This window comes from Athene noctua, chromosome 29 (genome assembly GCF_965140245.1).
Source record: "Athene noctua chromosome 29, bAthNoc1.hap1.1, whole genome shotgun sequence".
Lineage (NCBI taxonomy): Eukaryota > Metazoa > Chordata > Aves > Strigiformes > Strigidae > Athene > Athene noctua.
This window is the reverse complement of record NC_134065.1, coordinates 2552268-2614856: the sequence shown is the minus strand read 5'-3', so window position 1 is coordinate 2614856 and position 62589 is coordinate 2552268. Positions and strand designations below refer to the sequence as shown.

The 62589-nt window shown below is 59.8% G+C and overlaps 11 protein-coding genes and 1 pseudogene across 14 annotated transcripts in view; 3 read left to right on the top strand and 9 right to left on the bottom strand.

Annotated features, from left to right (window-relative positions):
* The window catches only part of VANGL2 (VANGL planar cell polarity protein 2), a 13708-nt gene extending 4681 nt beyond the window's left edge, over positions 1 to 9027 (top strand). The window contains exons 2-9 of one of the 3 annotated variants that reach the window (XM_074929260.1): positions 1582 to 1776; positions 3445 to 3712; positions 3797 to 3917; positions 5339 to 5946; positions 6123 to 6259; positions 6488 to 6623; positions 6891 to 7122; positions 7663 to 9027. In XM_074929260.1, the coding sequence (XP_074785361.1) occupies positions 3642 to 3712; positions 3797 to 3917; positions 5339 to 5946; positions 6123 to 6259; positions 6488 to 6623; positions 6891 to 7122; positions 7663 to 7923 (1566 nt within the window). In that variant the 5' untranslated portion in view covers positions 1582 to 1776; positions 3445 to 3641 and the 3' untranslated portion in view covers positions 7924 to 9027. Of the gene's footprint in view, positions 1 to 1326; positions 1777 to 3444; positions 3713 to 3796; positions 3918 to 4997; positions 5249 to 5338; positions 5947 to 6122; positions 6260 to 6487; positions 6624 to 6890; positions 7123 to 7662 lie in introns of those variants that run through there. The other 2 variants (XM_074929261.1, XM_074929262.1) reach the window with 2 other exon arrangements.
* A 2858-nt stretch (positions 9028 to 11885) lies between these two features.
* Positions 11886 to 14549, bottom strand: LOC141971443 (uncharacterized). The gene is made up of 6 exons (XM_074928783.1): positions 14489 to 14549; positions 13523 to 13729; positions 13262 to 13363; positions 12689 to 12727; positions 12313 to 12583; positions 11886 to 12149 (listed from the first exon to the last, which is right to left on the bottom strand). The coding sequence occupies exons 1-6, from the start codon at positions 14547 to 14549 to the stop codon at positions 12095 to 12097; spliced, it is 735 nt and encodes a 244-aa protein (XP_074784884.1). The 3' UTR covers positions 11886 to 12094.
* A 7084-nt stretch (positions 14550 to 21633) lies between these two features.
* On the bottom strand, positions 21634 to 27881 carry SLAMF1 (signaling lymphocytic activation molecule family member 1; the record flags this gene model as incomplete). The annotated part of the gene is made up of 6 exons (XM_074928782.1): positions 27830 to 27881; positions 24756 to 25082; positions 24126 to 24407; positions 23002 to 23121; positions 22302 to 22381; positions 21634 to 21717 (listed from the first exon to the last, which is right to left on the bottom strand). Coding segments are annotated over exons 1-6 (945 nt in total), but the record flags the coding sequence as incomplete, so codon positions are not given.
* A 2507-nt stretch (positions 27882 to 30388) lies between these two features.
* Positions 30389 to 32801, bottom strand: LOC141971699 (CD48 antigen-like). Its single transcript, XM_074929213.1, has 4 exons — positions 32640 to 32801; positions 31791 to 32105; positions 31448 to 31711; positions 30389 to 31171 (listed from the first exon to the last, which is right to left on the bottom strand). Exons 1-4 carry the CDS (start codon positions 32686 to 32688, stop codon positions 31086 to 31088), a joined length of 714 nt encoding a protein of 237 aa, XP_074785314.1. The 5' UTR covers positions 32689 to 32801; the 3' UTR covers positions 30389 to 31085.
* A 1051-nt stretch (positions 32802 to 33852) lies between these two features.
* On the bottom strand, positions 33853 to 35452 carry LOC141971441 (CD48 antigen-like). The gene is made up of 5 exons (XM_074928781.1): positions 35382 to 35452; positions 35168 to 35255; positions 34555 to 34972; positions 34212 to 34475; positions 33853 to 33935 (listed from the first exon to the last, which is right to left on the bottom strand). The coding sequence occupies exons 1-5, from the start codon at positions 35450 to 35452 to the stop codon at positions 33853 to 33855; spliced, it is 924 nt and encodes a 307-aa protein (XP_074784882.1).
* Positions 35453 to 36616: 1164 nt separating this feature from the next.
* Positions 36617 to 38199, bottom strand: LOC141971440 (CD48 antigen-like; annotated as a pseudogene).
* Positions 38200 to 39237: 1038 nt separating this feature from the next.
* Positions 39238 to 41416, bottom strand: LOC141971439 (CD48 antigen-like). The gene is made up of 5 exons (XM_074928780.1): positions 41346 to 41416; positions 41132 to 41219; positions 40519 to 40936; positions 40176 to 40439; positions 39238 to 39900 (listed from the first exon to the last, which is right to left on the bottom strand). The coding sequence occupies exons 1-5, from the start codon at positions 41414 to 41416 to the stop codon at positions 39815 to 39817; spliced, it is 927 nt and encodes a 308-aa protein (XP_074784881.1). The 3' UTR covers positions 39238 to 39814.
* A 929-nt stretch (positions 41417 to 42345) lies between these two features.
* LOC141971727 (CD48 antigen-like) lies at positions 42346 to 44285 on the bottom strand. 2 transcript variants are annotated; one of them, XM_074929265.1, is made up of 4 exons: positions 44132 to 44285; positions 43283 to 43600; positions 42940 to 43203; positions 42346 to 42663 (listed from the first exon to the last, which is right to left on the bottom strand). In XM_074929265.1, exons 1-4 carry the CDS (start codon positions 44241 to 44243, stop codon positions 42581 to 42583), a joined length of 777 nt encoding a protein of 258 aa, XP_074785366.1. In that variant the 5' UTR covers positions 44244 to 44285; the 3' UTR covers positions 42346 to 42580. The 2 variants fall into 2 exon arrangements, with proteins under 2 accessions (XP_074785366.1, XP_074785367.1); XM_074929266.1 differs by having other exon boundaries at positions 43283 to 43597.
* A 1180-nt stretch (positions 44286 to 45465) lies between these two features.
* On the bottom strand, positions 45466 to 47462 carry LOC141971735 (CD48 antigen-like). The gene is made up of 4 exons (XM_074929280.1): positions 47334 to 47462; positions 46485 to 46799; positions 46142 to 46405; positions 45466 to 45866 (listed from the first exon to the last, which is right to left on the bottom strand). The coding sequence occupies exons 1-4, from the start codon at positions 47443 to 47445 to the stop codon at positions 45781 to 45783; spliced, it is 777 nt and encodes a 258-aa protein (XP_074785381.1). The 5' UTR covers positions 47446 to 47462; the 3' UTR covers positions 45466 to 45780.
* A 2580-nt stretch (positions 47463 to 50042) lies between these two features.
* On the bottom strand, positions 50043 to 55012 carry LOC141971438 (natural killer cell receptor 2B4-like). Its single transcript, XM_074928779.1, has 9 exons — positions 54928 to 55012; positions 52448 to 52771; positions 52096 to 52374; positions 51671 to 51787; positions 51122 to 51186; positions 50927 to 50992; positions 50705 to 50770; positions 50515 to 50592; positions 50043 to 50432 (listed from the first exon to the last, which is right to left on the bottom strand). Exons 1-9 carry the CDS (start codon positions 55010 to 55012, stop codon positions 50355 to 50357), a joined length of 1158 nt encoding a protein of 385 aa, XP_074784880.1. The 3' UTR covers positions 50043 to 50354.
* A 667-nt stretch (positions 55013 to 55679) lies between these two features.
* LOC141971436 (natural killer cell receptor 2B4-like) lies at positions 55680 to 58517 on the top strand. The gene is made up of 5 exons (XM_074928778.1): positions 55680 to 55737; positions 56543 to 56866; positions 56940 to 57218; positions 57497 to 57635; positions 58331 to 58517. Exons 1-5 carry the CDS (start codon positions 55680 to 55682, stop codon positions 58515 to 58517), a joined length of 987 nt encoding a protein of 328 aa, XP_074784879.1.
* Positions 58518 to 60532: 2015 nt separating this feature from the next.
* Positions 60533 to 62313, top strand: LOC141971435 (uncharacterized). The gene is made up of 3 exons (XM_074928777.1): positions 60533 to 60597; positions 60782 to 61111; positions 61955 to 62313. The coding sequence occupies exons 1-3, from the start codon at positions 60543 to 60545 to the stop codon at positions 62311 to 62313; spliced, it is 744 nt and encodes a 247-aa protein (XP_074784878.1). The 5' UTR covers positions 60533 to 60542.
* Positions 62314 to 62589: the final 276 nt, after the last annotated feature.

Genomic DNA, 62589 nt, shown 5'->3' with positions numbered 1-62589 from the left:
GGTCCGAGGGGCACGCTGCCTCGCTGGGGACGGGAGGGGAGGAATTTCCCTCTTGGGCTTTACCCTGGAGCTGTTTGAAATAAGAAAGCTTTTTCGTCTACAAACGCTTGGATCTATTTTTTGAGCATTTGAATGCAAAAGATGGTTCGTGTTTGAGGTTTGTGGACTCAAAGGCAGAAGAGACGGCGGCAGCGGCTTTTCTGACCGCCCCGAAGCTCCAGCCGAACTCTCTCTGCTTTGAACCCTGTGATGTGCTCCAGCATCATCCCGAGAAACCATCCAGTCTGGACTTGAAGATGTCAAGAGATGGCAAATCCTCTCCTCCCCTGGGGAGTTTGTTCTGATGGTTAATCACCCCGCTATTAAAAATGTGAGTTTTCCTCCTCGTTTGCATGCGTCTGGCTCTCGCTCCCGGCCCTCGGCGGTTGCTCCACGTCTCTGAGGGCTCGGGAAGGCAAAGCCGCTTCTCCTGGAGACGAGGCAGCCGCTGCCAGCCTCTCCACCTGAGCACCTCGTGCTGCCGAACCGGCTTTCCCCACTCTGCCGGGCAAACCATCAAAAAAAAAAAAAAAAAAAAAATCCCTCTCTTCCTCACCGGAGAGACCAAGTTGCTCTGCCGGCACCAGAGCGGCCACGGGACAGGAGGACGAGGAGCTCCCAGCTCCAGCGACCTGCGGGATGGCTCCTTGATTTACAAATGAACCTTTGCAGAATTGCTGGGTTGGGGGGTTATTCCCCCCCCTCCGCCGCCAGCCTCTGATGGGAGAAAATTCAGCCGGTTTGGTACCAGCAAGACGGAGGGGCCTCGTCGGCCGGAGCCGAGCCCTGGTCTGGATGCGGAGGCCACGTGTGGTTCATCGGATCACGCCGGAGCAAACCGTCCCTGGGAACGGGCCCCAAAGCCTCTGCCCGTAGCCTCGGCCCCGTTGCCAGCCCGTGACTGAAGGGCCGGGCTCGCCGTGGCCCTCGGCACCCATTCCTGGGGCTCCTCGCTCCCTGCCCTCGGAAGCGCGTCCCTCGGTCTCCCTCTGAACGCGTCGACCTTCACCTCCAGGCTCCGGCTTTGCCTCTGGGAGCTGGACGGCGCTGGGACTCGGGGCTGAACTTGAAGTGTGGCCACTGGCCGTGGGATAGCGGTGGCCAAGGAGCTTTGAATCACGGGCTGGTGCTTGAATCGCTGTGTTGGCAAACCCCGTCTTGATTTTGGCTGATAAATCGACTTTGCCTCTCCTGGCTCTGGCCGGGGTGGGGGGGGTGCAGGAGCGGTGCTCAGCCTGGCTCCAGACGCCTCGGGGAGGGTGCTGGGGTACGGGGCAGGGTGCTGGTGCCACGTGGATGTGATGCCGGGGCAGGTTTGGGGGCTGTCGTGGTGTCCAGCCCACCCTCCCCTGCCCGTCGCTTTTCTCAGGTCAAGGCCACGCAAGGAGCTCTCGGGGGCTGGGGGGTTGATACCCCCAGAGGGAACCTGCGGGACAAGGGATTCAGCGCCCGGCGCGAGACACGTGGCTGAGCCACGGCCCACGCGTGGTCCCGGTCCCTGGACGTTTGGCTCCTCATTTCCTTCTCTCTTGCTTCCCCCAGCTCGACCGCGGAGCCCCGGCACGGCCGCCAGTCCCGTGAGCGACCCCCCCATGCGCAGCCCCCCTCCGGCGCCCGCCAGCTGGATGCCGACCCCGCCGGAGGCTCAGGATGCCCCAAGTGCCTCGGTGACCGCCGGGACGGGGGACAGCACCCGCCTGCACCCGCCGCACCCCGACCTCCCGCCCCGCCCCGACGGTGAGTCCCCCTCACCCCTGCCCCAGCATCCACCTCCTAATGGTGTTAATGGACTGAACTGGGGACAAACCAGTCCCCGGCCCCCTGCGCTGATGACCGAGGCCCTGGTATTGTTCCCAGCAGAAACCTGATCCCTGCCTGCAAACAAAGCCCAGAAGAGGTGTGGGAGGGGCGGGGGGGGGCTGGCAGGAGGTTGGGGGGGGGGCACAGGGGGGTCCTTTCTCTCCCAACCCCTTCCCCCATTGCTCGCTGGGGATGCTGGGACGAGTTCCCGGCCCTGTTGCCATCTCCTAGACAACCAGCGTGGGGGGGGCTTTTGTTTCCATAGTGATAAATGTGTGAGCATCCAGCATCTGGGACAAAAGCATCCCGCCCCCCCCCCTTTTTTTTTGCCTCCTCGACCCCATCTCCCCCTGTTTGAGGCCTTGGAAAAGAGGCCGAAAGATGTTTGGGTTTTATTTGGTCGAAATGGCATTTCCGTGGTAACGTGGCACAGGCCCATCCCCAAACGCAGCTTTCGTAGCCCCCCCCCCCAGCACACAGTGCTGGCTGGGAAGGGGGATTTGAGGGCTCTGGGAGGGTTCCCAATGCCCACAGCCCCCCCAACACCCTTAGGGTGTAGGCAGGAGGATTTGGCCAGACCCCTCGGGTGGGGTCCAGCATCCCCCAGCATGGGGGGGGATGTCACCGGTGGCTCCCGTCTGTGCCTGGGTCCTCTCCCTGGTGGGATCACAGACCCTGGCCAGGCAGCCCCGAACCCACCTCGGGGCTCTGAGCAGCTTGGGACTCCCCGAAGCCAGCGGGGAGCTCAGCACGGCGTTATTTTCCCCACGCAGCAGAGATCCGACCCCAGAAGTGGGCGTAGGGGGGTGCCCCGCGTGCGAGGGTGTGTATTTATGTACGTGTGCACCTGCAGGAGGAGGGGAGCTCTCTAAGGGGGGGAGTCTGGGGTTGGCGAATAACGACAGGGCAGCGTGAGCCAGCGCACTGCTCCGAGCCAGCCTGGCGACCACGGACCCATCCAGGTGGCCCAGGCCAGCGGTTCCATCCTCGGATCCACTGCGGTGGCTCCTGGCAGCCTGGGAGCTCCCCACAGCCCCCAGCAGCCCCCAGTTCTCCCCAGCTCGGGCCGTCGCTGTGAGGGGAGGCAGAGCTGGAGCGATGCTCCTCGAGAAACCCGGACTCCTGCGCCCATCTCCTGGGTGTGAGATCCCGGCTCCGTGCTGGGAAACGTGTCCAGGCAGAGCCCCGCGCTGCGAGATGGGCCTGAAACGTTGCCTGTGCCCAATTATTCATTCCTTTTTTTTTTTTTTTTTTTTTTTTTTTTTGGGCCCCCACCCTAGGCACTCTCTTGGCAGTTAAAATAATGATCGTGATATTAATTAAAGTGTAAATCACCCAAACCAGAAGCTATTCGTGCAGAATTGTAGTAAAGGGGAAGGTAGCCATCCCAGCCCCAGCTTGGGCATGGGGTAAAACAGAAAATGCCCCAGAGTGACCCAAATTCCCTTTCCCTGCTGAAGTCCTGTGGCCTTTTGCCACCAGGGCTGGAGCCGTGGCTGTGCGGGGTCGGGGTGGGTGGTGGGCGAGGGGCTGCTGGCCGGGACCCCCCGGGTGATCACCGGGATGCTGCCGCGCCACCGCTGACCCTTCCCTTCGCCTCCGCAGGCAGGCGAGCCGATTTCTCCTGAAACGAGCCCAACCAGGTGATCAAAATAGAGTCCCTCAAGGTGACGGTCGACTTCTTGAAGGTGCCTCTGGGCCTGAAGAAGCCCCCTCTGAAGGAGGCCCTGGCTGCTGTCCCGGGGCCGGGCAGACCCAAGCCCCTCGGCGTGGAGCGGCACAAGCCCCGGCGCCCCGACACCATGGACAATGAGTCGCAGTACTCGGGATATTCCTACAAGTCCGGGCACTCCCGCAGCTCCCGCAAGCACAGGTGAGGGGTCGGTGCGTCCCCTGGCCTCAGCGGGTGCTGCCACCCCCTGTGCACCCACCCCACTCCCCTCTCTTGCCTTTCCAGGGACCGGCGGGACCGACATCGCTCCAAAAGCCGGGACGGGAGCCGCGGGGACAAGTCGGTGACCATCCAGGCGCCGGGCGAGCCCTTGTTGGACAATGAATCCACTCGGGGGGACGAGAGGGTGAGTTGGGCGGCGGGGGGGGAGGAGTGGGGTTGGCATCTCTGCCCTGTGGCGGGGATGCTGCCGAGGGTGGGAGCCGCCGGCGGGGCGCGGGGGCTCCTGGCACGCCCGGTCGAGCCGGTCGGGCTGGCCCATGGCTGGCGGCCGGGCTGCGGCGAGCGGCGCCGGCGGGGAGGGCGGGCAGGCGGCGCGGGTGCAAATGAAAAAGGGACCGGCTGTCGTGGTGCCCCGGGGAAGCAGCCGGGGTGGGCAAGGGTGGAAAATACCCCCGGGGGGATCCAATCCTTGGGGATCCTCTCGCTAGGGATGAGCTTCGGCACCTGCAGGCGACACCGGCTCGGCCGTGCCAAGGCGTCAGAACCCCGACCCGGCTCCCGGCCAGTGGGCCCACTGCGGGGCTCTGCCGTGCCCCCACGCTGGGTGCTGGGACTCCTCCACCCGCCGTGGAGCCCGATCCTTGGCTTTAATCATCTCCCAGCCACCTACGCAGGCGGCTCCGGCTCTTTTCATCTTCCCCCACCAAGGAATCGGCGCCGGCAGAGGCCGGGGGTTGTGGTGGCCGCGATGCCGGCGGCTGAGCCTGCCCGGTCCAGCCGTGGCCGGAGCGAGCCGATGGCAGCCTGGGTTCACCTGGGGGCAGGCTCCTCCCGGACCCTCCTCTGCTTCCCATCCCTCCAGAAAGCCCCAGACTGTGGCTTTATTTTGCTGTTTGGAACAAAATTGCTGACTTTCCTGGGGAAATTTAAGGGGGAAAAAATGACGATACGATAAAAGGCCAAGTTTCAGGGATGCCAAAGTGCTGGAAAACAGAATGGGGAAGTCTGAGCGAGAGGATGGACGGATGGACGGACCCGTGGCTGCATCGGGGGGGTGGTTTTGGCAACATCTCCCTCGGCTGAATCCCCACGGTTTAGCTGGGAGGGAATCAAATGGGGACGGGTTGTTTCTGTGCCCCTATGGTTGGAGGGCGAGGGGGGGAGATTTTGGAGGCAGTGGGAGACCCATCCGGCTTCCTGAGCTGCCGGATCACCGGAGATTTTGCTGGGGGGAGGCAGCACCCGCCTGCGCGGCGGCGGCGAGGGTGTGTTGGGACGGCAGGCGGGCATGTTCCTTCTGGCCCCGCTAATGAGGGGGTTTGCCTGGGAGCAGGATGCTTCCCACTTCCAAAGCTGCTCTCGCCAGCACCGGAGAGGTGGAGCGCAGCACGGAGCCGCCGCCGAGGGTTTCCTCGAGGGTCCCGGCCAAATCGCTGCGTCTCCCCCCCACCCCAGGCTGAGGTTTCCGCTGTCAAAATGGGGGTGACGGCGCCGGGCAGCGCGCCAGGCTTTGAGGTTTGGTGGCTGGGAGGTGCTGGGGTGGGGCGGGGATTTAGGGGGACACGGAGCCATCCCCAAGGTGACCTTCCCATCCGCCCTCCCCAGGATGACAACTGGGGCGAGACCACGACGGTGGTGACGGGGACGTCGGAGCACAGCATCTCGCACGATGACATCACCCGCATCACCAAGGACATGGAGGACAGCGCCCACCTGGACTGCTCCCGGCACCTGGGCGTCTCGCTGGCCGGGGCGCTGGCGCTGCTCGCCTTCCTCACCCCCCTCGCCTTCATGCTCCTGCCCCAGCTGCTGTGGCGGGAGGAGCTGGAGCCCTGCGGGACACCCTGCGAGGGGCTCTTCATCTCCGTGGCCTTCAAACTCCTCATCCTCCTGCTGGGCAGCTGGGCTCTCTTCTTCCGTCGCCCCAAAGCCTTCTTCCCGCGCGTCTTCGTCTTCCGAGCGTTGCTCATGGTGCTGGTCTTCCTCCTCGTCGTTTCCTACTGGCTTTTTTACGGCGTGCGGATCCTGGATTCGCGGGACCGCAACTACCAGGGCGTGGTGCAGTACGCCGTGTCGCTGGTGGACGCGCTGCTCTTCGTGCACTACCTGGCCGTGGTGCTGCTGGAGCTGCGCCAGCTCCAGCCCCAGTTCACCCTCAAGGCCGTCCGCTCCGCCGACGGCGCCAGCCGCTTCTACAACGTCGGTCATCTCAGGTATGGGAAGGTGTCGGTGGGGTTTTTGGGGGGTGTGTGTGTGACCCCCTAGCATGCGTGCGGGTGCTTGTGTCTATTCCCCCTTCCCCGTCGTGCCCCGGCTGGGTGTGCCCTAGGCACGGGGCTAACGGGGGGGCTCTCGGTGGCCACCGCGCCCGGCTCTGTCTTCCCCGCAGCATCCAGCGAGCGGCCGTGTGGATCCTGGAGAACTATTACCACGATTTCCCAGTCTACAACCCTGCCCTCCTCAACCTGCCAAAATCCGTCCTGTCCAAGAAAATGTCCGGGTTTAAAGTCTATTCCCTCGGCGAGGGTGAGCTCCCCTTCCCTTGGCTTCTCCTCTCGTTCTCCTCCTTCCCTTCCCCATCCTTGTGTTTCCCTCTCCAGAGGCTCCTCTCAGCTCGGGAGAGCCCGGAGCAGGATCACCACAGCCTGGCCACGGGGCAGAGGGAGCATCGAGCACCCCGCAGCTCCCCCCGCAACCCTTCTCTAAAGGGTTTTTTGGTTTTTTCCTTTTTGCCCCCCCCCCCCCCCCCCGCAGAAAACACAACCAACAACTCCACGGGCCAGTCGCGGGCCGTCATCGCGGCGGCTGCCCGGCGGCGCGACAACAGCCACAACGAGTATTACTACGAGGAGGCGGAGCACGAGCGCAGGGTGCGGAAACGCCGCGCCAGGTACGGGGCCGGCGGCGGGGCCGGGGGTCCGTGTGCCCCCGGGGGGTGCCCACAGCAGGGAGCAGGGAGGGGGCACCCCAATCCCGGCTCTTTGGGGAAGCGCATCCCAAAGCCGGCTGTTGGCGCGACACAACCGGATCTCCCCGTAAAATGGTTTTGGGGTGGGAAATTGGGGTTTTGCTGTCCCCCCCATAAGTCCAGGGGATCTCTCTGCCCGTGGCTGGAGCCTGCCCCGCTGCAACCACGGCCGTGGCTTTCCTCCTGCAGGCTGGTGGTGGCGGTGGAAGAAGCCTTCACCCACATCAAGCGGCTGCAGGAGGAGGATCAGAAGAACCCCCGGGAGATCATGGACCCGCGGGAGGCGGCTCAGGCCATCTTTGCCTCCATGGCCCGGGCCATGCAGAAGTACCTGCGCACCACCAAGCAGCAGCCCTACCACACCATGGAGAGCATCCTGCAGCACCTCGAGTTCTGCATCACCCACGACATGACACCCAAGGTGCGTGGAGGGGGGCGCACGGTGAGGTGGGATGGGGCCACAGCTTTGCCCGAGAGCTTGGTGCAGAGCGTGAGGGCTTGGGGAGGGGAGTTTTCACAGAATCCCAGAGTCATCCGGGTTGGAAAAGCCCTTGAGGCTCCTCTAGCCCAACCATGACCTTCCCCCTGACCGTTCCCAACTCCCCCAGATCCCTCAGCGCTGGCTCAGCCCGACTCTTCAACCCCCCAGGGATCCCGGGGACTCCCCCCTGCCCTGGGCAGCCCATTCCAACGCCCAACAGCCCCTTCTGCACAGAAATCCTTCCTCAGAGCTGGTCTAAAATATCCACCATGTGAGAGCATCACACCGGGAGAACACAGGGTTGGGGGATACAACCAGAAAAGTGGGTGTAACCCCAAGGGAGCAACGCGTGGCGGTGGGAACCAGCCACGCAGGGGATGTTTTTCCTGCAGGACCTGCCGAGCAGCTTGAGGCTGCAAAAAAAAAAAATAGGCTGAGGCATAGAAAGGTGACTTTCACGTGTTCTTTCCCTCCTCCAAGGCGTTCCTTGAGCGGTACCTGACAGCTGGGCCCACCATCCAGTACCACAAGGACCGCTGGCTGGCCAAGCAGTGGACGCTGGTCAGCGAGGAGCCAGTGACCAACGGCCTGAAAGATGGGGTGGTCTTTGTGCTGAAGCGCCAGGACTTCAGCCTGGTGGTGAGCACCAAGAAGATCCCTTTCTTCAAGCTCTCAGAGGAGTTCGTGGACCCCAAGTCGCACAAGTTTGTCATGAGGCTGCAGTCAGAGACCTCCGTGTGAGCTGAAGAGGGATGGAGAGGGGTCGGGGGGGGGGGAAGACCCTCTCTGCACCCCTCCGTCTCGTCCTCCCCGTCTCCGCCGGGGCTCAGGGAGGCCACGGCTCGAGGGCAGAACTGTGGCGGGCGCCGGGAAGCAGCACCCATGCCCGGCTCCATCACCTACCTGTGACCACTCGCCCTCCGCCTCGGCTTGGCCCCCGTTGGGGTGGGCTGAGCCCCTTCCTCCTCCTCCTCCTCCTCCTCCTCCTCCTCCTCCTTCTCCCCGAAACCCAGGTCCTTGTAGCATCCCCCCAGAAGGCACAGCCGGCGGCAGGGCCAGGAAGGAGACGGCGTTTCGGTGCCATAACTCAAGGGCTAATTTAACTCTCCACGTTCTTCACCAGCGTCTTCAAGCACCACCAGGTCCCAAGGACCTTCTGCTCTTGCTCGCTTTCTACCTGGCAACTGTCCTGGCTCGGACCTTAAACCACCACCTGCCATCTGGGGCTGGTTTTTAATCTTAGAGATTTTGGGGCGGGGGGGGGGGAATATTTTGCAAACACCTCCGCGATCAGTGGCTGCTATGAAAACCCCCCCCCCCGGCATCCAAGACACCAGAGCAACGATGCTCCTGGTTGTAGGAACGTCCTCCTCGCCTCTGCTGATGGGTTTCCATGCTCAGCTCTTAAGAAAAGCGAATGAAAATCTGGTTTTTAAGAGAAGCCAAAGGGTTTTTGGAAGTGGTTTCCTTGCTCCTGAGGTGACCCACGTCCCTGGTCCCAGTAGCATCTCCGTGGGGGCTTCCCCGTGCCGGTTGGAGCTGTGGCCGTGGGTTGCAGGCAGAGCAGCTTCAAATGTCTCTCAGGGTCCAATCCTGGACCCGGAACCAGCGGGGTGAATGAAACGAGGGGCTCCCGGCGAGGGCGACGGGGGCTCGTGGCTCAGTGAGGTCCTTAATTACCGTCCCGTGGTGGCCGGTGGCTCCTGGTGGTCCCGCGAGCAGGGGCTGCCTCGCCGGCGGGGACGCAAAAGCTTTTGGCCTTCCCTTGGTTTTGTTAAGGTCGCAAATACCTCATGGATTTATTTTCTTTTTTTTTTTTTTTTTTTTTTTCCTTCTGGCCTCTGTTGGCAGGCTGGGCCGGGTCGGGGGTCCTGTGGGGTCCTGGGTTTGGGGGGGGGGGGTGTGGTTTGGTCATGCGAGCTGCCAGATTTCATCCCGGGGAGGCGAGCGGTTGGGTTTGGATTTTGATTTATTCTGTCCTAAGCACTAGAAGAGTTTGGAGGGGACAACGCTTGAGCCGGGGCACACTGGCCACGTGTGCCACCCCGGAGGGGCTTCCCCAGTAAGCACCAGTAACAACATTAAGATGCTGGAGGGGTCCTGGGGGGTCCATCCCCATCCAGGCACCGTGCTGCTCGGCGCTGGCTTTCCCCATTTCCAGGGAATTGGGGTTTTTTTCGGGGGGAGTTTCTCACCCCTCCCTACCGCTCCCCTCATCTTCCAGCCTCTCGAGGCCGAAGGACCCAGGTTTCACCCCCCTGGTCCCTGCGGCTCCATCAGTGCAGCTGCCACTGGGAGCCCGTTTTGGGGTGTTTTACTGCAAAAAAAGATTTCAGCGAGTGCGAGTGGATGGGTCGGCCAGGGAGGGGGGAATTTCCACTTGGAGTTTAAGAAGAATAAACCCTTTTTCGTTCGTTTTTGGGTTTGGATTTTTTTTTTTTTTTTTTTTTTTTCCGCAGAGCCGAGACCTTGTGCATGCGTGTAGAAAATTGTAAAATGTAAAATTGTTTTTTAATATATAAAAAGCTTGTTTTTACAGTTTGCAGTGGATCAAAGCATTACGGCAGTGGTAGGAAGTTTTGTTGGTTGGTTTGTTGTTTTTTTTTTTTTTTTCATAGAGGAACTAAAATTGTACAAATTTTTTTTTATAAAATAAACCCATTTTGACTTTTTTTTTTTTTTTTTTTTCCGAACTCTTTATTTTCCAGCACCGGCTGCTTTGGGGCATGGCAGCAGTTTTGGGAGGTGCTGCAGTGGCAGGATGTGGCCTCAAGGGAGCACTTGGGGAGAAACTTCTCCTGCCCTGGGAGGGTGCTCGGTGCAGGACGAGGGCTTGGGGTTGGTGGGGGCCATGGATTTAGGGTCTGTGGGGGCCAGGGGTTTGAGGTGCCAAGGGTTTGGGGTTCATCGGGCCAAGGAGTTGGAGTCTGTGGGGGCCAAGGGTTTGGGGTTTGAGGGGCCAAAGGTTTGGGGTTCATTGGGCCAAGGAGTTGGAGTCTGTGGGGGCCAAGGGTTTGGGGTTTGAGGGGCTAAAGATTTGGGGTTCATCGGGCCAAGGAGTTGGAGTCTGTGGGGGCCAAGGGTTTGGGGTTTGAGGGGTCAAGAATTTGGGGTTTATTGGGTCAAGGAGTTGCAGTCTTGGGGGCCAAGGGTTTGGGGTTTGAGGGGCCAAAGGTTTGGGGTTCATTGGGCCAAGGAGTTGGAGTCTGTGGGGGCCAAGGGTTTGAGGTTTGAGGGGTCAAGGATTTGGGCTTTGAGGGGCCAAAGATTTGGGGTTCATCGGGCCAAGGAGTTGGAGTCTGTGGGGGCCAAGGGTTTGGGGTTTGATGGGGTTGGAATTTATGGGGAGCTACAGATTTGGGGTCTATGGGACAAAGGATTTGGGGTTTGTGGTGACGAAGGGTTTGAGCTTTATGGGGCCGGAGGGGGGGGGTGGATCTGTGAGGGCAGGGGTTGGGGTTTATAGGGCCAAGGATTTGGGGTTTATAGGGACAAAGAGTTTGGGGTTTGTGGGGACCACGGATTTGGAATTTATGGGGAACGAGAATTTGGGGTTTATAGGGCCAAGGATTTGGAATTTATGGGGGCCAAGGGTTTGAGGGACCAAGAGATTTGGGGGTTTGTGGGGCCACAGGCTTGGGCTGAGCAGAGTGGCTCTGCCTGCCCCCACCCCCCCCTCACCCACCCCCCACCCCACCTGGGAAAATGCTCAAACCCTCCCCGGGGGTGGGGGAAGGTCCCAACCCTTTTGCTGGGGGGAGCGAGTGTCCCCCCCACTCCCCGGAGGGGCTCACAGAGCTGCAGAGCCCCCACCTGGCCCCCCCCCTTCCCCCCGCCTGCTGCCTGCGGTCTCCTTGCTGTGACAGCGGATGTGTTGGCACCTGCACACCCCCCCGCAGCACCCCCCTGCACCCCCCTGCACCCCCCAGCCAGCCCAGGGACCTCACACCCCGACTTGGGGGGGAGCCCCCCCTACAGCAACAGCAGCGCTGATTCACTGGGACTCAGCGTCAGCGTTTCCTTTGGCTTTTGCACCTTTTCTCCCCCATCTTAGCCCTGGGTCCCTCCCCCCGTCCCCCCCCCCCCACACTGTGCCTCGCCCCGTGCACCTCTCAGGAGGATGTGGGGGGAGCAGAGTGGGGGGAAACTGAGGCAGGTCAATGCAACCGCAGCGCATGCACGGAGTGGGATTTAGGGGGGGGGGGGGGTTGCTGGCCCCTCTACCAACCCATGCTGGGGCTCAGGCCCCCCCCCTCAGGCTCCTCATTTCCCTGGGCACACTCCTGCGTCTCCCAGGGCTCCCGGGGGGGGGTTTATTTCCAGCCCTCCACCCCATCTTTGCCCTGTGATGAGTTTAACAGTCATCTGACAAGCTGCTGACACCCAGGGAGCATTGAGGGCGGGGTGGGGGGGGGAAGGTTATTTCAGTCCCGTGTGGTTTTTTGTTTTTTTTTTTCCCCCTTCATGAGTAACGGAGCAGCACAAGACACTCCTTCCTCCGGCCCCCACGGCGTGGGCTGCTGCCAGCCGCCTCCGCTCCGTTCCAGGACACGGGGAAAAAGTGACGGCTGGGCCGGGCAGGGGGTGGGCAGAGAAATTCCAGGGGTTCTGGGGTGAAATCCTGCTTTATTGGCTTGGCTGTACCCAGCGCAGGTGCCCTGACTCCCCCCTCCCCACCCCTGCCCCCTCCTCGCACCCGGGGCACGGCCACGTCCCACGGGGGTCCCCGTTCCCACCGGGTTTGGGTACGCGCTGGAGCAGCCGTAGGAAGGGCCGAGGGGGCACGCGATGCTCCTGCCCCCCCCCCGCCCCCAAACCGCCCCGTGACCCCCAGCCAGGGGCATCATCTTGTTTCTGTTCCCACACAGCCCCTCGGGGGTGGCCTCGTGTCTGGAAGCCCCCCCAGGAGCCTTCAGTCAGCACCGGGGGGAGCAGCGGGGACCATCGGCTGCTGGAGGGGTGTCAGGCTGGGAAGAAGAAAAATGAGGTGCTGGGGGGGGGGGGGGAAGGTGGTGGAAAAACCTTCCTGAGGGACCCGTGTGGGCTGGAGGGGCTGGGGCTCAGGTGGCAGCCCCCCCCCTGCCCCCCTCCCCACCAGGCACTGGGGTTTGGTGAATTGGGGTGAAATACCTGGGGTGGGGGGGGGTCCGGCTCGCAGATGGTGGTTTTGGTGTTTTCTGGGGCTGGGGGGTCCTCCAGCCCCCTCCTCTCCTCCTGCAAGAGGCAGCGGGTGCTCGAGGGGCTGCGCTGAGCATCCTCATCACCCGCCTCTGCTGCGCCGTGGGGAAACTGAGGCACGGGCTGGGGCTGGCGAGAGGATCCCGGACAGCCGGGCTCACCTGGGGAACGGGGATTATCGGGGCGGTGTCGTGGATGGGGATGTCAACCAGGGCTCCCAAATCTGCAACACAACGAGCTGGGGCGTGAGTCACGACACTGAGACCGGGTCAACGGCGACACAACGGGGTGCCCCGGCCTGGCCCGGCTCGGGCTGACCACGTCTCACCTGAGGAGTCACTGGCCGGGTCGGCTCGGTCCCGGCTCCCTGCGGGCCAGGGCAGACACAGGGGTTACAACAGCGGGGCCAAAAGGGTTTTGAGAAAAGCCCAGCAAGACCCTCCGGGGAAGGGGGCAGCTGGCGAGCTTTCCGGTTTGATTTACTGGAGGAAAAAAAACCTCCAGCCTGAGGTTTGTGTTCAAGCAGGGAAGGAGAAGCCCCCGGGGTGAGGAAAGGGCAGAGCTGGCGCTGAGAGATGCAAAACTGAGCAGAAAAGGGAGTTATGGGTTAAACTTCTGGCCTTTTAAAACCAGATCTGAGCAAGGGGAGACCCTTACCATGGGGCTAAGCTGTGGCCAAAAGGGTTTGTGGATGGTGTGAGGGCCTGATCCTGCTCCCCCCTCCCCGGCTCCGGTACGAAGCCAGACGTGCCTCATCGCTGCACCAGAATAACTGACTTTTTGCTGTCACATCTTGACGTTTTGAGGATATGGGCTGTGACACAGCTGTCACCCTTTCTGGCCAACCCAGGGTGTTGCTGAGCAAAGGAGGGAGATGCTGGTGCCCCGGCGGGGATCTCACCTTCCCCCTTGGTCCAGCGGTAGGTGAAGAAGAGCACGAGCAGAGCAACCACCACAAAAATGGCAGGAGACCAGTACCTGATGGGAACAGCCGCTGCATTTTCTAGGGGAAGAGAGGAGATGTGGGCGTGCTGCCCGCAGAGAGGGCTGGGGGGTTGGCAGGCCCCGGGGGAGGGGGGGTTGTCTCTGAGGTGATGCAGGACCCTCCAAGGATAGTGGCACAACCCCAAGCCACATCCCTTTCTTTCGCCATGGGACTCACGGGTTTTGCTCCCCACGGTGCCTGCTCGTGTCAGCACGGGGGTGGTGAGGGGGTCCCTGCTCCAAGGAGGGCTTGGGGTGGTCACCGCCCATGTCGTCAGTTTGTCCGCGTTCCCGGTGGTTGCGGTGGGGTCTCCCGTTGGCTCCGGGACATCATCACGCTGCGTGGTGCTCTGATGCCCTGACTCCTTTTCTTTGAGGACAAAAGCTGGGAACGAGGATCATTAATTCATGTCAACATCTCCCCAAACCAGAACGGCTCGGGGGGGGCTGCACCGGCCCCACCGTGCTCCTGCACCGGGAGCTTGAGGGAAAGGCGAGGTGGGAGCAAGAACAATCGAACCACGTCCCCCCGGCTCTGCCGAGACAAACCCCTGCTGATGAAGACGGTGCTAACGGCAGCAGCACCGCGGGGGATGCTGGGGAGACCCAGCCCAGGGCTTCTTGAAAGGCACGTGTGGCCACATGCCGGGCAGCGTCACACCGATGCGCCCCAGCATCGCTGCTGGAGGTTGGGCAAGCGGCAGCGGGGCCAGCACGGAAGGGTTGTTCTGAGGGGGTGAAATGGGGTCCCCCAGCAAACCAGCCCCCAAGTGCTATCAACGGGGCCGGGTGCTCAGTGAGGTCTCTGCTGCTTGGCCGGCAAAGGGCTGGGCAGGAGCTGGGGAGCTCAGGGTGGGGGTCTGGGGCACAGCCCAGTGCTGGGTGAGCCCAGGAAGCCCCAAATCCTCCCCCCACACATGAGCCAGACCCAAGCCAAGTCATAAAGCGGGTGGCCTGAGTCTTGATCCTAATGAAACGGCCGGGTGAGCGTCTTGCCCTGCCACAGAGGGTCCCCAGGAAGGCATCGTGGGATTGCACCTGCTGCCTTCATACCACCCCTTCCTCCTCCTCCTCCTCCTCCTGCCTCCAGCCCCAGAGACAGGGGGAGCCCCCAGCCCCTGTGCTAACCCCCAGCCCCACTCACCAGCCCCAGAGCAGAGCACCGCGACACAGAACCACCCCGTCCCAACGCCTCTGGGCTCCATCCCCCTCTGCCCCACGGAGCCTTTCACCACTGCTCCCCCTCTTGCACCGCCTTCCTTCCCCTTTTTGCCCAACCAACAGCTTCCTGTGAGCTCAAAGGTGTTGACTATGAAATGGGGTGATTAATGGCCAGAAACCATCCCAGGGGGTCATTCTGGGGGCTGTGCCTGGGGTAAGGGACACAGCCCTGTCAGCCATCAGCGTGGGTGAAGGAGGAGCTGATGCTCCAGCACGGCCCCGGCTCCCTTCAGGCCTGTCCCTGGTGCCACCACCGCTGGTTTAAGCCCTTTCCAGGCTGGGGACTGGAGTTACAAGCCCAGATTTGATGCCACACAAAAGAACGCCTTGGTAAAACGCGTGGCCCACGGAGGTGTATATTTTCAATTGATCAACATGAATTTGAGGAACTCAAAACCAAGCCCATCACATACTGCGAAAATGCAGAGAATAAACAAATTACGCCCCGGCCTCGTCAATAATGGACTGTTTTCACCCAAAATAATATGCAGACAGAAACTGAGCTCAGATGCGCTTTGCATTTTTATTCCAGCAGCTCCTAGAGGGCTCTCCTGTGCCAGGCACTTCAAAGAAATCTCCAGTTTCATCCCTGAATAATTTACTCTCCGCACAGACAAGACAAAGAGCAGGGGGAAGCGACACGCACGGGAAGAGGCTTCCCAGGGCGAGCGGCGTCTGTCTGTCCCGCAGCACTGGAAAATTGACGCCAACGTGCGTGTGTCGCTCAGTTGCCGGCTCTGGGTAGGTTTAGGGGGCGGGAGGGTGAGGGTGTGCCCCAGGCCTGGCTCGCTGGGCACCCAGATCCCTGGACGTCCCAGATCAGGGTGAACCCGCGCAGCCCAGGGAGGTGCAGCCGCCGCCACGCCGTGCAGCGTCCCCGCAGTGCTCGGGGCTGGGAGAGCTGCTCTGCTCCCTAAAATGGGGCTGGGAAGCTGCCTAACTCTGGAAATACACAATGCATACATTTCACATGCAATTATTTCATCCAAGAATAAAACCTCATCTACAGACACATCAAAGGAGTGGAGGGGAACGGCACCAGCCACGTTCCTTGTCCTGTTTTGCCCCTCCCACTCCTGGACCCCAGCATGGCCCTGCAGCATCTCAGGGGACCCCAGGAGCATGAAGTGATGCTGAGCACGGTGCAGGGGTGCTGTGAGGTTTGGAAGGTCCCCAGCCAGCCCAGGAGCCCCAAGGGCTGAGGAAGCAGCTGGTACCAAAACCACAGCAGCCTGGGCATGTGCGCCTGGGCAAAGGCACACGCGTTCCATATTCAGCTTTCTACCACCAAGTGTTATTTTTGCTTTCTCTTGGTTTAGCAACCAAGTGAAGCAGCCAAAGTATTTGCCAAGTTTAAGTGTATCGCAAAAAAAAAAAAAAAAAAGAAAAAAAGAAAAAATTACATTAAAACAGGCTTTAAGAGGCTCCTCAAATCTTCCCATCCTCTCGTCCTGAGGCTCCACACTTCAAGGTGCTGCAGAACAAATCCCAGGAGCAGCAGCTCGTGTCCTTGCACCAGGAGGGCTGGATATGCAGCCCCACTTTTGGTCCTTGGTCTGGCCAGAGAGGGCGGAAAAAGGAGCCCAAAACCCTGTGGATGCCAAAACACGGGCAGAGCTCCTGCGCCAGGCGAGCCGGCGCTTACAGGGCACTTACATCCTCGGGTGGATGGCCGGGGACTGGTGCCAACAGGCAAATCGGAGGCAGCGGTGGTGGGGAGAGAAGGGGGGGACGCTGCAGCCCCACGGGCCAGGGCCGGGCAGCGAGGAGCACCCTGCTCAGAGCGGGCTCACGGGCTCACCGGAGCCGTGCCAGGGCCGGGCCGTGGGGTGTCGTTAGCTGATTGACGAGTAGATGCTTTTCTCATCCTGCCCCCAGCAGCCTGGCGTTGCCTTTGCCCATCTTCTCATCATCCGTCTGCAACTGCAAAGGGACAAAAGCTTTGCCTGGGCTCGTGGGAGCTGATCCCTCCCCTGGCGAGAGAGAGGGGACCCCCAGGCCTGGCTTGAAGCTCTGGACCCCAGGACAGCCCAGTGAAGACCCGTCTGCCTGTGCCTCTTGCTCCAGGGGTTCCGTCTCTCACCCTGGGGTCTTGCCCATCTCCTGGCTTGGTCCTGGAGCCCCGCCGAGGAGATGGACACAAACCCCAACTCACCTGGGCCACAGCCTGGACAGTGAAATGGACGTTCTGGAGGTCTCCACGCTGGGGATCGACATTTTCATTGGGTCATATTGCTGTGCATTAGAGAAACTCTGCATACACACCTGGGGAAAAGGTTTTTCAAAGGGTTTCCAGGGCTCTGAGCTGGCAAAGGGATCTCATAGCCTGGGTGAGCCAAAGAAGCAAAGTTTGGAGGGGTTGGGCACCCCTGGTGATGCACCGGGAAGCCCAGGCAGGTGGCTGCGGCCACGGTGGCTGCTCTTGGACCAGCCCCAGTGCTGACACGTCCCCTTCCAGCTTCCAGGAGGAACTAACAGGCAAAGCCAGGGGTTGCCCAGCTCTCCCCTCCTTCCTCCCCACCTCTGCCACGTGTCCCCAGGCCATCCCTGTCCTGGGCAGGGACCTGCAGGCAGGAAGGGGCTGTGGTGGGTCCCTCTGTGTGACCCACGATGCTGCCAGGCTGCTCCTCGCCAAGGGCTGGAGGGAATCTCAGTTTAAATTGCGCTGGGCTTGAGCAAAAGCCTGGCCCCTCAGAGCTTCTGGGGGTCTGGGTCGAGGTGAGCATCACTTCTCATCGCACCATCCCTCCTGCCCTGGCTGCTGTGGGAGTGGGGTTCTTGCTTCCAGCTCAAAGGGCGGCAGTCAAAGGGATTTGCTAGTGAAAATCAGCTCTTTTTTTTTATTTAAAAACAGGATCCCTGGCTGGTTTTGGAGGGCGAGACGCATTTGTTTCTCCTTCATACATTGCCACTGTTGCAGCAAGCCTTTACGCCAGCTCGTTCTTTGGCTCATCAACGAGAGACGGGGGAGAGAGGATTTAAATCCTTCATAATCCCATTTTTCTGGTCAAAATTTCAGTGCCTCTCATTTGGAGCACATCTGTCAGCCCCCCAGAGGAACAGCCACGCAGGCTTCAGCCCATGCAGAGAGGAGCACTTGGGGGGAGAGAGGTTTCTGCAGATACCTGCTGGATCACCAGTGCTGGATGAGGAACCGCTCCACTGCAGGGTGACTGCAGGAATTCGGGGATTCCTTTTTATTTTAAATAAACTATTTGCCTCTGAGGCTCCGGCCTGAGGTCCCTCAGGAGCGCCTGTGCTTTCACATCCCCCAAGGGCTCACGAAGCGAATTCCCCCACAGTCACAGGACACCCACGCTATGTCCCATGTGCAAAGGGGGGTGCAAGGGACAGAGCCTCGAGGTGCAAAACGAAAGTGCAAGGAAGAATTTGTAACGGCTCAGAAAGGCCACGCAGGTTCCCTGTTGTCACCAAACCAAAAGGCCAAACTCACCTATGCGAGCAGGCAAGAAAACAGATGATGGCCTCTTCCCCAAACATGAAGCTGCTTCACCCCTCTTCTGAGAATGAGGAAGACATACCCTTTTTATTTTGGCTACTTCCCATTTTAAAATTGAGTACTGTCAGTTTGGGCTGGCAAGAGAGTTTCTCTCCCCAGTTGCTAGAACGGGAACTGATCGGGGCTCAGCCAGACCCTGAGGTTGTCCCCTGTCCCCTGGGATCTGCATTGCTGATCCCCCCGTCCAACCCTGCTGGGACACCTCCAGGACACTGAGAACTGCCCAGAAGGAAAAGCTGGTGGGTGAGATAAACTTGAAGCAGGAAATGCTGCTAAACCAGCAAATAAAGATGCTGCAGAGCTCATCGGGTGGCGAAACCCTCCTTGAGGTTGCGGGGAGGGGCCGGGGCGGAGGCAGTCTCTGCCCATTTCCCCTTGCCTGAAAAGAAGCAGAAGGCATCTCCTGTTCTCAACAGCCCTGAATACCCCACAGTGAAACCACAGGAACACGGAAAACTCAGAGACAAACCAAGGGGGACCGTGAACGTGGAGCAGAACGGCAAACACAGCATCTGGCAGCAGCTGGGTGGAGACTGGGCCAGAGCTGAGACCTGATGCATTCACTCATTAGCAGAGGGAGACCACACCAGAGCGAGAGGCCAGCACTGGGTCCTGCTGGTTTGCCCAACATCCTTGAGACAAACTGCATCCCCGTGGAGCTGCACTTGGCACCGCTGGTCCCACCTGTGCCAACCCTGACCCCACTCTCCCCGGAGTCCCCAAAACCACCCTGAGCCCGCCACGGGCTCCTGCCCTTCCATCCCCGAGGCACAACGGGCACCTTGTACTTACTCTCTTGGTGGAAGAGGAGGAGGAGGAGGGCGAGTGGCAGGCACCAAAACACATCCATTAGCCCGCAGCATGTGGAGGGAAGCTCTCCACACCCAGTATCTACTACAGATCATGGTGACAAGAGGAAGACGCAAGCGCCTGCAGCCACGCAGTTTTCCCTCCCACGGCTGGATGGGTGGAGATCACTGCGCTTCATCCAGCACCTGCCACCATCACAGTGACATCAGGCAATGGCACTGGGCCTGGTACCAGAAGGGGTCAAGGAGGAACATCCCATGTCCATAATGAAAACTTAAGTGGAAAAAATCCATTTCTAAGCAAGGATGAGTGTGACAAAGAGCACTGTGGTGGCCATGTGACAAGGGAACCCACCCTAGGAGAGGGGTAGCGTGGAGACCATCGCAGGTCAGGTGGTGCCCACAGACTGATGTCACCAGGGCGTCCTTCATAAGGGGTGGTGAGATCCAAACTCTCCATCCCCCCAGACTCCATCCCCCTTAGACGAAACAGTTGAGTGGCAACTGCAGGGAAAAGAGCTGCTTCCTTAATTCAGATTATTGTGGGAAGCAGCGTGACACCGGCATCATACTGAAATCCGGGTTGGGGAAGCGCAGTGGATGAGCTGGGGACGTTGTGCTTCACAAGAGCCTTGGTTCCTCCACCCAGCGAGGGAGCGGGGCGGCTGCCGCCTTCCAGTGCTGCCCCGCTGCCGGAGGCTGAGTGTTGGGATACATCAGCTCCGGGACTGACATTGCTCAACACCAACATTGCTGAATTCCTAAAACAACTCTTCTTTCACAACACCCTGACAGGGGGGTGAGATGAGGCACAAAGAGACACCCGGGGGGATGAGCCACCCCATAACGCCCTTTCCCTCCTCTGACCTGGGAGCCAGGGGGGTCTGTGGCATCATGGCTCGACGCTCCTCTGTAATGGCAAAATTAACATTTTTTTTTACGTGAACTCTACCCCCTATCGAGCTTCTGGCGTCCCCCCCCGCAGCCATGGGGTGGGTTGAGACGACTGGACACACGCCAGGGCGTCACATCGCGGGGTGTCCCATCGTTCCACAAGGATCCGCACAGGTAGCACCGGGCTCCATCCTGCACCAAGTGCCAGGCACAGAATTTGGGGCTTTAGTGCCATTTTAGAGGCGCAAGGGCAAGTGTGGCCTTGCCCTTTCTTGCTTCTGGGGCAAGTGGTGGCTTTGCGAACAGACTTTTCCAAGGAAGTAACTCAGCTGATTTTCTGTAGTAATGAAATAAGGAAGTGAGGGACGTGCAAACACACTGATTTCTCTTTCCCCCCCCCCCAAAGCCTGATCCAGCCCCTGACACACTTCTCCAACAAACCTTGCCGAAAGGCTTTACTATAAATTTATTTTCTTTCCCTCAGCAGCGGCACACGAGATCAGACCTGCTGTACGAGCCGAGTTACCTTGGGATTATAAAATAGCTCAAACCGGGGGGAGGTTGAAAAGATTTTAACAGCCCTCGTCCCTCATCCAGGCCACCTCCAGCATCCCCATGTTGGGTGTTCCTGCAGGGACATCGAGAGCATCTGGGGGCAGGGGGTGGCCAAGCCACAGGCAGGGGCCACCTCCCCCTTTCAGACAGAAACTCAGCTTTAAAAAGTCCACGTGGAAGATCCTCGCCTGTTCCCGTAGTCATCAGTGGGAAGGGATGGGGATGGAAAAGCGCGGTGGGACGCGGCTTCCCCAGGTGTGGGCACGGGCTGCCAGTGCTCCCAGTGCAGGGGGTCAAGCCAGGGCTGGGTGGATGCTGGGCAGGGCTCAGCCCCGAGGGGATTGCAAAACTTGCTGCAACCCCGGCATTTTGTAACCCGTTTCAGAACAGAGGTCATAAAAAAAAACCAAAACAAAACACCAAAACCCACAATTCTGATGTTTCCCTGCTGCTGTTGAACCCACGTCCCCGCGTGTCACCGGCTGCCACGAGCCGGGGTGTCCCTCGAATGAAGTCAGGGCCACAGGATGAGGCCGTGGGGTGAAAACCCCCAGGGCAGGGATGAGGTTGGGGTGTAAACCTGTTCTGGCCACACTCGCCGGTGCTGCACCACGGTGCTGACAGGCAGACCCTTCCCCTCTGAGGCGCCGATTCTGTCTCCTTCGCTCCTGCCCGGCTGCGGGGTCGTAGCCAGAGCCCCTCTACCCTCTCCTGGTGTTTCAGCATCTTCCCAGCCGCCCTTAGCTGCAGTTTGGGGACATTTCTTGCCTTGCTTCAGCCCTGCTCTTTGCTCCATCGTCCCTCACCCCCGTGGCTGTCGTCAGCCCCAGCCCAGCTGTGGCGGGGGTCAGTGTGTGCCAGAGGGTTTTGCCCCAGTTCCCTGGGGACGAGCGGGGTTTCCCTCCAGCCGGGAAGAACGTGGATGTCGGTGCCCGGTGAGCAGAGGTGGGGGCCGGGCTGGGCGGCTGCCCGCTGCCTGGAGATGCTCAGGCCATGGGCATCATCACGCTGGCGTAAACCGTCGTGGGCTCCTTGTCGGGGTTCTGCAGCAAAGGGCAGGGAAGCAAAGGGGTCAGTCAGGTGCCTGAGCTGGGGGGGAGCCGTGGGGTGCCCCATGACAATGCGTGCCTGAGCTGGGGGGCCCGTGGGACACCCTACGACACCCAGCCAGGGTGAGGATTGGTAGGGGAGGGCAGTCGCCCTTACCTGTAGGAGGGATGGGTGGCCCTGCGGGGCAGCGGCCTCTCTCAGGGGGCTGCGTGGGGGGCATGGGGGTCTGTTGGGGGCCGGGGCTGTGTCTGGGGGCAGGCCGGTGGCTGCAGCGTAGATGGTGGTGCAGGAGAGGTCCTCGGCGGTGGGAGCCACTTTCTGCTTCTGCACAGAGAGCGAAGGATGAGCAACAGCAGGCAGCTCAGCACGGGGGGCCCTTCCCTCCCTCCACCCTACACGGACCCACTGTTTCCTCCCCAGTTTGCTCTGAGGAGGATCTGGGGAGCGGGGAAAAACACCAAGTCTGTCCCCAAAGCCACCCTGGGATGGGGAGGCTGGGAAAGCTGCAGCACCCAACCTCTTTCCTAGTGATTCCCAAATGAATGTGGCCAGGCTGACAGGGATGGGGGTCTCCGGGGAGCCCATGGCCACCCCAGTACCCCCCAGCCACAACATCACCCTCTCCCTCACCAGCCACGGGGCTGTGTTGACACCCAGTGACCCATCCCAGAGGGTGCCACAGAGCAGCGAGAAGGCACCCAGCAACACCCTGGGGCTTTGGGTGCTGCTGCCCAAATCCAGTTTGTCCCCATCCAAAATGCCCACCCAAGAAACCCCGGCAGGGTCGTGCCTACGCTCCCCCACGGCTGCAGCTCTTGGGGTCCCACCACTAACGGAGCTTTTCCACCACTAACGGAGCTTTTCCATCGCTAACGGAGCGTTTTTCCCCCACGCTGGTCGTGGCTCACCTCCACCCGCTGCACTTGGGAGTAGATAGTGTGAACCGTGTTGTACTCCACGAGCGGCGAGTGCTCCCGCTTATTACAGGCTGCGTGGGGATAAACAAATCACCGAGCTGTGAGGGGAGCCGGGAACGGGGTGGGGGACACCCCGGGGCTTTGCAGGCTCCTGCTCCTGTACCCCGAGGCACAAGGGTGAGCCCGTGCTGGCTCTGTCCCTGCTGCCTGGACCCGGCTGCATCCCCGTGGCTGCAGCTGCCTGGCCACGGACGGAGGATTTCTGGCCACCACAGGTCCGCTTTGCAAATGTGTTGCTACACGGGGAATGAGAAACGGGGGGCACAGCCCGGCTGAGGCACTCGGAGAGATGATGCTCTCTCTAAACGGGGCTGGGATCGTTCAATTCCCCTTGAGACAGTGCGATATGATCTCAGCAGCTCATCATCTGGGTCAACCATTAAAGATCATGTGCAAGTACATTTATCTTTTTTTTTTTTTTTTTTTTTAAGCTGGTTTCCCTCCTGTTTTTAACTCTGTGCTTCAAGAGAAACATGTTTCACTCCTTCCCAAAGTCCAGGGTGCTCTGCAGACAAGATGCCTGCAGGAATCAGCCCCTCTGGCTGGGGGCAGACCTTTCCCCCTCCCAGCAAGTCTCACCCCACCCATGGACCACCAGCCACGCCCAGCACCCCTCCCTCATGGCACTCACCGGTGGGCATGGCCAAACTGTTGGTCTTGACCCTGATGAACATCAACGCAGCAATGGCCACCACCGCCACCAACACCAACACCACCACCACCAGCTGCTTCACTCTCAGCCCGGCGCTGCCTGGCATGGGGGAGCAGAGAGAGGAGGGGGTCAGCCACCAGCCCTGGGGCCCAGGGTCACCCAAAGCTGAGTAGAATGGGCTGCTAAAATCTTTTTTTGTCTCATCAGCTAGTTTTGGGCTGATGATTTGAACAGGAAACGCAAGGCAGGAAACAGTTCTCTTGAGCAGAGCTCTCTTTAATCACCTCCAGAGAGCAACAGCCAGTGAAAAACCTCCTGGGGGTCAGATCAGGGCCAGATAAAGCCCTAAAAATGTCTCTGGTGGCTTTAGAGAGGCCTACAGAGGAGCAGTCCCTTTGCACAACGGCCTTGCGTCACGGATGCTCTGCAGCTCACACCATGGGGAGGCACCCGGGGTGGCCCCGCTCCTGGACCAGTAATGGTGACACCACGCAGGGGTGTCCCACAGTGCAAGGGGGTGAGAAACAAACCCAAACTCCCCACCCCGCCTCCACCCGGAGCATCTCATTTCAGCATCTCCCTTTCCTAAGCAAGAGTCCCAACCGTTTTTCCCACAGGCGTATTTTCTCGGCACGGGTCACTGTGAGAGCCCCAGCAGAGATGTGGCTTCGCCTGCGGGAACTCAGGGAAAGGGGCAGCTACCGCACTGCCCTGCCCCAATGAAAGTCCCCCACGTCACGAGGGAGTGCTAGAAAATCCTGGTGACAGAGAGCGTGACTTTTGCCCTGAGAGCCTATGAAGGGGAAGCTGTCACTGAGGTTTTGATCCTCCCCAAATCACACAGAGTACGAGTCTCATGCATTTAGAATGAGCCTCGAGCACTGGGGCGCAGCGAGTAGGGTGCCAGGGAGGCAGGTGGGACCCGCAGCTCCGTGGCCGGCATTTACGGGAAGGCCTGGGTGACCCTGAGCAGGTGACGCAGCGACTGATTTCTTGCAAAAGTCTCCTCCGAGGCTGCCTGAAGCAGCGTGAAAAAAGTCCCCTGCAAAGCAAGAACAGGACCAAGAGGCTGAAGAGAGCCGAGTCAGCAACTGGGAACTTACCCCCTTGCTCGTAGCTGCACTCGGAGAAGTTGAAGGTGACGACTTGGCTGCTGATGGCGTTGCTGGCCGTGCAGGTGCAGGAGACACTTGTGTTCTGCAGGGGGTAGGAGAAGTGCAGGAGGCTGCCGCTGCCGGAGCAGAGCCCCGAGGTGCTGGTGTCCCAGCTGTCCCAGCTGTAGAGGACGTTGTCCCCTCGCGCTGCCGTGCAGTTGAGGGTGACGGTGCAGCTGCCGTTGGCCAACATCCAGCTGAGGACGTGGATGCTGGGATCAGACACTGGCTCTAGAGGGAGGGAGGAGGCAAAGGTTTGTGTCTGGGGAAGGACGCAGACGTTGCCTCGGCCCCTGCCTGGGAAATCCTGCTGGCCTCTTCCAAACCCCCAGGAGGTGGAAAGGAACCACTCTGGCCCTGGACCCGCTGCAAACAGCATTAGAGAGGGACATGCTCTGCACAAAGGCTCTGGGAGTACCCAGATGGTGCTGCAAGAGGGGCCTGGAGTCACTGCAGCACCTTGACATCAGGGTGATCATCTTCCCCTCCCGCTCCTTGACCACCACCCACCTCCCAGACCTGCTCCCAGCACTGCAGGAGGCTGGGAGCACCCAGCACGCTCCTCCCAGCGGGTCTCACCGTACACCTCCAGCTGTATCTGCCAGACTTTCTCCTCTGGCCCCTTGCTGACTATGTACTCGTAGAACTGCTGGTCCTGCCGGCTGGTGTTCAGGATCTCCAGGGAAAAATCCGACTCATGGAATTGCGCTCGGCCCTGCATGTAGTTGGTGTAGTTGCCGTCCGCGTACTTGAGCAGGACGAGCTTCCTCTGCGGGTCGTCCGTGTCCCGCTTCCACACCGCCGCCCCAAAGCGCAGGGTGAGGTTCTGGAGTTCAGGGGGGATCCACAATATCGTCGCCTTCCCCAAGGTGCCCAGAACCGTCTCTCTCGCCCCGCGGCCTGTGCCTGGGAGGAGATTGGAGAGAAGGGCTGAGGCAGGCAGGGAGGGACAGGGGTCTCGGAGTGTCCGTCCCTGCCCATCCTGGCTCTTCCTGAGGAGGGCAGACGCCTGCAGAGCTGCAGTTGCCAGCAACAGCATCGGACCCACCCTGATAATCCGCAGATTGGGGACAGCTTGGGTTCATGAGATAAATCATCAAAAATTGATCAGATTATCTAAACCAAGAGCTTGAAAACACGGTATCCACCACATCCTGCAGCTCTGCCCCACACCCACCCCGCAGCACCATCCCCAAAACCAAGGGAGCGACCCCCAGCTCTCAGCCCCACACCCTTGACGTCCAAGGATGGGGGTTGATGGCTTGGCTCAGGAAGCGTTGCCTTCCTCTGCTCTTCCTCCCCACTCTCGCCTCCCCAGAGCGAGGAGACAAAGTCTTCATTTGCACCAGCCGCCACACGCTCCTGTGTCAGGCACCGCTGGCGGCCAAATCCTGATTTAAGGCTCTGGGATTTCTGTTGGCACGACAGTGGAACATCACCCCACGGAGTGGGGCTGCCTCAAACGGGGGAAGGCGCTTGTAGTCCCAGTCTGGTGGGGATGGTGGTCCTGGGAGAAGGGCGCTGGCAGAGGTGGGACCAGCCTGGAGAAGTCCTGGTGGCACCAGAGGGAAGCGATGCTCGGTGGCTCTTGGCCAAAGCGTCCCTCACGTGCTTCAGCTCCAGAAACCTTCAGTGGGAATTTCCTTGTAGAAATTGCGGGAAGCGTGACCTCCTGGAGGTGGGCTCAGGTGTAAATCCCACGTCGTCCTCCTGGTCGAGGTGGTCCAAGGCGTGTTTCTTGGTGACCATGGAAAAGTGCTCTCAAGAAGTGGAGTGCAAACATCGCCCACGTGTCCCACAGCATCTCAACCACCTGAATTTCCTGGAGAGCGTGCAGGAGGGTCTTCTCCCCCAAACCCTTTCCCGGCTTTTGCTGCAAGGCAGTGATTCATATTTGCCCACACACCCGGGCAAACGTTTGTTTTTGTAGGAAACAGCGTGGGGAGAGGTGCCAGCTCACCGCTGCTGCCAGGCACCAACAGTGGAACCGTGGAAGGGACTCCACCAGGTCACCCCCCTGTTTCCTACTGACTTCTTTCCATCAGGCTGAGGTTTTGCCCCAGAGAGGGGGAAAAAAAAAAAAAAAAAAGAGGGGGAGCTACCCTAGAACAGGTCTGGGGAGGCCCAGAGAAGCCCAGTATCTCTCCTGCAGCACACGTGGTTCTAGTAAAAGCCGCATTCGACAGCCCGCTCATCTTTTCCCCCTCTGTAGTACAAAACACAGCAATTTCTGAGCTGTCCCTGCGGACTCCATCTCCCCAGCATCAAAGCAGCCGTGCGGACAGAGCCTTCATCCCACAGAAACCCCACGGCCTGGCTCACCCGCTGCCTCTTACGTGTTTTGCTGGTATTTTTACTGTAAAACCCAGCGCGCAGCTCGATGCCGTATTTACTCAGCAATACGGCCTTTTGACACGCAGCGGTTTAGGCTCCTCATTAATGACCAAGTGGAAAAGCCCTTTGTTTGCATCACATTAGAAAAACCCTCTGCCCCAGCGAGGAGCTTCTCCTTGGCAGGGAAGACAACTCGGCTGGAGCAAGGTTGCAGGAGGAGGGATGTAAAAAGGTCTGAGCCCGTCCATGCCAAAGCCCCGATGTCAGGGCTGGAGGAAGAAAAGGGATCTGCACCGGCGCAGCGCTGGCTCCGGAGCAGCCCTCGCGTCAGGAGTTGGGCTCATGGGACTTCCAGTGCTCTGGCCAGGCAGAAAACCCCGGGGAGATTTTAAAGGCAGGTATTCTAGTAACACTGAACCAGCAGAGCTGAGGAGAAACCCCGGCTCTGCCCAAGTCTCTGGTTTCCTGGACGAGCCCTTCGTTTGACAGCCAGTAATTACACCGATGCAGTGGCAGAGGGCTCATGGGGCTGTGGGGACACACAAGGAAAGCGAAAGGGTGTCACTGGCACCAGGAGGAGGGTCAGGATTAGTCTCAGCTCCCTTGACTCTGCTCCGAGGCCGTGACTCACCCAAGCGTTTTTGCGCAGGCTCCGCTGCCACAAAAAACAATTTTGCAACAACTGCTGACAGGCTGGGAGGAGATGACCCAGGAGGCCTGGGAGGTCTGGGTGCTCCTCGCTGCCTCACCAGTGGCTCTGGGGAGATTTTGACTCATCCCCAGAACACCACCCACAGCTGGCCAGGGCTCTCCAGGCACCCAGAAAACAAGCACTGCCCCACCGCCGGTCCCGTTCCAGTCGCCTTAGACACATTTCATCGCTTGGGCATCATCTCCAAGCCCACTGGCACGTCTTGATCCGAGACACTCGGTATCGCAGAGAGTGACACAATCCACCAAGGACCTTCCTCTCAAGTGCCCCCACTCCCAGCTGGTACTAAATTATTTCCTCAGTGTTATTAATACCCTATTAAAACACACAGTAGAGTGCTTCACTATTGCAGCTACACTTTGTCCATCACCGTCTTTGTTCATTCATCATCTTTTATTCTCTCTTCCCTCAGCCTGACTAGTAGAAGCATATTAGGGATGCACCACACATCCAGCTTGGAGTTGCGAGCCATTTATCTTCTATATGAATATTTATACTCAATCATCCGCCTGGCACACAGCTCACGATTTTGAAAGGTCTTAATATCTGACAAAAAAATCCCCAAACAATCTGAAGCAAGTATTTCACGAAGGGCAAGCATACCTACCCCACACACGGCCGAGAGAGATCAGCAGCCAGAGACAGATGCTGCAGCCCATGCCTTGGTTCACGGAGCCCCTGCTGCAGTGGAGTTAGTATCTGCTGTGCTCATTATAAGAGCAGGTGTACTCAGATCTGAGATGTTGCACTGGCTTATGGGTTTCCTGTTTTTTGGCTGAATGAGTTTTTTATTTTCTTGAGTGGAAAGTATTCAAAGTACCGAGTCGTGAATGCTTCACTAGAGACAGCCCTGAAGACCTGCAGGAAGAAACAGAAAATCAATTTATAGTTTCTACCAGAACTGCAACAATGTGCCACGGTCCTTAACCCAACACCAAGAGGAAATAACCTGAAAAAAAAAAAAATAAAATCACATACAGTAACAGCTTCCCCGGGCTGTACAGAGCCTTCAAACCCTGCTGCTGCAGCAGGGGGGAGGCAAGCAGCTGCTCCACCCGCACAACAACACTCCGACGGCTGCTGCTCGATCCCAGCACCGTGGGGCTGGGACCCAGCGCGAAGCTCATCCAGAGAGCCAGCGGGCACCGGTGCTCACAGCCACAACGCCCACCAGTGCAGAAAAAAACCCACCAAATACTCTGGGATTAACCCACAGCCCTGCTTCGGGCTGTACCGGATCTACAGCGAGGAGGAGGAGGAGTATGGGTGGTCTTTGAAAACTCGCCGAGGAAAAGCCCAATCCTTGTTCTCAGGCTTGGGGACGTGATCTGGGGAAAACACCGCTCGCTTGTTCCACTGCTGGAAAGGGGTGAGAAAGCTTGGTTGTTTTTGTGTTTTTAGTGGAAGGAATTATTCACCTCCATCGGTGCTCGGCCTGCGCGGCTTTAAAATGGGAGAAGTTTTGTTGGTTTTTTTTTTTTTTTCCTATTGCTTCTTCAAGTCTTCATTGCTCTTTCTGGTTTTCAGAGGAGAGCAGAGGTGACAGCGTGAAGCGGGAATCCCTCCGCTGTTTTCAACCAAATTTGAGTGCCGCAAGCTAATAAAGAGTGAACTTACATCCCATCGCTGTTCAGTGGAGCCAGGTTCCGAGATCTCCATGAGTTTTGCGGACAATAAATTATTTCTAACGCTAAAAGGCCTAAAACCCACACTAAACCACCCCAACATCCTGCTAGACTTCTCCTTCCTGCTCAGAAAGCATCTGACCGAGAAAAAAAAAGAAAACCAAGGCATTTCCCAATAATCAGTCGTTCACAGAGGGAAGAGATCAGCAGAGGCATGAAAAAGAAAGGATGAGTAAGAGCAGCACGAGGAGACTCGGCTCCTTTCCTCGCTGCAGACACACCTGGAGATCCGGCTCAGCAGAAACGCTGTGGTGGTTCCTACGGGAGGCAGCCGGGTCCTGGACCGAGCTTTTGGCCAGATGATGGAGGGGCAAAGACATTGTCTTGGGATGTTTTGCAGAGCAGCAAGGTGCTGCGGGACAAATCTCACCCGAAGGGCTGGAGGGTCAGGAAGGTCTCTAGTGGATGGGCTCCACCAGCTCGGCTTCCCTAGGCAGGGCAGCAGGATGGTCTCCAACCCTCCCCTCGCCACGGATCAGTGACTCACTATTGGGTGCGGGCTGTGCTGGCATGGAGAACACCACCAGCCACAAACCAGACCAGTATTGCCCATGGGGAACTACCACAGCAGCATGTCCCAGGCTGGGCTGGCACCAGTCCAGAGAAATGGGAAAATTTATTGAACAAGCAAAATCATCAAGAAAAAAATCCTTCCAGCAAGCATCTGGGGGCACAAAAAAACATTAGAGGCAGACACAAGAAAACAGCCTTTAACCAAAAATAGTGATTCTAAACGCCTTTACTTCCCCCATCAGCCCAGGCTGAAGTCACCTGGCTGGAAAAATGACTGACGTGTGACACCGGGCTCCCAACCGACAGCACAGGGTGGTTATGACGGTGCTCAGCTGTCATCGTGGAATCTGTGAGAGGCAGAAGAACCCCAAACCTCCAGACGGGAATGGACCAAAACGCAAGCAAATATTGTCAAGGGAAGGGGGATTTCTGTAAAAATATATACTGGTGCTGAAACCATCAGCCAGCCAACAGGAATTACCCATTAGACCTGGGAGCTGGAACGACTCCTGCTCTTTACTAATTTTTCAAACAAGCCAGCAAGGTCCCGGTTGACTCTTTGATGAATCTGCCCTTAGGAGTCTTTGCTTAATGATGGCTCTGGAAAGTGATGCCTCTTGGGTTTTACAGAGGCTAGAGCCTGGTTCTGCTCTTTCGTGGATTGGTTTGCTGGAGCGGCAGCATGCCAGGGCTGTGGGGGGCCCTGAGCCATGTCCCCCACCCCTCTTGGCAGGCTGAGGGACCGTCTCCGTCGCTCACGAGACGCATCCTCCCACCCCAAAGGCCCCGAACACCTGCAGATGTCTCCTCCTGTGGGGGACAACACTGGAAGGGCTCCTCTGCCCAGCAAAGGGTGTTGGGGGGCAAACATGGCCCGCCCATCATCCCCCAGTCCCCGAGTCCTCCCTGCGGCCGGCCCCAGGCCAGAGGAGAAAGCAGAACAGGCACCTGAACAGGCGGGGTTTGAAGTTACTCTTCATTTAATGTGCACACAGACATTTTAGAAGGCAGAAACCATTCTCGCCCTACCCGATCCTTCGCTGTAGGAAAAACCACCTCAGCCCTGCCCCCTTGAGATGTTTCGGTGCTTCAGACGCAGAGGCTGGGCAGCAGCCAGCTGCACCCGTGCTGGTGTCACCAGTTTCAGGGTATAGACATCATGCACTGTCACACTACTCCTCAGTCCCCTAAATGGCAGCACCGACAGCATGGCTGAGGATCCCCCCAAGTCCACAGGGAGCCCTGGGAAAGGCTCAGAGTGGGTCTCTCCGCAGATCTCAGGGATGAGGAGAGGAGGATTTACAAGCAGTTAACCATAAATTTTGCAATTTGGATTCCTGAAATACCATTGCAAGAGACTTCATCAGTTCTGTTTGGAACTAGAGAACATGGCCTCTGCTTACAGCAAGGTAGAAAAGGTGAGGAGGGAAACTGAGGCACTGAGCTACCCTGAGGGCAGAAGCAGAGCAGACAGAGATGGGGCTGGTGGGAAGCAGGTGGCTCTGGCTGGGACCAGGTGGGTGCCGGTGTAACGGACACTGGTTGTAATCCTTCCTCCGAGCAACCACATCTTTCTGCATCCAACCAGTTTGGGAGTCTCCTGCAGGCACCGGTCCTGCAATGGGGGGCGATGAGACGAGGAGAGATGTCAACCGAAGAGCGTCCTTAAGCCTGAGGGAGGAGGAGGAGGAGGAGTCCCAGGACCACCAGCAGGCTGGGGGGAGCGTGTGATGCAGCAGCAGAAGATTCAACTGGAGGCAGAGGAAGACCCGGGGCGTGAGGAAGGCTGCGGGCTGCCCGGCCCTGCTCAGGGACCCCCCAGCCCCCTCCCCAGGTGGCCTTCTGCCACCCACCAGGCCACGATGCAGGGAAAAGGGACCCACCACTACATAAGCCAGGGGCCCCCTTGCAGGGACCTGCTGTCCTCGGGGTCACCGTCACTGCTCCAGGGACCCCCCAAAGCCAAGGCCACCTTGCAGCCCATCCCACCCGAGTTTGCTGCCCCATGCGTGCGCTGTGGGCGGTACCTGTCCAGGAGCAGGGGTGCCTGTAGGTCAGCGAGGCGCTGTTGGAGGAGACAGGGTTGCTGACTTGGCAGGTGTAGGTTCCCATCGAGGGGTTGAAGGAGACGCACTGCTCAGAGGCACCCACACTCTCCAGGGGGAAGTTGCTGTGGGGGATCCACTTGTAGGTCACCCCTTCGAGCCCCACCGAGCACTCCAGGATGGCTTCACACAACTCCGGGTCAGCACTGATCACTTTAGCATTCACAGTGGGCTTCGGGACCGGATCTGCAAGAGGCGGCGCGATGTCACAGCCTGCCTGTCCCCCCGTGGGGCACGGGGACAACCCTCCCATCTCCCAGCTCACCGTACACCGTCAGGAGGATGCTTTCGATGTCTTCCTTGCCCACCTCATCCTCCAGGTACACCTGGTACATGCTGCTGTCATTTTTCTGCAGCTGGCTGATTTTTAACGTGTTATTGGGAAAGAGCTCCAGACGTTTCCTGTAGATGCTGTTGGGGTACTGGACCTGCCCTCTGCTGTTCCGGCAGGCGATATTCACAGAGTTGTTGCGTCGCCAGTGGATTTGGGAGAAGGGTTTCTGGTTTTTCAGGCTGGGGCTGAGATACGCCACCCCATGAACAGCCCCGACCACCTGCGATGGACCGTGCTGTGCCCAGGCTGTTGAGAAATCCAAGACCAGTGCTGCTTGGCCAGCCAGACACAGCCCACCCTCCCCCAGAACTCGTCCCCACTTGGGGACCTCAGATTCCTCCCAGACAAGCTAAAAAGGAAAATTCCTAATGTATTTTTACCCTAATGGCCTCAGAGGTACGTTGCAGCCCTATAGCTCATGGCGGGATTGCCACCGCCCCACCGTGAGCATGGGACTGCCGAGTCCGCCAGGGAAGTTTTTTAACTCTGCTTTCATTTTTGGCCTCGTCTCCCTGCTCCAAGCCCACCCGCAGCAGCCCCTCACCCCCAGCATGGTGGTGGCGACACCGGGGACTCCAGTGGGAAGGGAGTCCGCTGGTTGCACCTCGGGTATGGTGCCACGATGGAAAAAGCTGAGAAAAAGAACAGGGACAGGGCAGGTTTGCCCACGGGTACATCCTCAAAGTCCCCCACCGTCCCCAAAGCCATCTCCCACCCCCAAACCAGCACCTTCACCCCAGGGAACCCAGCACCCTCACCCCGGGGAACCCGTCACGCTACCTTTCATGATGAAGAGGAAGAGGAGCGCTACTGTAAGCACCATCGCCATCTTCTCTGCGAGTCTCTGCACTAATCCTGGAGTGGAAATCCTCTGCACCAGGCAGCTGCTCACCAAGGACCTCCCCGAGCCTGCAGCCCCCACCACCGCCCCTAAAGTCAGGGCTGGAGGGGCAGGGTAAGAGAGGGGCTGGCAGAGCACAGTAGTTATAGCACAGGAATCCACACTTCCGTTTATTCTGTTTCCTCTGCGCCCCACTTCCTTCACAGCCTAACTCAACACGGGAGGCTTCAGCCCCAGGACATCAGGCCACACACACCACCCATCACCAGAGTCACCCCAAAATCCTGCTGGTAAATTAAACACTGACCCCAGGGGTCACATCCTACAGGGTTCCTGTTTCTTCACCTACAAGCCCAGCTCAGTGTCCTCGCCATGGTCTGAACCCCCAGACGTGCCACCGAGCAGCCCCAGCTTGAGAGGGAACCACCAGCACGGGCGTTGGGGCATCCCCATGAAACCAGTTTGAAGGCGACCAGACCCAGTGGGAAGGAGATGGGAGGGATGATGTGCAGGTATAAACAAGGCACGAAATAGGGATTAGCACCTCCTGCTGCTCTGCAAGCATCTAGTGCTCCAAAAGCCCATGTGAGGGCACCTTAACGCCCTCATCCGAGGCCGCTGGAGCTGCCCTGAGCCATGTCCCCCACCCCTCCTGGCAGGCTGAGGGACCGTCTCCGTCGCTCACGAGACACATCCTCCCACCCCAAAGGCCCCGGACACCTGCAGATGTCTCCTCCTGTGGGGGACAACACTGGAAGGGCTCCTCTCCCCAGCAAAGGGTGTTGGGGGGCAAACATGGCCCCCCCATCATCCCCCAGTCCCCGAGTCCTCCCTGCGGCCGGCCCCAGGCCAGAGGAGAAAGCAGAAGCGGCACCTGAAAAGGCGGGGTTTGAAGTTACTCTTCATTTAATGCGCACACAGAAATTTCAAAAGGCGGAAACCATTCTCGCCCTACCCGATCCTTCGCTGTAGGAAAAACCACCTCAGCTCTGCCCCCTTGAGATGTTTCGGTGCTTCAGACGCGGAGGCTGGGCAGCAGCCAGCTGCACCCGTGCTGGTGTCACCAGTTTCAGGGTATAGACATCTCCTGCAGGCACCGGTCCTGCAATGGGGGGCGATGAGACGAGGAGAGATGTCAACCGAAGAGTGTCCTTAAGCCTGAAGGAGGAGGAGGAGGAGTCCCAGGACCACCAGCAGGCTGGGGGGAGCGTGTGATGCAGCAGCAGAAGATTCACCTGGAGGCAGAGGAAGACCCGGGGCGTGAGGAAGGCTGCGGGCTGCCCGGCCCTGCTCAGGGACCCCCCAGCCCCCTCCCCAGGTGGGCTCCTGCCACCCACCAGGCCACGATGCAGGGAAAAGGGACCCACCACTCCTAACCCAGGGGCCCCCTTGCAGGGACCTGCTGTCCTCGGGGTCACCGTCACTGCTCCAGGGACCCCCCAAAGCCAAGGCCACCTTGCAGCCCATCCCACCCGAGTTTTGCTGCCCCATGCGTGCGCTGTGGGCGGTACCTGTCCAGGAGCAGGGGTGCCTGTAGGTCAGCGAGGCGCTGTTGGAGGAGACAGGGTTGCTGACTTGGCAGGTGTAGGTTCCCATCGAGGGGTTGAAGGAGACGCGCTGCGCAGAGGCACCCACACTCTCCAGGGGGAAGTTGCTGTGGGGGATCCACTTGTAGGTCACCCCTTCGAGCCCCACCGAGCACTCCAGGATGGCTTCACACAACTCCGGGTCAGCATTGATCACTTTAGCACTCACAGTGGGCTTCGGGACCGGATCTGCAAGAGGCGGCGCGATGTCACAGCCTGCCTGTCCCCCCGTGGGGCACGGGGACAACCCTCCCATCTCCCAGCTCACCGTACACCGTCAGGAGGATGCTTTCAGTGTCTCCCTTGCCCACCTCATCGTCCAGGTACACCTGGTACATGCTGCTGTCATTTTTCTGCAGCTGGCTGATTTTTAACGTGTTATTGGGAAAGAGCTCCAGACGTTCCCTGTAGATGCTGTTGGGGTACTGGACCTGCCCTCTGCTGTTCCGGCTGGCAATCGTCACAGAGTCGTTGCGTCGCCAGTGGATTTGGGAGAAGGGTTTCTGGTTTTTCAGGCTGGGGCTGAGATACGCCACCCCATGAACAGCCCCGACCACCTGCGATGGACCGTGCTGTGCCCAAGCTGGTGAGAAATCCAAGACCAGTGCTGCTTGGCCAGCCAGACACAGCCCACCCTCCCCCAGAACTCGTCCCCACTTGGCGACCTCAGATTCCTCCCAGACAAGCTAAAAAGGAAAATTCCTAATGTATTTTTACCCTATTGGCCTCAGAGGTACGTTGCAGCCCTATAGCTCATGGCGGGATTGCCACCGCCCCACCGTGAGCATGGGACTGCCGAGTCCGCCAGGGAAGTTTTTTAACTCTGCTTTCATTTTTGGCCTCGTCTCCCTGCTCCAAGCCCACCCGCAGCAGCCCCTCACCCCCAGCATGGTGGTGGCGACACCGGGGACTCCAGTGGGAAGGGAGTCCGCTGGTTGCACCTCGGGTATGGTGCCACGATGGAAAAAGCTGAGAAAAAGAACAGGGACAGGGCAGGTTTACCCACGGGTACATCCTCAAGGTCCCCCACCATCCCCAAAGCCATCTCCCACCCCCAAACCAGCACCTTCACCCCAGGGAACCCAGCACCCTCACCCCGGGGAACCCGTCACGCTACCTTTCATGATGAAGAGGAAGAGGAGCGCTACTGTAAGCACCATCGCCATCTTCTCTGCGAGTCTCTGCACTAACCCTGGGGTGGAAATCCTCTGCACCAGGCAGCTGCTCATCAAAGACCTCTCCAAGCCTACAGCCCCCACCACCGCCCCTAAAGTCAGGGCTGGAGGGGCAGGGTAAGAGAGGGGCTGGCAGAGCACAGTAGTTACAGCACAGGAATCCATACTTCCGTTTATTCTGTTTCCTCTGCCCCCCAGTTCTGTCACAGTCTAACTCAACACGGGAGGCTTCAGCCCCAGGACATCCGGCCACACACACCACCCATCACCAGAGTCACCCCAAAATCCTGCTGGTAAATTAAACACTGACCCCAGGGGTCACATCCTACAGGGTTCCTGTTTCTTCACCTACAAGCCCAGCTCAGTGTCCTCGCCATGGTCTGAACCCCCAGACGTGCCACCGAGCAGCCCCAGCTTGAGAGGGAACCACCAGCACGGGCGTTGGGGCATCCCCATGAAACCAGTTCGAAGGCGACCAGACCCAGTGGGAAGGAGATGGGAGGGATGATGTGCAGGTATAAACAAGGCACGAAATAGGGATTAGCACCTCCTGCTGCTCTGCAAGCATCTAGTGCTCCAAAAACCAATGTGAGGGCACCTTAACGCCCTCATCCGAGGCCGCTGGAGCTGCCCTGAGCCATGTCCCCCTCCCCTCCTGGCAGGCTGAGGGACCGTCTCCGTCGCTCACGAGACACATCCTCCCACCCCAAAGGCCCCGAACACCTGCAGATGTCTCCTCCTGTGGGGGACAACACTGGAAGGGCTCCTCTCCCCAGCAAAGGGTGTTGGGGGGCAAACATGGCCCCCCTATCATCCCCCAGTCCCCGAGTCCTCCCTGCGGCCGGCCCCAGGCCAGAGGAGAAAGTAGAACAGGCACCTGAAAAGGCGGGGTTTGAAGTTACTCTTCATTTAATGTGCACACAGACATTTTGGAAGGCAGAAACCATTCTTGCCCTACCCGATCCTTCTCTGTAGGAAAAACCACCTCAGCCCTGCCCCCTTGAGATGTTTCGGTGCTTCAGACGCGGAGGCTGGGCAGCAGCCAGCTGAACCCGTGCTGGTGTCACCAGTTTCAGGGTATAGACATCTCCTGCAGGCACCGGTCCTGCAATGGGGGGCGATGAGACGAGGAGAGATGTCAACCGAAGAGCGTCCTTAAGCCTGAGGGAGGAGGAGGAGGAGTCCCAGGACCACCAGCAGGCTGGGGGGAGCGTGTGGTGCAGCAGCAGAAGATTCACCTGGAGGCAGAGGAAGACCCGGGGCGTGAGGAAGGCTGCGGGCTGCCCGGCCCTGCTCAGGGACCCCCCAGCCCCCTCCCCAGGTGGGCTCCTGCCACCCACCAGGCCACGATGCAGGGAAAAGGGACCCACCACTCCTAACCCAGGGGCCCCCTTGCAGGGACCTGCTGTCCTCGGGGTCACCGTCACTGCTCCAGGGACCCCCCAAAGCCAAGGCCAACTTGCAGCCCATCCCACGCGAGTTTTGCTGCCCCATGCGTGCGCTGTGGGCGGTACCTGTCCAGGAGCAGGGGTGCCTGTAGGTCAGCGAGGCGCTGTTGGAGGAGACAGGGTTGCTGACTTGGCAGGTGTAGGTTCCCATCGAGGGGTTGAAGGAGACGCGCTGCGCAGAGGCACCCACACTCTCCAGGGGGAAGTTGCTGTGGGGGATCCACTTGTAGGTCACCCCTTCGAGCCCCACCGAGCACTCCAGGATGGCTTCACACAACTCCGGGTCAGCATTGATCACTTTAGCATTCACAGTGGGCTTCGGGACCGGATCTGCAAGAGGCGGCGCGATGTCACAGCCTGCCTGTCCCCCCGTGGGGCACGGGGACAACCCTCCCATCTCCCAGCTCACCGTACACCGTCAGGAGGATGCTTTCGATGTCTTGCTTGCCCACCTATTCCTCCAGGTACACCTGGTACATGCTGCTGTCATTTTTCTGCAGCTGGCTGATTTTTAACGTGTTATTGGGAAAGAGCTCCAGACGTTCCCTGTAGATGCTGTTGGGGTACTGGACCTGCCCTCTGCTGTTCCGGCTGGCAAGCGTCACAGAGTTGTTGCGTCGCCAGTGGATTTGGGAGAAGGGTTTCTGGTTTTTCAGGCTGGGGCTGAGATACGCCACCCCATGAACAGCCCCGACCACCTGCGATGGACCGTGCTGTGCCCAAGCTGCCGAGAAATCCACGACAGGAGCTGCTTGGCCAGCCAGACACAGCCCACCCTCCCCCAGAACTCGTCCCCACTTGGCGACCTCAGATTCCTCCCAGACAAGCTAAAAAGGAAAATTCCTAATGTATTTTTACCCTATTGGCCTCAGAGGTACGTTGCAGCCCTATAGCTCATGGCGGGATTGCCACCGCCCCACCGTGAGCATGGGACTGCCGAGTCCGCCAGGGAAGTTTTTTAACTCTGCTTTCATTTTTGGCCTCGTCTCCCTGCTCCAAGCCCACCCGCAGCAGCCCCTCACCCCCAGCGACACCGGGGACTCCAGTGGGAAGGGAGTCCGCTGGTTGCACCTCGGGTATGGTGCCACGATGGAAAAAGCTGAGAAAAAGAACAGGGACAGGGCAGGTTTGCCCACGGGTACATCCTCAAGGTCCCCCACCGTCCCCAAAGCCATCTCCCACCCCCAAACCAGCACCTTCACCCCAGGGAACCCAGCACCCTCACCCCGGGGAACCCGTCACCCTACCTTTCATGATGAAGAGGAAGAGGAGCGCTGCTGCATGCCCCATCACCTTCTTTTTTGTGTGTCTATGCTCAAACCTTGGGGTAGAAATCCTCTGCACCAGGCAGCTGCTCATCAAGGACCTCCCCGAGCCTGCAGCCCCCACCACCGCCCCTAAAGTCAGGGCTGGAGGGGCAGGGTAAGAGAGGGGCTGGCAGAGCACAGTTGTTATAGCACAGGTAAAAAAAAAAACATGCTTCTCTTTTTTCTGTTTCCTCTGCCCCCCAGTTCCGTCACAGTCTAACTCAACACGGGAGGCTTCAGCCCCCGGACATCAGGCCACACACACCACCCATCACCAGAGTCACCCCAAAATCCTGCTGGTAAATTAAACACTGACCCCAGGGGTCACATCCTACAGGGTTCCTGTTTCTTCACCTACAAGCCCAGCTCAGTGTCCTCGCCATTGTCTGAACCCCCAGATGTGCCACCGAGCAGCCCCAGCTTGAGAGGGAACCACCAGTACGGGCGTTGGGGCATCCCCATGAAACCAGTTCGAAGGCGACCAGACCCAGTGGGAAGGAGATGGGAGGGATGATGTGCAGGTATAAACAAGGCACGAAATAGGGATTAGCACCTCCTGCTGCTCTGCAAGCATCTAGTGCTCCAAAAGCCCATGTGAGGGCACCTTAACGCCCTCATCCGAGGCCGCTGGAGCTGCCCTGAGCCATGTCCCCCACCCCTCCTGGCAGGCTGAGGGACCGTCTCCGTCGCTCACGAGACACATCCTCCCACCCCAAAGGCCCCGGACACCTGCAGATGTCTCCTCCTGTGGGGGACAACACTGGAAGGGCTCCTGTCCCCAGCAAGGGTGTTGGGGTCAAACATGGCCCCCCCATCATCCCCCAGTCCCCGAGTCCTCCCTGCGGCCGGCCCCAGGCCAGAGGAGAAAGCAGAACAGGCACCTGAAAAGGCGGGGTTTGAAGTTACTCTTCATTTAATGCGCACACAGAAATTTCAAAAGGCGGAAACCATTCTCGCCCTACCCGATCCTTCGCTGTAGGAAAAACCACCTCAGCTCTGCCCCCTTGAGATGTTTCGGTGCTTCAGACGCAGAGGCTGGGCAGCAGCCAGCTGCACCCGTGCTGGTGTCACCAGTTTCAGGGTATAGACATCATGCACTGTCACACTACTCCTCAGTCCCCTAAATGGCAGCACCGACAGCATGGCTGAGGATCCCCCCAAGTCCACAGGGAGCCCTGGGAAAGGCTCAGAGTGGGTCTCTCCGCAGATCTCAGGGATGAGGAGAGGAGGATTTACAAGCAGTTAACCATAAATTTTGCAATTTGGATTCCTGAAATACCATTGCAAGAGACTTCATCAGTTCTGTTTGGAACTAGAGAACATGGCCTCTGCTTACAGCAAAGTAGAAAAGGTGAGGAGGGAAACTGAGGCACTGAGCTACCCTGAGGGCAGAAGCAGAGCAGACAGAGATGGGGCTGGTGGGAAGCAGGTGGCTCTGGCTGGGACCAGGTGGGTGCCGGTGTAACGGACACTGGTTGTAATCCTTCCTCCGAGCAACCACATCTTTCTGCATCCAACCAGTTTGGGAGTCTCCTGCAGGCACCGGTCCTGCAATGGGGGGCGATGAGACGAGGAGAGATGTCAACCAAAGAGTGTCCTTAAGCCTGAGGGAGGAGGAGGAGGAGGAGTCCCAGGACCACCAGCAGGCTGGGGGGAGCGTGTGATGCAGCAGCAGAAGATTCACCTGGAGGCAGAGGAAGACCCGGGGCGTGAGGAAGGCTGCGGGCTGCCCGGCCCTGCTCAGGGACCCCCCAGCCCCCTCCCCAGGTGGGCTCCTGCCACCCACCAGGCCACGATGCAGGGAAAAGGGACCCACCACTACATAAGCCAGGGGCCCCCTTGCAGGGACCTGCTGTCCTCGGGGTCACCGTCACTGCTCCAGGGACCCCCAAAGCCAAGGCCACCTTGCAGCCCATCCCACCCGAGTTTGCTGCCCCATGCGTGCGCTGTGGGCGGTACCTGTCCAGGAGCAGGGGTGCCTGTAGGTCAGCGAGGCGCTGTTGGAGGAGACAGGGTTGCTGACTTGGCAGGTGTAGGTTCCCATCGAGGGGTTGAAGGAGACGCGCTGCTCAGAGCCACCCACACTCTCCAGGGGGAAGTTGCTGTGGGGGATCCACTTGTAGGTCACCCCTTCGAGCCCCACCGAGCACTCCAGGATGGCTTCACACAACTCCGGGTCAGCACTGATCACTTTAGCACTCACAGTGGGCTTCGGGACCGGATCTGCAAGAGGCGGCGCGATGTCACAGCCTGCCTGTCCCCCCGTGGGGCACAGGGACAACCCTCCCATCTCCCAGCTCACCGTACACCGTCAGGAGGATGCTTTCGATGTCTTCCTTGCCCACCTCATCCTCCAGGTACACCTGGTACATGCTGCTGTCATTTTTCTGCAGCTGGCTGATTTTTAACGTGTTATTGGGAAAGAGCTCCAGACGTTCCCTGTAGATGCTGTCGGGGTACTGGACCTGCCCTCTGCTGTTCCGGCAGGCGATATTCACAGAGTCGTTGAGTCGCCAGTGGATTTGGGAGAAGGGTTTCTGGTTTTTCAGGCTGGGGCTGAGATACGCCACCCCATGAACAGCCCCGACCACCTGCGATGGACCGTGCTGTGCCCAGGCTGTTGAGAAATCCAAGACCAGTGCTGCTTGGCCAGCCAGACACAGCCCACCCTCCCCCAGAACTCGTCCCCACTTGGGGACCTCAGATTCCTCCCAGACAAGCTAAAAAGGAAAATTCCTAATGTATTTTTACCCTATTGGCCTCAGAGGTACGTTGCAGCCCTATAGCTCATGGCGGGATTGCCACCGCCCCACCGTGAGCATGGGACTGCCAAGTCCGCCAGGGAAGTTTTTTAACTCTGCTTTCATTTTTGGCCTCGTCTCCCTGCTCCAAGCCCACCCGCAGCAGCCCCTCACCCCCAGCATGGTGGTGGCGACACCGGGGACTCCAGTGGGAAGGGAGTCCGCTGGTTGCACCTCGGGTATGGTGCCACGATGGAAAAAGCTGAGAAAAAGAACAGGGACAGGGCAGGTTTGCCCACGGGTACATCCTCAAGGTCCCCCACCGTCCCCAAAGCCATCTCCCACCCCCAAACCAGCACCTTCACCCCAGGGAACCCAGCACCCTCACCCCGGGGAACCCGTCACGCTACCTTTCATGATGAAGAGGAAGAGGAGCATTACTGTAAGCACCATCGCCATCTTCTCTGCGAGTCTCTGCACTAACCCTGGAGTGGAAATCCTCTGCACCAGGCAGCTGCTCACCAAGGACCTCCCCGAGCCTGCAGCCCCCACCACCGCCCCTAAAGTCAGGGCTGGAGGGGCAGGGTAAGAGAGGGGCTGGCAGAGCACAGTAGTTATAGCACAGGAATCCACACTTCCGTTTATTCTGTTTCCTCTGCGCCCCACTTCCTTCACAGCCTAACTCAACACGGGAGGCTTCAGCCCCAGGACATCAGGCCACACACACCACCCATCACCAGAGTCACCCCAAAATCCTGCTGGTAAATTAAACACTGACCCCAGGGGTCACATCCTACAGGGTTCCTGTTTCTTCACCTACAAGCCCAGCTCAGTGTCCTCGCCATGGTCTGAACCCCCAGACGTGCCACCGAGCAGCCCCAGCTTGAGAGGGAACCACCAGCACGGGCGTTGGGGCATCCCCATGAAACCAGTTCGAAGGCGACCAGACCCAGTGGGAAGGAGATGGGAGGGATGATGTGCAGGTATAAACAAGGCACGAAATAGGGATTAGCACCTCCTGCTGCTCTGCAAGCATCTAGTGCTCCAAAAGCCCATGTGAGGGCACCTTAACGCCCTCATCCGAGGCCGCTGGAGCTGCCCTGAGCCATGTCCCCCACCCCTCCTGGCAGGCTGAGGGACCGTCTCCGTCGCTCACGAGACACATCCTCCCACCCCAAAGGCCCCGGACACCTGCAGATGTCTCCTCCTGTGGGGGACAACACTGGAAGGGCTCCTCTCCCCAGCAAAGGGTGTTGGGGGGCAAACATGGCCCCCCTATCATCCCCCAGTCCCCGAGTCCTCCCTGCGGCCGGCCCCAGGCCAGAGGAGAAAGCAGAACAGGCACCTGAACAGGCGGGGTTTGAAGTTACTCTTCATTTAATGTGCACACAGACATTTTGGAAGGCAGAAACCATTCTCGCCCTACCCGATCCTTCGCTGTAGGAAAAACCACCTCAGCTCTGCCCCCTTGAGATGTTTCGGTGCTTCAGACGCGGAGGCTGGGCAGCAGCCAGCTGCACCCGTGCTGGTGTCACCAGTTTCAGGGTATAGACATCTCCTGCAGGCACCGGTGCTGCAATGGGGGGCGATGAGACAAGGAGAGATGTCAACCGAAGAGCGTCCTTAAGCCTGAGGGAGGAGGAGGAGGAGTCCCAGGACCACCAGCAGGCTGGGGGGAGCGTGTGGTGCAGCAGCAGAAGATTCACCTGGAGGCAGAGGAAGACCCGGGGCGTGAGGAAGGCTGCGGGCTGCCCGGCCCTGCTCAGGGACCCCCCAGCCCCCTCCCCAGGTGGCCTCCTGCCACCCACCAGGCCACGATGCAGGGAAAAGGGACCCACCACTCCCAACCCAGGGGCCCCCTTGCAGGGACCTGCTGTCCTCGGGGTCACCGTCACTGCTCCAGGGACCCCCCAAAGACAAGGCCACCTTGCAGCCCATCCCACCCGAGTTTTGCTGCCCCATGCGTGCGCTGTGGGCGGTACCTGTCCAGGAGCAGGGGTGCCTGTAGGTCAGCGAGGCGCTGTTGGAGGAGACAGGGTTGCTGACTTGGCAGGTGTAGGTTCCCATCGAGGGGTTGAAGGAGACGCGCTGCGCAGAGGCACCCACACTCTCCAGAGGGAAGTTGCTGTGGGGGATCCACTTGTAGGTCACCCCTTCGAGCCCCACCGAGCACTCCAGGATGGCTTCACACAACTCCAGGTCAACACTGATCACTTTAGCACTCACAGTGGGCTTCGGGACCGGATCTGCAAGAGGCGGCGCGATGTCACAGCCTGCCTGTCCCCCCGTGGGGCACGGGGACAACCCTCCCATCTCCCAGCTCACCGTACACCGTCAGGGGGATGCTTTCGATGTCTTCCTTGCCCACCTCATCCTCCAGGCACACCTGGTACATGCTGCTGTCATTTTTCTGCAGCTGGCTGATTTTTAACGTGTTATTGGGAAAGAGCTCCAGACGTTCCCTGTAGATGCTGTTGGGGTACTGGACCTGCCCTCTGCTGTTCCGGCTGGCAAGCGTCACAGAGTTGTTGCGTCGCCAGTGGATTTGGGAGAAGGGTTTCTGGTTTTTCAGGCTGGGGCTGAGATACGCCACCCCATGAACAGCCCCGACCACCTGCGATGGACCGTGCTGTGCCCAGGCTGCTGAGAAATCCACGACAGGAGCTGCTTGGCCAGCCAGACACAGCCCACCCTCCCCCAGAACTCGTCCCCACTTGGCGACCTCAGATTCCTCCCAGACAAGCTAAAAAGGAAAATTCCTAATGTATTTTTACCCTATTGGCCTCAGAGGTACGTTGCAGCCCTATAGCTCATGGCGGGATTGCCACCGCCCCACCGTGAGCATGGGACTGCCGAGTCCGCCAGGGAAGTTTTTTAACTTTGCTTTCATTTTTGGCCTCGTCTCCCTGCTCCAAGCCCACCCGCAGCAGCCCCTCACCCCCAGCATGGTGGTGGCGACACCGGGGACTCCAGTGGGAAGGGAGTCCGCTGGTTGCACCTCGGGTATGGTGCCACGATGGAAAAAGCTGAGAAAAAGAACAGGGACAGGGCAGGTTTACCCACGGGTACATCCTCAAGGTGCCCCACCATCCCCAAAGCCATCTCCCACCCCCAAACCAGCACCTTCACCCCAGGGAACCCAGCACCCTCACCCCGGGGAACCCGTCACGCTACCTTTCATGATGAAGAGGAAGAGGAGCGCTACTGTAAGCACCATCGCCATCTTCTCTGCGAGTCTCTGCACTAACCCTGGGGTGGAAATCCGCTGCACCAGGCAGCTGCTCATCAAAGACCTCCCCAAGCCTACAGCCCCCACCACCGCCCCTAAAGTCAGGGCTGGAGGGGCAGGGTAAGAGAGGGGCTGGCAGAGCACAGTTGTTATAGCACAGGAATCCACACTTCTCTTTTTTCTGTTTCCTCTGCCCCCCAGTTCCGTCACAGCCTAACTCAACACGGGAGGCTTCAGCCCCCGGACATCCGGCCACACACACCACCCATCACCAGAGTCACCCCAAAATCCTGCTGGTAAATTAAACACTGACCCCAGGGGTCACATCCTACAGGGTTCCTTTTTTTTCACCTACAAGCCCAGCTCAGTGTCCTCGCCATGGTCTGAACCCCCAGACGTGCCACCGAGCAGCCCCAGCTTGAGGGAACCACCAGTACGGGCGTTGGGGCATCCCCATGAAACCAGTTCGAAGGCGACCAGACCCAGTGGGAAGGAGATGGGAGGGATGATGTGCAGGTATAAACAAGGCACGAAATAGGGATTAGCACCTCCTGCTGCTCTGCAAGCATCTAGTGCTCCAAAAGCCCATGTGAGGGCACCTTAACGCCCTCATCCGAGGCCGCTGGAGCTGCCCTGAGCCATGTCCCCCACCCCTCCTGGCAGGCTGAGGGACCGTCTCCGTCGCTCAAGAGACACATCCTCCCACCCCAAAGGCCCCGAACACCTGCAGATGTCTCCTCCTGTGGGGGACAACACTGGAAGGGCTCCTCTCCCCAGCAAAGGGTGTTGGGGGGCAAACATGGACCCCCATCTTCCCCCAGTCCCCGAGTCCTCCCTGCGGCCGGCCCCAGGCCAGAGGAGAAAGCAGAACAGGCACCTGAACAGGAGGGGTTTGAAGTTACTCTTCATTTAATGTGCACACAGACATTTTAGAAGGCAGAAACCATTCTCGCCCTACCCGATCCTTCGCTGTAGGAAAAACCACCTCAGCCCTGCCCCCTTGAGATGTTTCGGTGCTTCAGACGCGGAGGCTGGGCAGCAGCCAGCTGCACCCGTGCTGGTGTCACCAGTTTCAGGGTATAGACATCATGCACTGTCACACTACTCCTCAGTCCCCTAAATGGCAGCACCGACAGCATGGCTGAGGATCCCCCCAAGTCCACAGGGAGCCCTGGGAAAGGCTCAGAGTGGGTCTCTCCGCAGATCTCAGGGATGAGGAGAGGAGGATTTACAAGCAGTTAACCATAAATTTTGCAATTTAGATTCCTGAAATACCATTGCAAGAGACTTCATCAGTTCTGTTTGGAACTAGAGAACATGGCCTCTGCTTACAGCAAGGTAGAAAAGGTGAGGAGGGAAACTGAGGCACTGAGCTACCCTGAGGGCAGAAGCAGAGCAGACAGAGATGGGGCTGGTGGGAAGCAGGTGGCTCTGGCTGGGACCAGGTGGGTGCCGGTGTAACGGACACTGGTTGTAATCCTTCCTCCGAGCAACCACATCTTTCTGCATCCAACCAGTTTGGGAGTCTCCTGCAGGCACCGGTCCTGCAATGGGGGGCGATGAGACGAGGAGAGATGTCAACCGAAGAGCGTCCTTAAGCCTGAGGGAGGAGGAGGAGGAGGAGTCCCAGGACCACCAGCAGGCTGGGGGGAGCGTGTGATGCAGCAGCAGAAGATTCAACTGGAGGCAGAGGAAGACCCGGGGCGTGAGGAAGGCTGCGGGCTGCCCGGCCCTGCTCAGGGACCCCCCAGCCCCCTCCCCAGGTGGCCTTCTGCCACCCACCAGGCCACGATGCAGGGAAAAGGGACCCACCACTACATAAGCCAGGGGCCCCCTTGCAGGGACCTGCTGTCCTCGGGGTCACCGTCACTGCTCCAGGGACCCCCAAAGCCAAGGCCACCTTGCAGCCCGTCCCACCCGAGTTTGCTGCCCCATGAGTGCGCTGTGGGCGGTACCTGTCCAGGAGCAGGGGTGCCTGTAGGTCAGCGAGGCGCTGTTGGAGGAGACAGGGTTGCTGACTTGGCAGGTGTAGGTTCCCATCGAGGGGTTGAAGGAGACGCACTGCTCAGAGGCACCCACACTCTCCAGGGGGAAGTTGCTGTGGGGGATCCACTTGTAGGTCACCCCTTCGAGCCCCACCGAGCACTCCAGGATGGCTTCACACAACTCCGGGTCAGCACTGATCACTTCAGCATTCACAGTGGGCTTCGGGACCGAATCTGCAAGAGGCGGCGCGATGTCACAGCCTGCCTGTCCCCCCGTGGGGCACGGGGACAACCCTCCCATCTCCCAGCTCACCGTACACCGTCAGGAGGATGCTTTCGATGTCTTGCTTGCCCACCTCATCCTCCAGGTACACCTGGTACATGCTGCTGTCATTTTTCTGCAGCTGGCTGATTTTTAACGTGTTATTGGGAAAGAGCTCCAGACGTTCCCTGTAGATGCTGTTGGGGTACTGGACCTGCCCTCTGCTGTTCCGGCAGGCGATATTCACAGAGTTGTTGCGTCGCCAGTGGATTTGGGAGAAGGGTTTCTGGTTTTTCAGGCTGGGGCTGAGATACGCCACCCCATGAACAGCCCCGACCACCTGCGATGGACCGTGCTGTGCCCAGGCTGTTGAGAAATCCACGACAGGAGCTGCTTGGCCAGCCAGACACAGCCCACCCTCCCCCAGAACTCGTCCCCACTTGGCGACCTCAGATTCCTCCCAGACAAGCTAAAAAGGAAAATTCCTAATGTATTTTTACCCTATTGGCCTCAGAGGTACGTTGCAGCCCTATAGCTCATGGCGGGATTGCCACCGCCCCACCGTGAGCATGGGACTGCCGAGTCCGCCAGGGAAGTTTTTTAACTCTGCTTTCATTTTTGGCCTCGTCTCCCTGCTCCAAGCCCACCCGCAGCAGCCCCTCACCCCCAGCATGGTGGTGGCGACACCGGGGACTCCAGTGGGAAGGGAGTCCGCTGGTTGCACCTCGGGTATGGTGCCACGATGGAAAAAGCTGAGAAAAAGAACAGGGACGGGGCAGGTTTGCCCACGGGTACATCCTCAAGGTCCCCCACCGTCCCCAAAGCCATCTCCCACCCCCAAACCAGCACCTTCACCCCGGGGAACCCAGCACCCTCACCCCGGGGAACCCGTCACCCTACCTTTCATGATGAAGAGGAAGAGGAGCGCTGCTGCATGCCCCATCACCTTCTTTTTTGTGTGTCTATGCTCAAACCTTGGGGTAGAAATCCTCTGCACCAGGCAGCTGCTCATCAAGGACCTCCCCAAGCCTGCAGCCCCCACCACCGCCCCTAAAGTCAGGGCTGGAGGGGCAGGGTAAGAGAGGGGCTGGGAGAGTACAGTTGTTATAGCACAGGTAAAAAAAAAACATGCTTCTCTTTTTTCTGTTTCCTCTGCCCCCCAGTTCCGTCACAGTCTAACTCAACACGGGAGGCTTCAGCCCCCGGACATCAGGCCACACACACCACCCATCACCAGAGTCACCCCAAAATCCTGCTGGTAAATTAAACACTGACCCCAGGGGTCACATCCTACAGGGTTCCTGTTTCTTCACCTACAAGCCCAGCTCAGTGTCCTCGCCATGGTCTGAACCCCCAGACGTGCCACCGAGAAGCCCCAGCTTGAGAGGGAACCACCAGTACGGGCGTTGGGGCATCCCCATGAAACCAGTTCGAAGGCGACCAGACCCAGTGGGAAGGAGATCACAGAATTACAGAATCGTCTAAGTTGGAAAAGCCCCTGAAGCTCCTCCAGCCCAACCATGACCCTCCCCCTGACCCTTCCCAACTCCCCCAGATCCCTCAGCGCTGGCTCAGCCCGACTCTTCAACCCCCCCAGGGATCCCGGGGACTCCCCCCCTGCCCTGGGCAGCCCATTCCAACGCCCAACAGCCCCTTCTGCACAGAAATCCTTCCTCAGAGCCAGCCTGACCCTGCCCTGGGCAGCTTGAGGCCATTCCCTCGGGGCCTGGCGCTGGGGCCTTGGCTCCAGAGACTCACCCCCCCTCTCTGCCCCCTCCTGGCAGGGAGTTGCAGAGGGCCAGGAGGTCTCCCCTCAGCCTCCTCTTCTCCAGACTGAACCCCCCCAGTTCCCCCATCCGTTCCTCATACAACATGTTCTCCAGGAATGGATGACGGGAGGGAGACGTGCTAAAGCTGTAGCTCCGTTGTGCCAGCCTCCAACCAGGACAGATGCTTAAAAAGAAGGATTTTATTTACAGGCTGGATTCCTTCCTGAAAGACGATATTTCAGCTCCTTTGCTGGCCAGCAGCCGAGGGATGCGCGGGGCAGCAAAGCCAATACATCCCCCACGTCGGGGGCAAACAGGCACCGGCATCTTCCCACGCACCACCCCGGCCCCGAGCGAGGAGCACTGGGGCTGACCCCGGCTGTGAACAAAGGGCGACGGCAGCACCCGCTGAGCCCTGACCCAGTTTAATTTCAGCGCTGAGCAGCCCCCGTCCATCATGGGGGGAGATCCGATGTCAGCGCCGAGCGACATTAGCACCTGATGGTGCTGTGGCCGGATCACTGGCACCCATCTGGTGACACCGTGGTGCTGAGCACCCGCCGGCTGATCCCCGCGCCCAAATACACCGCGCTGATAGAAACCGGCGGAGATGGGAAAGCAAATTTCCCTGACAGGGAGGGAAGTGCTGCCTCAGCGCTTGCAGCGAGCGCTGCAAATTATCTCCAATATGCAAAAGCAGGTCATTAGCATAAATTACAGCACCGTGATGGAGCGTGGCTTCAGCAGGAGCCCGACGTGCTGATGGATGCAGCAGCCCCCGGGCTCTGTGCTGTCGCCTTCAGATGTTTCCGCTCATCAGGAGCGCGGGGACCCAACGTTCCGAGCTGCAAAGGGGCTGAGATGCGGCTCCTGCTTTAGCCCCCGCTCCCAGGCAGCAACCGCAGCCAGCAAGGACTGTCACCGCGTCCCCAGTGACTGTGCCGAAGGATTTCCATCCTTCCTGAACTTTTCTGACTGAATTCAGCCAGTGACAGGTCCCGCTGCCACCTCTCCCCCAGTGCTGACTGCTGCATGCGGAGGGGGATGCCCCAGTGCAAGGTGTATTTGGCTCGTGAAAAGCAGAGGATGAGGCTCGGGAGGGTGCAAACCAGCCCGGCAGCACCACCACGCTGTGCCTGAGCCCCCATCCACACCAGCCCAGCCCCCTAAATTCCCTCGTTGTGGCAGCCAGACACCCCCTCCCTCCCCGTGTCGGCCTCCCAGCACAGCTCCCAGTTAATGATCCCAATTAATGCTCGTTTCACAGGGAGCAGCCACAAAGCTATTTTGATCCGGGGACTCGGGCGGGAGGGGAGCGTTGCGGAGCCGCCGTCGCTCCCCATCCTGCCATCAAAGTGTCACGTTTCATTTTAATCCCGAAGAAAAGCCCTTGATCTTGCCTTTGGGAAGATCTTTGAAGCCAGAGCCCCTCTTCTTTCTCCACCTCCTTCTCCGAGGACCGCTCGTGCTGTAGGAGCACAGGATAACTTTGGTGGGAGGGGATGTGGTGATGTTTTGGGTCTCGGCTCACCGTGGGGCACCCGGGGCCATGCCCAGCCCAGCCGGGGCAGGCAGGGACCATCCTGCCCGGGAAAGATGCCCAGGGCCAACTCTCCCGACATGCATGACAAACTCCACAAAGTGCATCGCCTCACAAGACTCAGATCACTTCAGAACCACAAACAAGGCAGTTCCCCCTCCCTCCCCATGCCCAAAGTACATTTTGGGCTATAAATAGCCAATTCAGCCAATTAAACAAGCACCACAATCGCCTCATGCAGTTCAGCTTATATATGCACTTAAAAATAAATTCCAGAGGAGTACTGAACCTGTCAAGACCTCAAAAACCCCACAAGATCACACGTTGGCACTAAACACACGTGTCCTCTCCTCACCACTCCCCCACTTGTCCAATTTCACATCCATCTTCTCCGAAGACAGGTTCCCATCACCAAGTCTTTCCTCCTTCCCTCGCAGGAAAGCCTCCAAGGCACAGCTGGGATCTGTGTCCTTGCAAAAACCCGCGTCTGACCGTTTCCATCCCAAGCGAGCCCCCGGCTTTGCCGGGTGGGTTTCCAGCAGGTGCTGGAGGTCTTTGGGTGCTCCAGGAGAAGAGGCCCGAAGGGAAGGTCTTGCTGAGGCAGCCCAGGCACTAGGAGAGATGTGGGCTGGCAGGAGCTGCGGGCGAGGTCTGCACCGGGGAGCACCAGCGTCTAGAACCCCCCACAGCCTGCAAGGAGATGGGTAAGGTTTAGCACACAGAGGCCGCAAAAAGCTGAGGAACTTTTGGAGATAACCAGAGCTCATCTTACCGGTGCGATGCTCATTACCTCTACGTAGGCAGTGGAAACCAAAGCTGGGTCCAGCCTGTTCTTCTTGAGAGAAGGATCCTGTGGAGCAGAGTGAGAACCTGCCGTTAGGCAACACACGGTTGATGAACTGAGGGGACCCGGGTTTCTGTGCCCCTGCAGAGGGGCCGGGGTCATGGCGGGGCAACCTCACCCTCCTGGTGGGCTGAACCGTGGAGTAGATGGTGAGGCTTTCGGGCTCCTGAGGGTGGCTGGGTCTCTTCCAGGGAAAAAGTCGAGATGAGTAAAGAAAAACAAATTTGGGGCAAAAAGGGGTGGTCTTGGCAGCTGCCACGGATGCATCCAGCCCAGGGGCTGCACAGCCAAGGCCTTGGGGCAGCTCCAGTCCCCTCCACGGGCACACAACTGATCCTACCTGCATCTTGTTGGAGACAACAGCGTAGATGGTGTTTCCACCCGCGGTGGCCTCACTGGTCCCATTCTGGGGGAGAAAGCAACCCCAGGCTGGTTAAAGGACCCAACCCGGGGTGACAGACATTTCCAAACAGAGGTCCCACCCCTCCAGGCAGCATGGGAATGGGGTCACCAAGGGTCACCCCCCAGCACTCACGGGGTCTTGTCTGGGTCGGGCTTTGCCCACCTCCTCGTAGACAGTCATCATCTCCTCAACGTGTCCTGGGGGAGTTTGAAGGGTCAGTGTAAGATGATTGACTTGTTAGAGCCCCCAGTCTGGGGGGGTTCAGCCCTCAAGTAAAGCAAAGCAGAGGGAGAAAGAGGTCCCTTGGCAACGGGGAGGTTTTACTTTGTTGGCACCTGTCAGGGGCTGGGGAGGGATGTCCCCCAGATGGGAGATGTCCTCAGTCCCCCAGAGTCCATGGGATGAGGCCACCAGGACAGCTTGGGCTGCTGGGATGCTTCACCCAGCTCATCAACCTGCAGCACCCTGCATCAGCAGGGATGGGTGAAGGCTCCGGGGATGGGTGAGGGTGACAGTGCCCGGTGGTTCATCCCGCATCATCCCCAGGAGGAGGGAGAACCCCGGGGCCAGCACAGAGAGCGTTAGGAGTGTGACAGCAGGCGGGAGGAGGGCAGGGGCTGCACAGCCAAAACCCCGCGGCTGCCTGTCCTGTGAGCCACCACACCAGCCCCAGGGACAAACCTCCGGGGGAGGCTTTTCCTCGCTTCCTCTTCGAGTAGCAGACGACAGCGAGGGCTACGGAGAGCGCCAGCCCCAGGAACACAGCCACTGCCAACCACGGAATGATGTTGGAAAGCCCTGGGATGGAAGGAGAAGAGAAGGGGAGAGTTTTGATGCAGGGCAGAGCCCCAAGTCATTTCTAAAGACAATCTCCATGCCAGCCCGCAGAGGACAGCACGAGGGGAAGAGCTGGCCAGAAAGCCTCGGCCCTGGTTTCTTCACCCACGCTCAAATATCGCATTTCCTTTTGCAGGAGGGGAAGCGTGACGTCCCCCGCAATTTCACAGGCCCGAGAAGGGAGACAAATGTCCCAAGGAGAGGACTGGAAGTGCTGCAGCTTGTACATCCCCTAAATCCCACGTTCTACAGAGTTGAGGACAAATTACCTGAGGCCTCGGCGCGGCAGGCTGCCGTGACGTCGGTGCTGGCCACGCTCCAGCTCACCGGGTTACTCGCGTTGCAGGAGCAGACGGTGAGGTTGTCGTCATCACGGACCTGCAGATACACCCAGGGCCGGGGCTCTGGGTCTCTCAGGGGGTCCCCGCTGCAGGTCCAGCTGTAGGAGACGTTGCTGGCGCCGGGCACGGCACAGACCAGCGAGAGGTTGCACCAGCCCTGCTCCCGGTGCAGGAGGTTTTGCTCCAGGTGCGGCGAGCGGACGGGCTCTGCGGGGACAGAGCTGGTGAGAAGGGACGGGGAGGGACAGGGGGACGGGGTGATGGGGACCAGGATACTCACCCCACACCGACACACGGAAGTAACACCGGGCAGTAACAGAACCTGATGTGTCCTCAAACTCCGCCAAATAGACCCCGCTGTCTGCCGTGCCAACCGCGCTGATCCACAGGGAGAGGGTATCCGGCTGGAAACCAGATCTCCCAGAAAAAGGGCCACTGGGAAATTGGACATCCTGATTCTTCTCAGCCGTCAGGATCCGGAACTGCTGTCCTGAATCCAGTGTCACTCTCCAGATGGCCTTTTCCCATCCCTGCAGAGGTTTCTCTGGCAGAAGCCGCAGCGTTTCACCGGCAGACACGGCTTGTTCCCGGCACTGCGGGCATCCTAAAGCAGAGAGGGGTGAGCGAAGGCCCGTGGCCCGGGGAGACGCTCCATAGCCAGGGAGGGGGCACAGCTGCTGGAGCCCCCCCGTGCCCCAGGCCCGCAGCCCCCAGCACAGCCCCTCCTGCTCCCCGGGGTGAAGCTCTGCCTGGCTCCCCATCACCACCCCCATTTGGGGGGACCCTTCTCTCCGCACCATCACAGGCTGGGTGTGTCTGGCCACATGTTGCAGGTGCTCAGGCAACATCCTCTGCCCTGCCCAGAGCGGGGGGGCTGATCATGGCCCCTCATTGCTCATTTCTGCCCCAGCTCCTTCCCTGCCCATCCAGCCTGGGGAAGAGCAGGAATTTTGCCTGTTGAACCCTTTTTTCTTGAGCTTCAGTGCTTGCCTCCCTTTTCTCAATGCAAGCCCGGATGTCAAGGCCTCTGGCAGAAATGAGATTAAAAAAGCCCCTAAAAACAAACAAGCACCCACAGCCGAGTGTGCACAGAAGCCTCGCGGCTTCCTCGGGGCTGCGTGTGGTCAGGGCAGCGCCGGGGGCTGCCTCAGCCGCGCTCGGGCTTTGCACGGTACAACACAACCGCCTGTCTTGTAGCCCTCAACAAAGTCTGGCTTGCACAGCCATCAAGGCAAGCTTAAGCCTTGGGGAGCTCAGTTTAGCCTCCCCATCCCGCAGCCCCCGCGGGGGCTTTGCCTCGGTGCTGCCAGTGCGGACACAGAGCTGTGCCACCAGCTTTGGTGCCTCCTGGTACAGCCGGGAGACCCCACGCAGCTCCAGCTTAAACCTTGGCTTTGCAAAGCCGCACGTGTGAGGATGCCTGTCCTCAGCGCATCCCGGGGTGCAGAGGGAACATCCCTACGCTCAGCAGATCAAGAAACACAAGAGGCTGGAGCAAGCAAAGGCAGAAGCATCTTACCCTGGGGAAATCAAGGGGCAGGCCCCAGAGCTGGCACTATTTATCAGTCGCCACCCTGGTGGATCAAACCTCCCACCCCTCCAGGTACTAAACAAGGCACAAAATAGGGATTAGCACCTCGTGCTGCTCTGCAAGCATCTAGTGCTCCAAAAACCCATGTGAGGGCACCTTAACGCCCTCATCCGAGGCCGCTGGAGCTGCCCCAGCAAGGAGCTGCCCCCGAGGGAGGGTGCCAGGGCAATGGATGTGCAGAACTGGGCAAAAAAATGATGCAAAAATACCTCCCATAGCCTGGAGATGTTGCCGTAACTCACTGCCTACAGCCGGAGCAACGCTGGGCAGGTCAAATTCAGCCCCATGCACGTTAACCACATTGGTTTTGCAGCTCGTCTGAGTCCGTGGTTGCTGCAGGTTCTGCTGCTTCAAGCCAGCAACACCCCATCTTACGCAGCCCTGAGCAGCGAGAGCCCCCCAGCCCCGCGTCATGTGGGTGGGCAACAGGGCCGGGAGATGCGTCTTGGGGTGGTGAGAGAGAGGAGGTGGAGGTGATGCTCCCCTGGGCTCCCCGAGACCGGGGAAGGGGGGCACGATGGAGGCACGGGGATACAGCCAGAAGATGCTCCGGGCACCAAGCCGGCCCCCGAACCCAGGTGTTTCTCTGTTCCCCCCAAGCAAAAGTTTTTAGGAAAAAGATCCTCAGCGCCCCATCCCCATCTCCACTGAGATCAGGGTGGAAAGGTGCCGTGTTTGTTCAGTGGAGAGACCCGGCCTCGAAAAACTGCAGTTCTGGGTGCAGGAAAGGTCCGGGGTGTGGGTGCTGTGTTGGCAGGGAAGTGACTTTTCTCAGCCAAGCCCCGTGTGCTGCTGGCAGCAACGCTGCCTGCAAAGGGGAACCGGCGCTGCCTGGGGGCCCTCTGTGCTCTGGGCAGGACCCGGCGCTGAGAGAAATGAAGAAAAAGCAAAAAGGCCCCACCCAGCCCCTCTCCATCTCCCCAAGGACCCCGCGCCCAGCTCGCGGCCCCGTGACCCCGGGTCCGCGGTCTGAGTTCCTGCGGATGTCTTCGTGCCGGCGGCACAACCGGCTTTTTCCCAGCACCCAGCTCCCGGGACAGGCGGCAGCAACACCCCCCGCCCCATGCCTGCACCCCTCGGACGCTGCCAGCGCACCAGCAGCCTCCCCTCGGCGAGGCCCAGCGAGTCCCCATCCTCCCAGTGAGCCCAGCACCGCGTCCCCTCCTCACCTTGGCCACCGCCCGTGGCCAGCAGCACCAGGCCCAGCAGCACCGACAGCGCTGGGGGGCACCGGGGACCCCCATGCTTGTGCATCTTCGGATGGCACCCAAGTGAGCTTCCTGCAACCAGGGAGGTGCAAACCCCCCTCCAAGAGCCAGCGACTGGCCAGCAGCAACTTCCTCTCCTGCCTGCGGTTCCTTCACACCCTCCGCCTCTGTGATCTCCTCCGCGCTGCCGCTCTCGCCCCCGCTGGAACTCCCCCCCCAGCCCAACCTGCCACCGGGGTGGATGTCGGGGTACCCCGGGTCCCCGCGGAGCAGAGGATGGTGGAGGAGGACGTGCTGCCAGCTGCCCCGGAGAGCTCGGTTACAGGGCTGGGTGGCTGCAGACCTCAGAGGAAACTAATTTTAATTACTCGGGACGAGAGGGCGGAACGGGGGGGGGGACAGCGGTTTTGGGGGTTTTGCTTTCCCTTTGCAGCTCGCTCCAGGAGGAGAAGCTGCGCCGGGTGCTGCACGGCAGCGGTTTGTAATGTGTGGGATGTGTCTGGCGGCTCCGAGCAGCAGGATCGGGCCCATCAGGGAGCGGTGCCCAGCCCAGAGCCCCCCGCACCTCGGGGTCAGGGAGCTGGGGAGCGGAACAGCCCATCCGGGGGGCTCCCAGGGGTTGTGGGGAGCAGCAGATGCAGAGCTGGGGCTGATCCTCCCCCCGCGCTTGTCCTGAGCTTCCACCCCAATTCCCACCTTTCTCCGGGACAGCCATGGAGCACGTCGTCCTCCTCCTCCTCATCTCCCTCTTCTTCCTCTGCCAAGCCCAAGGTAAGTGCAGGTGGGCAGCACCCAGCTCTGCCACGGGGGGTGCAATGAGTTGTGTCCAGCCTCTGAGCCAGGCATCCACAGACGCCTGGCAAATTCCTTCAGAAAATGCTTTTAAAAACATGCCTGGGGTCAGCGCTTGGCTGCGGGTTGGTTTTTATTTGGGGTTTTTTCACGCAAACCAGCAAGCACCGGCTTGTCACAGGATCACAGCGGCTTATCCGGTTGCCAGGTGAGCAAAAAAAGCTCCACAAACTGAAGCTGAAAGCAAAAGGCTCTTTTTGAGGGTCAGAGACCCTCAGCACTACGGGTATTGCTTAAGTTGGGCCATTTAGATGGAATTATTGTGAAAAATTGTCAATTTTTTTTTTAAGAAAAGGCTGTGGGTCTGCTCATGGGGATTTGGCTTGCTGTAGGAGGCACAGGGGAGGGCGGTGAGCGACAGCTTCGTCAGAGCTTCCCTTGTGTTTGAGAAATGGGATTCCCTTTCTATTAGCCAGGATAACAAATATCTATTAGGAGAAAATAACGCCCACGGGGCAGAGCTCTGAGGGTCTGTTCCTCACCAGCCAATGGTAAGTAGAGGCAGAGGGGGAGAGAGAAAGAAGAACTGAAAACGGTTTCCCAACCTGCGCTCAGCCGCCTCGGGGGGAGCCAGGGGAGGGCTGAAGGTCCCCGCAATGCCGGAGGCTCCGAGCCCCAGATCCCCAGGGATGGGGAGAGAGGGGCTGTGTGGGACTGAGCCCCCTCCCCAGCCATGGAGCATCTCCTGCGGCCACGGGCCTTCGCTCACCCCTCTCTGCTTTAGGATGCCCGCAGTGCCGGGAACAAGCCGTGTCTGCCGGTGAAACGCTGCGGCTTCTGCCAGAGAAACCCCCGCAGGGGTGGGAAAAGGCCATCTGGAGAGTGACACTGGATTCAGGACAGCAGTTCTGGATCCTGACGGCTGAGAAGAATCAGGCTGTCCAATTTCCCAGTGGCCCTTTTTCTGGGAGATCTGGTTTCCAGCCGGATACCCTCTCCCTGTGGATCAGCGCGGTTGGCACGGCAGACAGCGGGGTCTATTTGGCGGAGTTTGAGGACACATCAGGTTCTGTTACTGCCCGGTGTTGCTTCCGTGTGTCGGTGTGGGGTGAGTATCCTGGTCCCCATCACCCCGTCCCCCTGTCCCTCCCCGTCCCTTCTCACCAGCTCTGTCCCCGCAGAGCCCGTCCGCTCGCCGCACCTGGAGCAAAACCTCCTGCACCGGGAGCAGGGCTGGTGCAACCTCTCGCTGGTCTGTGCCGTGCCCGGCGCCAGCAACGTCTCCTACAGCTGGACCTGCAGCGGGGACCCCCTGAGAGACCCAGAGCCCCGGCCCTGGGTGTATCTGCAGGTCCGTGATGACGACAACCTCACCGTCTGCTCCTGCAACGCGAGTAACCCGGTGAGCTGGAGCGTGGCCAGCACCGACGTCACGGCAGCCTGCCGCGCCGAGGCCTCAGGTTTGTGGGACTGATGTTTTTGGGGGGACCTGCTGCCCTTCCAGCTCCAAATTGTGGTTTGGGGATTAAATCTATTAAACAGGAGGTGTCACCGTGGGCTGGGGGGGGCAGAGCAGCGTCAAGGTGCTGCGTGGCTGGGAACCGCTGCTGGAGGCGCTGGGGATGTGGCAGGATCGGTCCCACCAGCGCTCTGAGCCTGTGCTGTGGGCAACCTGGCCTCGGTGCCCCCGGAGGGGCAGGGGATATCGCCCCCATCCCCAATTTCTCTCTATTTACAGGCATTTCACTGTCCTACTGCCTGGTGAAGGGGCTGCTCTGCCTGGTGGTGCTGGGCAACCTGAGCGCAGCCATGGTCGGCACCCACGTCCTCGTCCGGCGGCGGCGATCCCCTTCCCGCGGCACTCCTTTGGGTGCTGGGTAGGACCCCCCAAAGTCTCTTTATGCATCAAGTCCGGCCTCAAAGACTCCCTAACAAATGAGCTGCTTTTAACCGCGCTTGAGCATGGATTAAAGGAAAATCTACTTTTGTTTTTTTTCCCCCCAGCATTATGTATTTCGTGTTCTTGAAAAAGTTCTGGGTTGTTCTGTGGAGAGGACGGATCAAATGGGCTGCAGGGGATTTCAACCCAGAAGACGAGGCTCTCCTTCAACAACGCAGGGCTCCCCCAGCCCAAAACACACACACACCCCCCCCGGGCCAGGGTTGTCCCTCTGGTTTTGAGCAAACAGGGACACACTCCACCGCCCCGCGTCCTGCCAGACCCCCCCGGCACGGAGCCGTCCCGCTGGGAGCGGGATGTGGGGACCGAGCAGCATCACCCCAGCCTTGCGTGAACTCTCCTCCCCATCCTTTAACAAAGCAGAGCAGCGTGTCGCCTGCTCGTCGCCAGAGATTTAGTCCCTCTGCCCAGTTTCTTAATTCCAGCTCTGCCGCGCGTAGATAAACTGCACCACGTGGAAGGAGCATCGTGCTCCGTGGGGGCAGCAGCAGTTCGTTGGTCCCTTATCTATCCCCAGCCAACAGATACCACCTCATTAAACCACTGGTAGATATTAATGAGCTCGTCCTGCGAGTGATTTTACTACGATCTCAGCTTTTCCTGCCCTATCAGGGATGCCCAAGCTCAGCACAGCCCCACCGAGGCCAGGCGACCCCCGTGCCCGCGTCATCCCTTGCCCGGCAGCATCGTTCGGGGCCGGTGGCTCGTGGGAGCCACGGAGCTGCTGGAAGAGAGCAAGAGGCGGCCCCTAATCCGATCTCTCCACCGTCTGCTTCTGCCCTCCGATCCGCGCCGCTAATCACCTTACGGTAAGCTCATTGCCTCCGCGGCGGCCCCAGCCATTCCCCGGCCCCGCTGCCGGGTTGGACACGGGCAGGGAAACAGCGCCCGGGAGCTGGGGGATGAGTTGGGGACTGGGGGTCCCCGCTGAGGAAGAGCCACCCCAAGCAGGGGTCGTTGGCTGGTTCCGCTGGGAACTGGGCAACCGGGTGGGAAAAGCGGCAAATTCTCAGCAAAAGTCTTAGAAAAAAGGCCGTAGGGCTGGGAGGAGGGATGGGATCTGCTCAGCCTCTTTGGGTTTCCTGCAGTGACCAGGGGGCACCAGCTTCAATCTTGTCAGTAGGGGAAACTGAGGCACAGCCTGACACACACACCGCCCTCCCTCAAGCCCAGACGGAGCCGGCTGGAGGAGCTCCGGCATCTTTCCCTCCCCACGCGGTGCCCCGGCAGTGACGTGGGACACGCCGGCTCCCACGGCCCCTTCCTCCCCCTCGAAGGCAGAGGAGCAAAAAAACTAATTAAGGCTACAAAGGGAAAAGCAGCATTTTGCAAGGTTGAAAACCTCGGCTCCAGAGAAGGGGCTGAGCCGATTAATTAGAACTTTTGTCTGCGGCTCCATTCAACATGTAGGGAACAATTTACATCAAGGGGACCTTCCTCGGGCTGGAGGAGCTTTGCCCAGGGAGCGCGAGAGCGAGGGGGGGGCAAAGAAAAAAAGGGAAGGGAATGAAAGGGAAACATTTACCACGTTTCACGGCCCGCGTTGAGGAGGAAGGGAAGACGCTGCATACTTGAGGCACCGCATTGCAGAGGGTGTTTTTATTCAGCGCATCATCCGCGGTTTCTCATTCCCCTTCCAGCTAAATTTGGCCCACGAGATGCGCCGGCGAGGAGGGCGGTGGAGGGCTGGGGGGGGTGGTTTCTGCGATGGTTCGGGGACATGAGGAAGTTTTCCCGGCTCCGACATCCCTCCGGTGTTTGGGAACGTGGCTGAACCAGCTGTGCAGGGCAGGAGATGTTGCAGGATGGGGAGTGGGAAGCGGGGGGCTCATCCCACAGAAATGTCACCATCAGGGGCCCCATGGGGTCCCCCACAGTCCCCCCCCGTCCCCGTCCCTTCTCAACCAGGCAGATTTTTAAATGTTTTTCTGTTTTAACGGGCCTGCAGCCCATCCCCGCAGCATCTCACCTGCGCTCGGCTTGTAAACCGTGAAGGGAGGAAAAGCCACATTTATTTTTTTTTTTAAATCAAAATACTCTCCCAGGCCGGAGCGTGGCTCTGCCCGAGAGGTGGCAGCATGCGACCACGCTCGGTGGCAGCTAGGCTGGGTTTATTCCTGGGGGGGGGGCTTAGGCCTGGCTTTGGCTGGGGTCCCTGAACACCCCCCCAGCACCCGTCCTGTGGGTGCTGGTCCGAAATCACTCGGGGAAGCAATAACCGGGTGGGAGCCTTGGCTTTGGAGTGGGACGGGGCTGGAGGAGGGGCCGTGCAGCGATTGCGTCCAGGGGAGAGCAGGTTTCCACCCAGAGCGTCACCCAGTGACCGAGCCTCCCCCAGCTAAAATTCACCCGTCCTCCCAGCCGGCTCCCACGGGAAAAGGGCCGGCATGTGCAGGGGAGGGGGACCCCCAGCTCTGTCCACGCGCCCTGGCCGGGATGTGAAACCCCCCGTCTCCCCTCTGCCGCCGGCCCCATCGCCGCTGCCCGGTTATTCATCATCACCACGAGGTCTGGGGGAAGCGGGAGCTGCCCCCTCGCCTCCCGCCCGTCCCGGGGCAGAGCCAGGCCCTGGCACACCCTGACAAACACCAGCTGCAGCCGCTTCCTCCGTGAAGCCCGTCCCACCCGCCAAGTCACCCCTTCCCTCGCCCCGCCAGCACCCGTGGCCCTCCCGGCAGCCTTGTGCAATCCCTCTCTGTCAGCGCCGCTGCCAGCCCCGACGGAGGTTTCCTGGCCCTGCTGGGGCTCAGCCCCATGGCTCGGGGGCTGTAACATCTGCTCAGACCCTCCCTCACCCCCAGCCAGCCCCACGCAAGGAGGGGACATGGCCGGAGCCCGGGCCACGCTTCTCTGCCGCGTGCTGCTGGCGGCAGCCGGGGGTAAGGATGCTCCTGGGGATGGGGCGGGTGGTTTGTCGCAGGGTGCCAAGGCAAGCGGGCCCAAAGCAGGGCAGGTGCTTTTTTTTGGGGGGGAAGGGGGAACTGGAGACCACCCTCGTCCTTGCAATCGTGGCGGCTGTGGTCTGCCCCCACCAGCTGTCTCACAGCACCCGGTGCCTTGCAGGGCTGCCGCTCTCCTCCGGCGTCGAGCTGCTGGAGGGGCTGCAGGGACAGTCCCTGTCCTTCCCGGCCCTGCACCCCATGTCTGAGGACATCGTGCGGGTCACCTGGAGGTTCCAGGGGACCCACATCGCCGAGGCCAAGCCTAGGCAGAAGATGTTCACCGTGGACTACCTGCCCCGCTTCCGTGGCCGGCTGTTCATTCACCACGCCAGCCTGTCCCTGGAGATCAGACTACTGAAGCCGGGGGACAGCGGGAGGTACGAGGTGGTCATGGACACCTTCTCCGACCCCACCAACCCAAAGGCCTTTTCCTACTTATTGCTGGTTAACGGTGAGTCCCAGGATGGTGGGAGGAGGGTCACGGGACTTTGGTTTGTCCCCAAGGGGCTGGGCTGCCGCTGCGTGAGCTCCCCGGCTCCAAGCCCCCCCATCCCATGGCACCCCCTGGCCTTGACTGTGTGGAGGAGCCCAGGATGGTCGTGTGGTTGGTGAAGAAATTCCCATTTCCTCTTTTGGTGCCTGCGCTCACCCGCTGCACCCGCTGCACCCAGCCCCGGTGGCACCCAGACACCTCCCTGGGGTGCTGCACCCAGCCCCGGTGGCACCCAGACCCCCCTGGGGTGCTGCACCCAGCCCTGGTGGCACCCAGACACCCCCCTGGGGTGCTGCACCCAGCCCCAGTGGTACCCAGTCCCCCCGGGGTGCTGCACCCAGCCCCAGTGGTACCCAGTCCCCCCGGGGTGCTGCACCCAGCCCCGGTGGCACCCAGACAACTCCCTGGGGTGCTGCACCCAGCCCCAGTGGCACCCAGCCCCCCCTGGGGTGATGCACCCAGCCCTGGTGGCACCCAGACACCTCCCTGGGGTGCTGCACCCAGCCCCAGTGGTACCCAGTCCCCCCGGGGTGCTGCACCCACTGCACCCAGCCCCGGTGGCACCCAGACACCTCCCTGGGGTGCTTCACCCAGCCCCGGTGGCACCCAGACCCCCCTGGGGTGCTGCACCCAGCCCCGGTGGCACCCAGACCCCCCTGGGGTGCTGCACCCAGCCCCGGTGGCACCCAGACCCCCCTGGGGTGCTGCACCCACTGCACCCAGCCCCAGTGGCACCCAGACCCCCCCTGTCCCTGAAGCAGCCGCCGTCCCCGTGGCTCACGCCGTGCCCGGTGCCCACAGGTGACTCACCCACGACGACGACCGGGCCCGGTGACACAGGAGGACACAGCAGGAGCACGGCGGGACCCCGGGGAGTGACCGAGCCCCGTGCTGCCGACACCGTGACATGGGGCGCAGGTGGGGGGCAGCCCCCGGGCAATGGTGGGGGGTCAGGGGGGTGCGGGGTGCAGGACCGGTACTGCGTGGTGAAGGGGTATCTCGTGGCCGCCGTCTTCGGGCCGCTGCTGCTGCTGGTGGTGGCCATCCACATCATGACCAGGGACAAAGCCACTGAGCTGGGGGTCTCAGTGGGGCCAAGAGTGGGGTCTGAGCCCCCCAGCATCACCACACCACAGGGCCCAGCCTCATGGCAGCGATGAGCCCGAATCCAGGGCTGCGGGAGCGGTGGCTGCTCTGCCTCAGTTTCCCCATCTGGGGAAAGCCAAGATCGCTCCAATGAAAACTCCTCGAGGATTCCAAGTGGAACCCAGTTTCCTCATCTGTTGCACAAGCAGTCACCCCAAAATGTGGCAACGCCTCTTCCTCCCGGAGGCCACCACAGTGGCCAGCAGTCCCCCGACACCCAGCAGGACCCAAACACATCCCGGCACAGCCCCTGCACCGAGCGCACCACAGCATCGGGCCTCAGCACACCC

Excerpts from the sequence above, each read along its gene's own strand:
- LOC141971443 (XM_074928783.1), bottom strand. The coding sequence starts at position 14,549 with ATGGAGCCCAGAGGCGTTGGGACGGGGTGGTTCTGTGTCGCGGTGCTC. Across the intron at positions 12,728-13,261 it reads CCGCTGGACCAAGGGGGAAG|GGAGCCGGGACCGAGCCGAC; the intron begins GTGAGATCCCCG and ends CCTGGCCCGCAG. Across the intron at positions 12,150-12,312 it reads CGGACCCCCCCCCACCCCAG|CCTGACACCCCTCCAGCAGC; the intron begins GTATTTCACCCC and ends TCTTCTTCCCAG.
- LOC141971439 (XM_074928780.1), bottom strand. The coding sequence starts at position 41,416 with ATGGCGATGGTGCTTACAGTAATGCTCCTCTTCCTCTTCATCATGAAA. Across the intron at positions 40,937-41,131 it reads TCGCCACCACCATGCTGGGG|CTTGTCTGGGAGGAATCTGA; the intron begins GTGAGGGGCTGC and ends TTTCCTTTTTAG. Across the intron at positions 39,901-40,175 it reads GCACCCCTGCTCCTGGACAG|GTGAATCTTCTGCTGCTGCA; the intron begins GTACCGCCCACA and ends CTCTGCCTCCAG.
- LOC141971438 (XM_074928779.1), bottom strand. The coding sequence starts at position 55,012 with ATGCACAAGCATGGGGGTCCCCGGTGCCCCCCAGCGCTGTCGGTGCTG. Across the intron at positions 50,593-50,704 it reads CGGTTCAGCCCACCAGGAGG|GATCCTTCTCTCAAGAAGAA; the intron begins GTGAGGTTGCCC and ends TCTGCTCCACAG. Across the intron at positions 50,433-50,514 it reads AGGTAATGAGCATCGCACCG|GCTGTGGGGGGTTCTAGACG; the intron begins GTAAGATGAGCT and ends ATCTCCTTGCAG.
- LOC141971436 (XM_074928778.1), top strand. The coding sequence starts at position 55,680 with ATGGAGCACGTCGTCCTCCTCCTCCTCATCTCCCTCTTCTTCCTCTGC. Across the intron at positions 55,738-56,542 it reads CTTCCTCTGCCAAGCCCAAG|GATGCCCGCAGTGCCGGGAA; the intron begins GTAAGTGCAGGT and ends TCTCTGCTTTAG. Across the intron at positions 56,867-56,939 it reads CTTCCGTGTGTCGGTGTGGG|AGCCCGTCCGCTCGCCGCAC; the intron begins GTGAGTATCCTG and ends CTGTCCCCGCAG.
- LOC141971435 (XM_074928777.1), top strand. The coding sequence starts at position 60,543 with ATGGCCGGAGCCCGGGCCACGCTTCTCTGCCGCGTGCTGCTGGCGGCA. Across the intron at positions 60,598-60,781 it reads GCTGCTGGCGGCAGCCGGGG|GGCTGCCGCTCTCCTCCGGC; the intron begins GTAAGGATGCTC and ends GGTGCCTTGCAG. Across the intron at positions 61,112-61,954 it reads CTACTTATTGCTGGTTAACG|GTGACTCACCCACGACGACG; the intron begins GTGAGTCCCAGG and ends CGGTGCCCACAG.
- LOC141971441 (XM_074928781.1), bottom strand. The coding sequence starts at position 35,452 with ATGGCGATGGTGCTTACAGTAGCGCTCCTCTTCCTCTTCATCATGAAA. Across the intron at positions 34,973-35,167 it reads TCGCCACCACCATGCTGGGG|CTTGTCTGGGAGGAATCTGA; the intron begins GTGAGGGGCTGC and ends TTTCCTTTTTAG. Across the intron at positions 33,936-34,211 it reads GCACCCCTGCTCCTGGACAG|GTGAATCTTCTGCTGCTGCA; the intron begins GTACCGCCCACA and ends CTCTGCCTCCAG.
- LOC141971699 (XM_074929213.1), bottom strand. The coding sequence starts at position 32,688 with ATGGCGATGGTGCTTACAGTAGCGCTCCTCTTCCTCTTCATCATGAAA. Across the intron at positions 31,712-31,790 it reads CATCCTCCTGACGGTGTACG|ATCCGGTCCCGAAGCCCACT; the intron begins GTGAGCTGGGAG and ends CGCCTCTTGCAG. Across the intron at positions 31,172-31,447 it reads GCACCCCTGCTCCTGGACAG|TTGAATCTTCTGCTGCTGCA; the intron begins GTACCGCCCACA and ends CTCTGCCTCCAG.
- LOC141971727 (XM_074929265.1), bottom strand. The coding sequence starts at position 44,243 with ATGAGCAGCTGCCTGGTGCAGCGGATTTCCACCCCAGGGTTAGTGCAG. Across the intron at positions 43,601-44,131 it reads CTTCCTCTTCATCATGAAAG|CAGCCTGGGCACAGCACGGT; the intron begins GTAGCGTGACGG and ends TGGATTTCTCAG. Across the intron at positions 43,204-43,282 it reads CATCCCCCTGACGGTGTACG|ATCCGGTCCCGAAGCCCACT; the intron begins GTGAGCTGGGAG and ends CGCCTCTTGCAG.
- LOC141971735 (XM_074929280.1), bottom strand. The coding sequence starts at position 47,445 with ATGAGCAGCTGCCTGGTGCAGAGGATTTCTACCCCAAGGTTTGAGCAT. Across the intron at positions 46,800-47,333 it reads CTTCCTCTTCATCATGAAAG|CCTGGGCACAGCACGGTCCA; the intron begins GTAGGGTGACGG and ends ATTTCTCAACAG. Across the intron at positions 45,867-46,141 it reads GCACCCCTGCTCCTGGACAG|TTGAATCTTCTGCTGCTGCA; the intron begins GTACCGCCCACA and ends CTCTGCCTCCAG.